The sequence below is a fragment of the Diadema setosum genome, chromosome 20 (assembly GCF_964275005.1).
Source record: "Diadema setosum chromosome 20, eeDiaSeto1, whole genome shotgun sequence".
In the NCBI taxonomy this organism is placed as follows: Eukaryota; Metazoa; Echinodermata; class Echinoidea; order Diadematoida; family Diadematidae; genus Diadema; species Diadema setosum.
Genome location: NC_092704.1, coordinates 4,575,265 through 4,647,353, shown reverse-complemented (window position 1 = coordinate 4,647,353; position 72,089 = coordinate 4,575,265). Strand labels below are relative to the sequence as shown.

The following is a 72,089-nucleotide window of genomic DNA, read 5'->3' as shown; positions in this document are numbered from 1 at the left end:
GAAGCCGCCGTGAGCGCTTTTTTGAGGCTATAGATTGTCAAAAGGTAAAGGATGGATTTGACCTGACGTTGATCCCACTGAAGGGAATTCCCTGTGGTACGAACAGAAAAGTGCTTACAAACTCACGTATATGTGAATCCTGTTGTGTAATACAGGCGTGTGTGTGTGTGTGTGTGTGTGTGTGTGTGCTCGCTCGCATAGGTATGGGTCTGTTCTTACCTTTCGCAAGAGTAATGCAGTTCAGGGTAAATGCCGAGACCCGAGTACGAGCCTTTGGCGAAGTGAACGATGGCTACATCCAATGGCAATGCAGCTGGTACATTGTACTTCGCTCTCGCAATAAATCAGGCCTTTAGCGCTTGAACCAAGACTACCAAGTCAAGAACATCCGTAAAAGTTTATTTGGCTCTCAGATGATTCTTACAAAGGGTTTGGATGGAGATGGGCGAGGGAAATTTGTCGGCTTGTGCTCCAGCCTTGCATTTTATTGTCTACGTATTTATGATTTATTGCCATTATGTTTAGATATACTGGATGAATGTAAATGCGTCATGGAACAGCAACTGGCGCGCATTTTCTTTAATCCGTTACGATCCTCAACATGGGAGTAGGTCATTAGGTAATGAGTGATAAGTCCTGGAAGCCCTACTCAGAAAAATAAGAAAAAAGGGGGTGGGTCGGAGAAGTAGTTGTGATGAAATTCAGAAGCCTCTTTCCCTTCACCTTCGTGAGAGATAACAATCGGAGAATTGATGTGGAGCTGTGGTGGGCTTGGCATATGAGCCTCAAGGAATGAAATATTCTTCATCATCTGCGGTGTAACACCGTTTTCCTGTCGACAGTCTCCCACTAACTCCCTCTCTCTCCCTCCCTCCCTCCCTCCCTCCTTCATCCTTATCTCCCCCCCCCCCCCCTCTTGCCCCCTCTGTATCATATCGTAACGCCTAGAGCGTCTTTTCGCAATTGGTGACCACTACCATGGACCATGCCACTACGAAGATCTAGCGGTCACGTGGTCATGAACTTTCGGCTTCTTTGACACGCCCCCTTCATGCGAGTAGAGCATTTCCTTTTCAACTCGTTCGTTATCACCGCTTGAAATGTATTTTTTTTTTCGCAATCTGTCATTATTCTGATTATTACCTCCACAATGTTACTAATAATATATAATGGCGATGTAATAACAATAATGATAATGATGATATTGCCTCTTAGGACATGAAGACCATTACGAAGATTTGTGGCTTATTGAGTCACGTGACAAGTAACACCTTATTCTTAAGGCATTTTGATAGCAAGATACGTTCCGCAGTCCTCTCTCGCGTTTTCCCTCGTGAAATCATCAGTTCTCCTACACAGATGGTGTAAGAATGAGATGTAGTGAGACGTAAGATGAAGTAAGAGTTGATTGGATTACACCTTATTTGTAATACAAAACTCAAACACCTTCATGCATCGATTTCAGTGTTATATTCTTTATTAATTCCGAGACAAAGGGAAATACTATAATGTAAAATTCGCAAAAAGTACATCAAAATCCAAGTAACGCTGGAATGCTTGGGTCACAGAAACTAATATCGTAGAATCAGTTCTTACGACTTGCCGAACACTATAAAAGTCAAGAACTCTGAAAATGAGTATGGCGATATGAGACGAGACACGATGACTGAGCTCTTTTTTTCTTTTTTCTTTTTGTCAGTTTAAGCAAAAATCATGACAAAATTTTCGTGATTTCCAAACTTCAGGCTGGGCATTTTATCACCCAGATTTCTTTTTCTTTGTTGGTCATTCCTATCCTACTCTCTGCGGTGTGTAGTTTATAGTGAATATAAGGAATGTCAATGAAAAAAAAAAAGTCGTGGTGCAAGATACAATTTGTAGAGTACAACTAATCACTAAACGAGAAAAGGCAATTGTCGTGGTGACTTTACAGTGGCGTCAGGTAGGCTCTACATCAGAGAAGCATTGAGGTAATATGGAGTAGATTGTGTAATAAATAGATAATTTTTCGCGCTCTAAGGCTTAACGTAATTTGACAGAACTCAGCAGATGTTCAGTGCAGGGATTCAATAAGTGCATCGGTGCAATTGTTAGCAATCCTGTTGAATTACCGGAGCTATCCCCATTTCCGACACCAATCAACAATCACGTTTCTCTTAACCCCTGTCTCTCTTCCCTCTCTTTCTCCCCCTCCGCCCCCTCCCCCTTCCCCAAGAGGGTTGAGGAGTTGTAGCAGTAAGTGCTTGCACCACACGAGTGTGTCAATCAAGAAACATTTTGTTTATAACCAGAAATGTAAAATTAAGCCGGAATTCGGAAGAATGGTAGTCGGGAATCGGGGTAAGTGAATTCGTTGTAATCATTTAATAATCTCAATAAATCAGTTTCAAAGAAAGAGAAAAGGGTACTGAAAATGCAATACGAGTCAGTATGGCGTCGTTGGGTTACAAGCCTTTGAAAGATGGTCAGAGCGTGAATCGCATCCCTTAAATCCGATCCCGATGTCATGACGAGTGGTACGGGTTTCACTTAATGATCTTACTATCTCTCCCCTTTGTCTTTTCACACTCGGCACAGTCATTCCACCAGCATTCCCAATGCAGCGGACCAAGGTGGTGTCAATTTGGGCGTACATGTTGCAGTGATCAATTAATAGGCTAATGGCCAACTTTGCCGAAGGAGGTATGGGCTGCGTCACTCTAGCAAACAGCCTCCGACTTGTTCGCACTGGCGTCACGGGTAACAGCCGATGACACCTCGATATACCCAACAAAGTCCTCCTTTTTCTTCTTATAAACGCTGACTTAACTGATACACACTACCATATTTGATTTTAGTTTTGAACTCCCAAGAGCCTACTCTTCCCAATATCATTATAATTTGTTCCAATTCACATCCAGAAACGGACGTACAGAACAGCAGAATGGCTGACCACCAGATTTAAAAAGAAAAGAAAAGAAAAGAAAAAGGTTTTGACAAAATCGATGTTGAAGAGTGAATGCGCTCAAAAGTGTGCTGGAGATTAGAGATTTTGATGCAAGTAACCGGAACACATTAGGTAACATTACAAACAACACCCTTACAGTGTTTAAGAAAACCAGCAAAGTTTTCCATTTTAGATCAACACGAGACTTTTACATTACTAAAAGTCCCCCATAACACTGCACAACCTCTTGAGGTCGTGTCGTGTTTACCTCAGATGATTGGGACTTTGAACTGGAGGTACAGCTGAGGAATGAAACTTTCGATTCTTTAAAAAAAAAAAATCAAACCCCAAATTATGTTCCATTTGTTTTGCCAAAATCAGCAAATACTGCACTTTGACTGAGTGTTAGTGTGTGCGACTTTAACGGGATAATATTCATTTTCAACATCAAGACTTAATGAAATCTTTAATTCTCATGAAATATATTAAAGCGTTTAATCGGAACTGCCCGATGAATCCCTCTCGTGATACTCTTCTGGTCTTTTGACGGAACATGAAGTTCAGCATCGTTGACTTTGAATACACGAAAAATTCACTTCACGTGGATCATGAAGAAAGAAAAATAAATACATTGTTTTGCTCCTTAATAACATGGCTTCTCCCAGTTTTTGAAGTGAAATTCCATCCCATGGTCTAGTTGACTTAAGAAAGTAATGCGTTATTACTTTCTTAATGTATGAGTATATCAGACAACAAAAGATAGCATTGACAGACGTAACAAAACAATGGAGATAACAAAGGTACATAAACAGGTACTTTATATACGAAATAGCACTTTAAAACAACAAAATTTATATATCATTTTGATTTTAGCTAAAAAAACCCAAACAAACAAAAGAAGATGAAAGGCAGAATTTTTATGCGTAATATATTTTTTATTACAAAAAAAAAATAAATCAAAATTTATATATCATTTTGATTTTAGCTAAAAAACCCAAACAAACAAAAGAAGATGAAAGGCAGAATTTTTATGCGTAATATATTTTTTATTACAATTCAGTTGTTGAAGCGTTTTGAATATACCAGAAAATTAACCTTAATGTGTTTGAACGGTGTAGACGAATAGTGCATTTAAGAAAACAATGTAGAGAACATTGGAAGTCCTGTTAACATCTTGCTCGAAATAGCAATTGCATAATTTTAAGTGCCATATATTGTTCTTTTATAATACTTACAGTGGTTGCGGTCACGGTTACATAAAATGACGTCTCCCATTTGCTTGAACAAATATGTTTCAGTCAAATTCTTTTTAGAATTAATTCAATATGGACGCATTATATCCTGCACACCAAACTCTATCAAAATTGTAAACATTCAGCAATAGTGACTTTATAAAGGAGTGTGTATATATATAATTGTCAACTCTTTTATTCGATATTTCATGTCTAAACCATTGAATGTGTCTTAGAATTATGATAATTACATCCCTGTTCAATTTACAAACTGTTCAACAGGAAAACTCACCTTATTTATCTATCTAGTTAGTTAGTAATTGTTTGTTTGTGACGAGGCTTTCTTTCGTTCGTTTTCCTGTACTCTTCCTATTAACCTCAACATGTAAAGGATTTTATTTTAGTTCACTTTAGTTCAGTTTATTTTTTCCATCAAGCCCCCCCCCCAAAAAAAAATGAAACAAAGTATGATACGATATGAAGCAAGCTTAAAACAGCCACTTAGTTTGATTAACGTTAATCAAGGAAAAAAAAAAATACAATACGAAAAGTGAATCGCATGGTATAGAATAAGATACGATATATAAGTAGTATATATAACTGAGAACACCTATAGGGCATGGTTTGAAGGACAACAATAAAGTAGGTATGGAAAAAGAGTGGTCCACTAAAATGCTAAGCTTGCAATACATGGATGAGCCGATGAGTTGTGTGTACCAAACAGAAAAAATGGTGAAAAAACAAAACAAAACATAAGAAATCCACAGTAGTGAAAAGGAGAATAAAAGGAGAAAAAAAAAAGGTTTTAGCATGACAGCAAGAAGCAAGTGAAATTACCATTCCTTCGTCGTCTGTACTCCGACCCTTTCAGTAAAAAAGTATAGTAACGAATTATCTGAAGACTATGTACAAGCTGACATGATTTTCATTTTACTCACCACGATCCCATGTGACGTGTTTTAATTCTGAATCTCTTGTTGTGAGCTGACGCCTAATACGCCCACTAAGTATATCGAAAACAGAGGAGAGCTAAGATTTATACAGTGGAAACTTGATATAAAGAGATTTAACAAAAAACATGATACAGTGTACTAGTATTACAAACTAATTTCTCCGGTCCCAATGAATTCATTGATTTTGGTTTGTGTTATTTATTGACTACTGAAAATATCTGATATAGAGAACAAATTGTCTTGGTCCCAAAGATTATACTGAGTTTCCACTGTATATCTACCTAAAACACACCAAAATGTTCCCCCTATGCATGTAAGATGTCATTCAATTGACAAATGTCCACAAGGACCATGCAGGGTTGGGAGCTATTTACAAAGAACAACACAATTCTCAGAGGTTCGCGGGGAACGCTGAGTTAATTGGTCCGAAAACCTTGACTTCTGCGATTGGGAGCTTCAGCAATTATGGTACTCGTCTTTCTTACCCCAATTTCCTACGGAATATTTATAGTGGCTGAAGCCAAACAGACTGGGGGACCTTGGCGCAATTACTGGTGGGGACACTTCCGTTCCGGTCGCCAAGAGGAAGGAAGAAAGAAGAAAACATGACGGAAAACAGAGGTAAAATAGGAGATTTGTCCATCTTAATCATAAATTTAAAATGAGGGAGGTTATAAGAAACACAGAAATTGTATTGACAATGGAAAGAAAACAAAATTATATCGCAAAGTAGACAACTTAGCTTTTGTTTATAATGAAGAATTCATATAGAGTGTCTTGTGTACTCTGCATTTTGAATCACACATCTTTCAATGGATTTTAATGTCGTGCAAAATATCCATAAATTCTGTATTGAATTCAATGTTTTACATTTTCCCATTTATCTCTGTTTTGTAGGTTATTTTTACAATCACTTGCCATGCTTGTGAGAGGCAAACTTGAGCTAAATTCCCCATGAGGCCGTCTCCTGCTTCTTTGTTGAATGAATGTAGGTCTACTGCCTTTCATCATTAAATCATATTTTGATAATCATAAATGTTTTAGAATAATTGTTGTAGTATTAAATTAGATTCTTTTTCTGTTCTGCTCCTTTGTAATTTGATAATGAATTGAATTCTTTACCAACGATGTGATTTTATTTTGTTTTAACTTGAGAAACAGAATAAATGCAAGCAAACAACTTGTCAAAGCTTTTCTTGAAATGTCATTCCATACCATGTTCAAGTTCACTTTTATGACAAGAACAAAGCCTGGGTGAAGGGGATAGTTAAGACTTTATCAAAATCAGATCTGCGTATGTGGTTACTCCTAATGCATATATCACTGTTTTGACAATGTAGGCCTAATAAATATGTGAAACTATAAACTTATTTTTTTTTTCAATGTTAGGTAGAATTATTTTTTTTCTAATCATCATGCTAAGTATTTCGAATACAGTGCGCAACGAATGTTGTAGCTCGTTCGCCATACTTTCAGGCATGGTAACTGAATCTTACTATCCAACAAGACCCCTTGATAATCGGCTCAGTAGTTGACAATAGTTAAGTAACAACCTCTTTTAACAAAGTTGGCAAGATAGACTCCTCGGTGTTGTCAGTGTACTCTTCCGGTATGGTCTGCCATTTGAACTCCTCCACATTATACAGATGTAAGTTCTGGTCAAGATGCAGTGGCATGGGAGATGTGCACAACATAAATTAACCCAGAGCCCGCATCTCCATGGGGTTATAGTTTGAGTTTATCATTGGGATAATTAAAAGTGAAAATTTACACCACGTTTGGATGGAACGGTGGCATTGTATGATAGAGTAAACCCTACCTATAAACGAACCATTTAGCATACAGGGACAAATCTCTCATGTAGTCTAATGGCATTGTGAAATGCCGCTAGAATTTTTTTCTTAAAGCTCCAAACTGTAGATTAAAATGTAGATTAAACTCTTCTCAGCGAAACTGGATTTTAAGTGGTGTCCAAAATTGCCAGGGAAAGAAAGTAGCAATAAATGAAGAAATATGTATCATTAGAAGCATATTTGTCTCGTGAAATGTTTATACCATTCGGTTAGGATAGAAAATTGTATTATTATTTTTTTCAAGAAAAGTACGTGAAATACATATTTTATTTACAATTACCGGCAATATGCATTGATATTGCCAATAGGGCCTACTTACAGAAGAACTTGATTGCGCACACTCTGCGTGTGCTTGGTTCACAATTGTGTGTTTTCAATTGTGGTTTTTATAATATTATGATACATCGAGTGTCAGATTTTGACAATTAAAATCGGGATATCTGTCTGTAGTTTGCGCCGCCATTTTTTATGTTTGCGGACCAATGGTAATGACACTTATCAGTTTTGTCGGTAATCTAAGTGATTTTGCTTTACTGTAAAAAAATGTATGCATGTATTTGCATATACCTGACTAATGAAGAGCGTGCATTTGGGAAAATGGCTGCCATAGCAATCTTGGATTGAATTTTCAAGTTCTCAAAACCCAACTTTACTTCGAATATATAAGTCTACATGTGTGCAAAATTTGGTGCTTCGGATGAAACTAAACAATAAGTCTGGATTTTGACTATTCTGGACTATCAGAACGACCAGCGAACGGAAAGGAGATAGTTACAGAGTTATGTTTCCACGAAAATATTACAGTGACCACCGAAAGAGACACCACTTGAATGAGTTGGTGCTGTCATGGTTTCACATGTGTTCCTTTCGCTGGCACACAATCTTTTATAAAATTTCTCTTTTTCTATCGGCGAATTGCAATAACTTGGGGGTATGATGAAAGGGAAGGGGAGCACAATATCACTTAATTATCGCCCAAAATCGCGACATTTATATCTTACCCGACAGAACTAGATAAGAGTCAACCCATAAACTGCTGAGGGTCATAAAAGTGGTCCAAAAAGAACATTTTGTACCTTTGTGATATTAGCTGGTATCTTCTTGTATAAACTCAAGATATTTCAACCGAGGATATTTATTTTTTTTTTAAATCAAAGTATAACACAGAAGAGAAAATGAGTTCCATCATAAAGATTAAATATTAAAGCTAAAATGATGAAGGACCTAAATGCTTTATCTACAATATTAGAATTAAAACAAGAGACCAACGGGGTCTAGCGCTCACCTGAGTATCGCAAGTTCACCTTTCCCGCAGTCACTAATCTAAATTATTCACAGCTCTACCAAAATTTGACCAGGCATTCTCAAGTAGAAGATGAAAATGTACAAGAAGGGCCCAAATTTTTAAGATTCCTTAATTTGGGGGGATTGGGGCCCCCTGGGGCCCTCTTGGTGGGGCATGGTGCCCATTTTTATAAATTGAGATCCTGACCCCCCTAGGGATGCTACCTGCCAAGTTTGACGAAAATACATCATGAGGTTTTCAGGAAGAAGATGAACATGTACAATTCAGGCCCCTATTTGGACCTTCCCAACCAACTCCCCCCCCCCCCCCCTGCCCCCAAGAGGGGCACCCCTGGATCTCCTATGAACAAACCTGAAACTACAGTCATTAATGTACTCACTCATAGTATTATCTTAGCTCTATAACTTCTGATTCTAGAGAAGATTTTTAAAGATTCCTTCATTTTGGGGGTTTGGGCCCACCTGGGGGCCCCCTGGGTGGGGCATGGTGCCCATTTTAACAAATTGAGATCCTAACCCCCTAGGGATGCTACCTGCCAAGTTTGGTGAAAATGGGTCATGGGGTTTTCAAGTAGAAGATGAAAATGTACAATTTAGGCCCCATTAGAACCCCTCCCCACCCCCCCCTCCCCTGGGTCCCAAGGGGGGTACCCCTGATTCTGCCATGAACAAACTTGAAACTACAGTCATCAATGTACTAACTCATAGTACTAACTTAGCTCTATCACTTCTGGTTCTAGAGAAGAAGATTTTTACAGATACCTTAATTTTGGGGGGTTTGGGCCCCCTGGGGCCCCCTGGGTGGGGCATGGTGCCCATTTTAACAAATTGAGTTCCTAACCCCCTAGGGATGCTACCTGCCAAGTTTGATGAAAATCGGTCTTGGGGTTTTCAAGAAGAAGATGAAAATGTAAAAAGTTTACGCACGACGCACGACGCACGACGGACGACGCACGACGGACAACGCACGACGGACGCCGGACGAAGGGCGATCGCAATAGCTCACTTGAGCCTTTGGCTCAGGTGAGCTAAAAAAAAAAATCGAAAACTGACCTGTGAAATTTGAGAGATATATGTTTTCACTAAAAATTGTAATATTTTTCAATTCTTATTTAGTTTTTAAATTTCACATTAAGCATGAAATATTGGCATGATTTTCATCAAAATAAAGTTATTCTATTAAACGTTTTACATTTATTCTCTTCAGAATGGTACATAACATGTCATAAACACTGAAAATGTGATATTTTTAGAATAGTTTCAAAAATTTGAAAGACCTAAAACCAGAAGTGTCAAAAACACCTTCAGCAGTTCACGGGTTTAGAATTTAGAATGATTTAGAATTTAATAATTTTCTCTGCTGTCTGATTTTGATGAAACTTCTGTCATTCAGTGCGTGTTTCTTTTTGATTTTTTTTTTAATACATAAAGTGAACTTAAACATTGATAGCTTTTGACTAATCATTCCGGTATCCTTATGATGGAGATCTGAATGCATTTTGCCTGAGGCGGTTATTAGCTAATCAAATTCAACTTAGATTCAAATTTTCATACATTGACCACCATGTCATATTATCTTCTGTTTATAATATTTCATTGTGCATCAAGCTGCATATAATATGCATCATTCTATTCAAATATCATATCTGAGTATTTTCATGGTGAAATATGAAATAAATTGATATGCAATGAAGTGAAATGGTTTATGAAGGAGGTAGCCGGAAACGCTAAAATGTCATTTCATTTTCATTTTGTGTAACATGTACAGTACAATGTATCCCGTTGTAATGTTCATTCGGATTTTTATTTCATGTTTGTAATGTTTATGATATGTATCCCATATTCTTTACCTGGTCGAATAAATAATAATGATAAAAATAATAATGTGTAAATGAAAGAGTTATTATATAGCTCCTTATTTGAGTGATAGGGAACATACGCCCTAAATGCCACTATAGCGGTAATACCCCACTGGATGTATATACCAAAGAGATTTTTAGCCTAATATAACTCTTTGATGCAACGAATGTTGCTTTAATAATTATCGCCCCGAAATGAGGGATATCACACACACACACACACACACACACACACACATATATATATATACATAAACACTCTAGAAACAATAACACTCTATATCCTGTGTCATATTTTCCAGTAGTTCATTACTGCTCTGTATGCTAATATCTCATGGACTTCACAACATTTTCCCCTTTCTTTTTAAATCATCGTTTCTCATCAATGTACAATAAATTATGTATCTACATAAAAGTACGATATAATCAAAATCAGTACGTGCGCATTTTATAATCAGAATTATACAATTAATAAATTGTTTTATGGTAATTCACACGCACTATAATTTTTGTATAATTATTGAATACATCATATACCTGTTATGATTTCATTTCATTAATATTTGTATAGTGTAAACTTGAGCTTTTTTTTTCCTTAAAAAGTGTGATAGCTATTATGAACATGCAAACTAATTTGTTGTTTTAATCATATCTTTATTGATAAACAAAGACATGATTACAACAATCAAACAAATTATTTTGCATGTACATAATAACTGTCAAATTACTTAAACAACAAACAAAAGCATTCAGGTGTTAATCGATAAAGCTCAAAATATTATACTACAGAACAAAAAAAAATGTTATATTCATAACCTATTATTAAATCGTTATCGTAATTTTAACTAAACCCAAATAAGAAAATTTCATGTTTTTGAATGTTTTTGAATGTTTTATCGTGAATATTAAAGGGATGGTATAGTATTGGTGGATGTGTGGATTGGTCTTTTAACTTTGTGCGAGATACCAAGAAACTACTTGTGAAATAGTACAGAGCTTACCATTCACAGCGGAATTCAAAGTTTATTTGATGAAAATTGGTTTTAGAATGGCTGATATCCCAAAACAATCGTAGTAGGATAGCTATGTTTTGGGTATCGCAGCCATTTCAAAACCAATATTCATCTCAAACGTTGAATTCCTCTCGGAATTACATGCTCTTTCATATTTCATAGGAGGTTTCTCATTATCTCACCCAAAAATGTTAAAAACCTAAAGTAAGGTCTCAACCAAACTATACGATCCCTTCAATGTGAACTTTAAACTGTTTTGTGGCTATTTGGATGTATTTTGTTTTTATTCATTTGAATAAGACTAAACTTGTCAGCCTTTGGCTGTGGCGATGTTGTTATACCTTTTCAAACAAATCAAACAAAATGTTCCGTACACTCAAGTTTCTACAGTTCATTTTATTTGAAATAATACAAGATGAAAGAACGAACATTTACAATTCCGACAACACTCTAAGGACAACTTAATTTAAGAACACTTCTAATATGATAAGCCCTGTTTTTCGCTTCGTGGCATCTCCGTAATCAATCTCAAGACATTTTGTTTTCACATACGTGATGCACAAATCTATATATATCTCATATTTTCTGTCAATCGCCTTTTCGTCTCACGCAGACAGAGAAGAAAAATGAGAGAAAATACTACATTCTTTGAATCAATAACATAGGACTTTGTGAATGCTCCTGGTGGGAAGACAATGACCAATGAGAAAGCTACTCGTAACAAACCCACAAACACATACACACACACACACACACACACACACATACTCTCTCTCTCTCTCTCTCTCTCTCTATCTCCATATTTTCGTCGAAAGTTGGCGCTATGTGTTGCTTGGAAGCCATATAGGCAAATAAGAAAAAAAATCATATGAATAAATGCACACCCAACTAAGATAAATTCATCCTTAAAATATATAAAAAACAAAAATTACACAAAACGCACAAATAAACACAACAGGTATAAACCAATAAAGTTGAGACTAATGGCTTAAAACAATTAAATTTGTTGACGTGATTAATTTGTACCTGTTTTTCTTTTCTTCTTCCACCCCATCATTGATGACTGATTGACAATTTCGGTCAGACTTTGCCATTGTTTTGAGTACGTTAATCACTGGGTTGAAAGCCATTCATTTATCCACGCTTCAGAAATACCTTGTATAACCAACTGGTAATATCTGGTATTCAAACGTTTCCAGATGAATTCATAATGTTCCTCATAATTTTTTTGTCGTCCTGACAAAATAAGTATAATGAAATGATGAAAACTTAGAGGTGAAACAGACTCTCATATCTATTGCTCTGACTAGGTCAACAATACACTAAGAAAAGTCTGATTTTAAACACTATAATCGACTATAGAAATCATAACAAACTCATTGCAAAAAGGATAGTCATGAATGGAAAAAAAATAGCAGGTTTGGTTTCTCTTGTTTGGCCCATATAGCATCAAACATCCACCTGATTTATAATCAATTTAGCACTGAACAAAATTACAAATAGACAATTGATTGTAACAACCTTTTTTTTTTTCTTCAAGAAACCGATGTTCTTAGCATTCCACCATCCAAAATCACTTGCTGGTCAGACAATGCATACCCTCATGGTTATCAACATGAGCCGAGGATTCATAGTGTATAGAGTCAAATCGTTGATAATACAAATACATACCAGGTAACCGATAATCAAAAATGTTCATTGAAGACACTTTCAACCCTGCTCGACATCACTCTAAATGATGGTATCATTCAAACTCTCTGCACATTGTTTTTAAAGAAAATCACCACAGGAAAATAAGATGTATTCGGAAAAATAGATCTATACAACTACATCTATAGGTGAAAGTTTTGTGTAGTGATAATGCGTTCATCGCAGACAAATAGACCGTTGAATACCTGACTTCAACTTTTGACTAAAAAATACTCTCATATTTCTTTTTTTTTTCTGTCAGAAAAATGTAAAGACAAGGAAAGACTACTGGTGAACTTATCAGTGTAAAGTAATTTCAAATGAATAACACAAGCACAGATTAACCTGTCAATATTGTTACATCTATAGTCTTTTTCTTTAAGCTCAGGAAAAGCAAAGGCATTTTTCAGTCTTTTGTGATAGGCACTTTTGACAAATGACGTCACAGTAAATCGATATGTAATCTAAAGAGCACGAATGCATTTTTTTTAGAGGGCGGTTGTGAGGTGTATCACTTGTCATCAAAAGTAATGTGTCATGAATGTTGTACTTGCACTAGTACGAAGGTAGGGTAAATCAGATCAAATATCATTAAAATGTAAACAGTGATGCCTTCAGGTTTTTGTTGCGACTTTGAATCGAATTGACAAATAGACTCATGAAAATACGGAAGACAAGGAATATTTCATAAAGAAACCTTTTCATTTTTTTTTTCCTGGAAGAGCAAAGCAGAATACAATTCCGCATGACTGGCATGGAAATTCTACAGGACAGCGAATGATGTGAGTCTTTGGAGTTCAAAAAGCGAAAGGCAAGAGTGTGCAGCAAGTAGAACATCTCACAGTTTTCATTTAGCTTTGAATGGCTGGCAAAATAAGGTTGCAGATTCTGACCACTCTCTAATCCTGCGAAATGTCATTGAACTTTGCTCAGATTAATCTCAATGTACACGAGGACAGTGCTTAGATGGATTTGGCACTTTCCTATTGCGCAGGCGCCGATGTTCACTGTGATGAACATGAAAGGTAACTGGCTGCGCGGAAAAAAAAAATAACACATACAGGACCATGGAAGCACGACACACTCATCACTTGGACGAGCTATTGCAGGCATATCGAAGTGTGGACAACATCCAAACAACAGTCAGTGGGAAACTGTCCATAAATAAGATGGCGGGGAGATGGCAACACATCCGTAAGAGCAGTTGGAATAGCGCTGTTACAATTCATCACCACAGTTCGACGCAGTCACAGGAATTCAGCAGATGCAACTCCGATGATTCACGATGCTCTTTGAAGTGAGACACGGTAACCATGGTAACTATTTTTGGCGAAAATGGCATCCAGCCGTGGAAGAGTCCCTGCCTCACGATCATATGTTTAGTCTCATGGTTTGCCATCCTTTCCGTGTTGCACCTCCGCCAACCCTGTAAGTTTGAAGACAAAGAAAAAGTAGTCAATAATAAATGGTGCCCACGTGGATAGCATAATTATTACAGTAAATGGAGATGGATAACAAAGGGTTGAGATGAAGGAACAATAGAATAAAATTTCAGATGACTTTGAGAGTCAAGAAAATATCTGAATAATTTCTGTATGAAACAGCTGGTGCGGCAGAAGAATAATTAGATTTCTTACACATTCATCCCGCACCATATTAATTTTTATGCGACATTTATATCGACAACGGAAGAAGGAAAGCTTCTACACATTAATCTTAGGACCACCTAGTTTTTTATGACTTCCACGTCAAAACAACAGATGAGACGAAAAAGCAAAAAGGCATAAAAAAATACCCGTGGAACGAAAGAAGAATAAAATAACACAATATCCATGTTCAATCGAGTTATGACGGTCATAAATCCTCCTACTCAGGTGAAGAAAGCAAATTGGGGTACAGCCAACGACGCACAATCACCGAACGGTCAACGAACTTGTAGGGGCTGACCCGGGGAAAAAATGAGTGTTTGGTTCTCGAAAGAACTGGAAATACATGTACAGAGCGAGAGTGTGTGGTACACACGCGCATTACTTACACGTCAAATATTAATGTTTGAATCGCTTTCTGTGAAAGTTTCGTTGAGGATACGGTGATTAGAGTAAGAATATTATATATTAGACTTATCTTTCCAGCAGAAATATGACGGAGAAAATGCTGACGATATTTTCAGTGAGTAACGAGTGGGTAATTGTTGTGTTTGGCATGACTGCTAAAATGAATAGAAAAATATTGCACTGTCAAGAAAGAAAGACATATCGAGATATTTGAGAGGAGCGAGTTAGTCTAAAGCTAACATACACCTCCCCGGAATGACTGGCAGCCGAAAAAAAAAAAGAACAAGACCAAAATAACGATCGGTTTAATAGTCAATAGACAATGCAGACAAAAGTAGATTGTTAGACCGTACAAAGCAACTGGAATGTTAAAAATGGAAAGATGATAAAACTTGATGCATCTGACCATTGGCAATAAACACGCTCAGCTACTAAATCATGTAAATGCTGCAAGGTAAAAAAAAAAAGTGACAGGGAACTGCACGATAGCTGAGCTGCGATGCGGTCCGTCCCCCGTAGCTTCGGCATGCATTATGTGGGATCAGCGTTGTATCTCGCTCCGCATTCTGCAGCCCTGGCCTCTGCAGTGATCCAAGACGCTCATTTTTCTCCTGGCACGTATTCCTCCTCATCTCTTCTCTCTTTCTTCTCTTTTTGTCCTCTTCCCCTCCCTCCCTCTCCCTTCCCTCCCTCTTCCCCCGCTTTCCATCTCTCTTTCACTTTCTCTTCCTCCTTACCCCAAGATCGCATCCCACTGTATGGCCTGCGCATCCCCCGAGCTTGTCTCGCTGTTCAAAAACTCAAACCCTACCATTCCACAGGCAACTACTATTATGCCTGAGACGTCAAAGGTATTTTTGAAATAGCGGTTGTGACGGGGTTAATGGGGGACGAATGTCATTTGGAATCATTATTCCGAACCATGAATTGGATGGATAGGAGCGAAGTACGGTGGAGCTTGGGGTGGGGAGGGGAGGAGGATAGGTGAGCTGAAGAGGGTGACCTCACACCCGTCCTATTTTGTGATAGTCTCCCGAAAGCGCCGAAGTTATCATCTGAAATCGTTTTGCTCAAAAGGATCTTGCCTCCCATTTTAAATATGCATATCTAATTATTTCTTGAGTTAGGGTAAGTTATTCCTGGAGATGTAGTAACAGCATGAAACACATCAGCAGGCCTGTAACAATTGTAGACATAAAGAAGTTATGGTTACTGAAATTTCTGGTCAATTCTTTTGGACGCTTGACGCTTCTCCCAATTCCCATGTGATGAAATAGTCTGTTTCAATTCACTGGAACTGAACGGCTCGATATACGTCTACCACAGGCAGTTCTAGTATTAAAGTCAACTGACAGGGAATCTCGACAAGCTGTTATATATAAGATCAGACTACCCAGGGTAGCCTCTTCAGTGTTGCCACTGCTCTACCAGAGGGCCCTGCTATTATTATTACCCTAGCGTTGCCAGGTACCCATTTATACACCTGGGTCGAGAGGGACATAGTGGGTAAAAACATCTTGTCCAAGGACGTAAGCACTGGGCGGGATTCGAACTCGGGTCCTCCGATCGGGAGTCGGGAGTCTTATCCACTATGCCACAGCATCCCCATACTGTTCTTTTCCTTTCTCAACAACACTGGCTTCTTTTATAGCTAGCTGCTCTCTCGTGAGACATATTGAAATATTTGCATACTAGTACTATATTTACTTAAAAATAGTACTTGTGAGCTGCAACAAGGTACTGACATTAATGAAAACCTGATATTAATAATACTCATTTCAACGTGCTTATTCACTCAGGGTAGCATTTGCAAAGGTTATTAATCAATCAAAAACCCCAGCATTTCGAGATACACTTGCAATACACCTCATAGTCAGTGTAGGGAGAAAGAGGGTCGAGCATCTTGTGCAAGGATGTATGCTGCTGGCAGGATTAATCTTTAAAACGCTCCATGTAATCAGGGAGGTGCCTCCCTGATGCAATGGTACTTCCAGAATAAATTACACATCGGCAGCCAGAAGAATGTAACTTCATTAAATGACATGTGACAAATGACAAGTCAACAGAAGCTGTTCAGAACGCTTCACGTTGCCCAAAATATGAATTTGTCAGACAAACTGTGGGTGTTTCCAATTATCAATTTGTCATTGCAATCTATTTCCATTCACGGGTCGGAAGCCGTTTTGTCAACAAAAGCAAACGAAAGTACAAAAGCTATCAAAGCGAGTGTGGGTTTCAACGACAAGTGCATCTAATAAAAGATTAGTAACACTTCAATGCTTTTTGACTGTTGTATTTTGGTACTTTCATCTTGTTTAGCTAGTTAAAATCCCCCCGTCTACAGCATGAGTAACATTATGAGAAAAAAAACCCCGAAAACTTTACAAGACATGTTTTTTCTGACCGCGTGTTTCCCATCCGTAAATTATTGAGGTTCCTTCCAGTTGATTATGCGACGGAATCCTCGACGAAACACACCCAAGTCAACTCCAGTCACACTCATGCTGTGGAGTATAGTGATTGTAACAATACTTTGGCTCCGTAACCATGGTAATTACCCACATCTCTTTGCCACTGGCGGTTCCTCACTTTGATGTTCGGATCCCTGCAATCATCGCGAGTGGGTCTATCGAAAAGTGCTTGGAATATTTCCTCGTATCGGTTTTCGAATCCATCTTCTGCAAATTTCGGCCCTGGTTCAAGCATTGGGCCTTGCCTATCCAGTCATATCGCAATATGATTGTCTGCGAAAGTCAAGACGACAAGATATATACGCTCAATCTGCAGTCATTACGATCTTATTAGGCCGAGCGGCCATAATTCACTCGCCCCGATCTCACGACGAACATAAATCTCGTCCGTCGCGAGACCCTACCGTCAAGCGGCGTGACCTCGATCAAGAGCCCGCGGTAACTGCCCCATCAATCTCATAGGAGATTTCTACGGAGAGCACATGCGATCCGCCATAAAAACCTGGCACTTGGGGGACGCAGAAAGCCACGTAGAGTTTTCTTCTTCTTTTCGCTTTTATTTGCCTGCGAATTCACCCCAACACCTCATCACGTGTTCCCATGATATGGAATTCTTGCGGGGTGACTGTTCAATCAACGAACAAGGTATTGCAAAGACAACTCATCGAACGTGTATTCCTTTGGAAAGCAATGTACACATATTCTTCCTTTGACATGCATCCACGTATCTACACATTTTATCTCTCTGTCGATGCATGCATATCATTTTGTCTGTCTGTCTGCCTGTCTTGTCATCTCTATCTCTCTATTACGTACTGTGTACGTATGAAACTCCATTTGAAATGGATAATCACCAGACAACATCAACACCACAAAAGATCAAGAAAAAGGAAACCTACAACTGAACAAAGGTCAACCATGGACCTACAACAACTGTAGGTCCATGGGTCAACTAACGTACACTGCTCTTTAGTGGGTCTTTCAAAGGCAACATTGATCACGTGACTCTCAGCTTTGTGACATTCCCCTTACGTAGCTGTAATGAATAATAAACGAACATTTGTATTGGTACGTGACAACCAGGACTTCATTACATTCTTCTTAATTCTCCTATTCATCTCCCTTCTCTTCTTTTCGTTCTTCAATTGTGAACGTCCCCACAGGACTAACTCAATATTTTTTTTAACTTTGTCAAAATTTCATGGAGATGAGGCATTTGTTTTCATGCTTTTATTTCAAATGATCCCCTCCTATTTACTATAGGAAACATTCTCTGTTAACTTTAGTGTAGAACTTTTTTCATATGCACGGAGATGAGTAATGGGCAAGGCACACATTATTTTCACCAAGAAAAACTATGAATGAAAATAAAGAGAAGATAATGTTGTCAAATAAAATGTCAAAACTCAACACACATTTTTGATGCTCTGAGGATTAACGGTCATGTTTGGATAATTGCTACAGCAATAAAAACAAAGTGAATGCAAGGTCTCTCTAGTAATGAGTGTTAGTTTCAGTATTAACTGAACACGATAAAGTTAAGCTAGTTAGGTCCTCTACAACGTAATAGATTGCAAATGAGTTGTGCAAACAATTAGACACAGCCCAAAACAGGATGTCACGTTCCACTTAAGAATACTCATCAATATAGATGCAACTGAACGTACCATTTCATCTCCCAAATGCGGGCTGTTACAGAATCGAAACTGCCAATTAATGACGAATCCAAACAGAGGCAGGATGAAGCGAAGAAAAACGAATGCATGCAATGTGGCAAGAGTCGGTCTCAATGTCCGTCAAGGGTGCTGATGTTCGTCAAATTGGGAGAAGGTTGGTAGAGAAAGATTGAAAAGGGAAGGGAGGAGGCAGCGGGATGTCATCATCCTCACCCATCTTCAAAATTCGACGTTTTTCTCGCTGGAAAATACACGTATCTCGGAAATTCAATGTGCTTTTACTCACGCAGGCCGATTCTCACCACGAGTCGTTTTAAGGCTGCAGCCTGACCCGTAATTTACAATTGTTATCACTATGATTTTTTTTAATGATTTTTTATAACACCACGGCTCCGGAAAATCACGTGAGTGACAATGGTTGAAAGCAGACAGCGACATCAACTGCCTCCATCTCAAAGTTTGTCTACGGAGAGCCCAGGCGTATTATCTGACTGATAATGCAGGACAACGCTTAAAATCACGTTAACCTCGAACACACAATAATAATTGTATGAACTACATCTTGTAGTTGCCTTGTAATTTACCAGTTACCAATTAGCCCGTATGGAACGGGCTAATTACAATTGGCCTTTAATTAATGTGTTGTCATCTATACGACGCTACGACTGATCACATCCTACCATGTTCCAAGACTCTGCTACAAGTAACACAGGCGAAGGCTGAAATATCCGCCATGTTTTGGATGAATGTACCCAATCAGATAACCCTCCTTTTTCAATGATGATTTTCCTGATCAATAAAGTTGCTTAGAACACAACCGTATTTGTACAAATGGGAGGCCTGCAGGACAACGTAAATGGAAGTTTCAGACTGACCAGGGTCATTGACTGACACAAAGGCAAAGAAACAAAACAGAACTAAACAAAACAAAACATCACAACATTAGACAATAGTTGACAATGCAAGGTAAACAAAGTAGATTTCGTTTTCCTGGAAACATCGCCAACGAGCGATTCGCTACCCAACACGTACGTCGGTTGAAGCAGAGCGAGCTTCAGAAGAGCAGGGAGGTGGGAAGAGAAGAGTGCTAGTGCCTTTCAGAGAACAATCACGCGATCACCTCTGTTATTTCGGAGGATATCTACAGAGATTTCCGTCAGAAGCTCTGATAATCTTGAATGTTTCCTGATCCCTCCCTTCTTCGGATTCCCTATTCCCTTATTCCCGCGGACGGATCAACCTGCTCAAACAAGAAACGCTCGTGAATCATTGTGAGAAATTTTCGTCTACGTTGAGAGTCCCAAGTCTCCTCCCATTGACGTGCCACCCGAAGCCGGAGGAGTGACAGAGCCATTAGTGCCGCTGTTCTGGGGAAACGGCTCTTCCGGTTCCTGAACCGGTCGTTCCCAGATGAACTTCGACAACGTTACCGAGGATCATCGTAAATCATCCCCTTTCTACTGCAGCAATGATGTGGAATTGTTCACCTGTTGTTTTCATCATCTACGTGCATTATATGAATTCCTACCTGAGATATTACTATCGTAAACACTCAAAACAAAAGAACACCGGTCTTTTCCAACATGATACACCGATTTTTCAAAAAGCCAGACTATGGGTTGCTCATTTCATTTTTGATATATCTGTCTGTTACAAAATGTTTTGCAGCGTCAAGTTTGAAACAGTTGTCCGTATAAAGGACATCTATGAGATATCCAAGTGTGATATCGCGAGGATATGAAAATCTATGATGAAAGGTGAATACATTCAACCAGGGACTCATCTTTTTCGCGTTTGCCACACCATCATAACAAGAAGCAAAAGGGGATGAGCAATGGCTTTGCCACACACTTATCACTCGGCAGCCATTGGTCTGACGCCTCTATGATACTCAGAAAGAGGGGCCGAGGAAAATGTCTGCCGCCCGCGTAGTCCTTGTCACGAATACCTTGCGCCTCGACCTCCAAGCAGCTCTTCTCATCATCACCTGTGCTCGCTTCTTACGATGCAGCTAGTGCGACAGACGCGCTCTTGTTTGGACTGAAAACCCGCCCGGTTCTCGCCCAACGGTAGAGAAAATAAACACGAGGGGGCTCGCAAACATCGCGCTCACAACCAAGACATAACTACGCACTCTCGCCCGCTATTGATATACATCTTCATAACACTGTTTAAAGGTGGGCATTCACATCGTCTGTCACAAGTAATATCGACCCATGGCATCCAAGTACCAGTGTGCCACATTCTGTACGTCCATGGGATGGGAAACTGGTGTGATGCAAATACGAAATTCCTTTTCGTCTGTTTGCTGTTATAAAGTTATCATCTCTATAGCAACGATTTTGCAGATACCGTTTTACATGGTAAATCACTGGTAATGTGTTGGCTTATGATCGTGTATGCTCTTCAGAGCATCCTTCTTGATGTTAACACTCAATCACCGGAATAACTGCGTGCAAAAAAACGTTGCATTGTGCACCATCTCCCGATCCCTATGGAGTATTCCCGTCTCGCTCTCCGCTCATGGCCCCGCAAAATCACTCGGCGTACGGTTATCACACAGAGCAAAATCAATATGACAAAGTAATGTATATAGGGGCAATTCCATATATCATTTTCATACATAGAAGGGACTAATATTGCCCTTTACACAGGTCTACACAAGGAATAAGTAACACGTCGAGTAAATGCGTTCTTTTCATAAAAAATAATTTTCGTGGAATACAGTTTGTAGTTCCTTTAAATTGTTACACTGCTGTGACTTCACGAATTGTTGTAGTCTTTGCAACCAGCTATACGGTGATGGCACATGGATTTGACCAAATCTTAAAGCAGGGCTCGACACTAACTTTTTTGTTTGGTAGCCCGATGGGGCCACCAAAATCCTCAATTTCAAATTTTTGGTGGCCCGAGAGAAAAATTTGGTGGCCCCGAAAAAAAATAAAAAGACATTAAAAGTCCTGTTTTTTTAATGAGTCAAATATCTAAGTTTTATCCAGTCATAGTAAGAATTGGAAGTTGGACATACATCTACTCATAAATAAACCTCAACAAACTCGCAACACTCACTTTCAGGCACTCATTCAGTCCTTTTCATCCATCCTTTAAACAAATATAACTGCTAATTTCCGGCGCAAGAAGTTACGAATTAATTGACGTACTTTTCAAAAAATTTTGGTGGCCCGAGGCGGGCCACCAAATTTGCCATTTTTGGAAATTTGGTGGCCCGACTTTCAATTTTGGTGGCCCCGGGCCACCGGGCCACCGTTAGTGTCGAGCCCTGCTTAAAGGTACAGTCCGCTTTCCCTCAGATCTCACTGACCTGTTATAATTATTGCATTCACCGAATCTACAATAGTGTGTTTGGAGTGAATTCCCCTTTAAAAACAAAACACAAGCATGCAAGACTAGTGCTGCTCCGTGATCGGAAACAGCTAAAGCCTGGGGAAACAAAGCAAGAGGGTACTAGTGAGGAAACACGAGTACCATGACGTGAATACAGGGCCCTGATCATACAAGCACTTTGATGAAACTGACGGGGGTGGTGCAATAGACACAAACAGATTTATAGGTCTACAGGCATCTAAACGTCCCAAATCAGACAGGTCTTTGTGTTTCTACAGCTCAGATTAAGAGGGAATTTTCATCTGACGAATCCACGTCGGCAAATCTAGCACTTGACGGGACCCTACACCGCCTCTCCCACGAGAATTTTCTCCCTGTAGTCGCCCACGACCTCTTGGCGGAAAACCGCTTTGATCACCAGAGAGTCCTGCTCGAAGAGAGCCCTCAGCGAGAAATAATCGCTGCCAGAATGAATAGGAAAATGGATTCCATTCAAATATGACCGCTCAAAATCGTCAAGACGTTCAGATTTCCGAGCGCGGTGTATCACACGCGCGCGCGTTGGTTTGTTTTTGACGTGTGATGTTCTTTCTCGTAGTCGGGACATTGTACGAGGCGTTCAGAAGTGATTAATCAATCGTCTATTCTGACATCTGAGGACTCGCAAGGGACACAAAAGGAAGAGGAGGCTTGGAAAAAGTCGACTTATTTACTTGTTGATGACACCGGAATCTTCTTCCTTTGCGGACATTTACCAAGGATCACTTGTGATTACCATCACGTCAAGATAGGTAATTACGATGCTTTGTGTGTGGGTCCTGAAGTTTATGCGAGGGAGAATACATCAGGATCATAAACTGATCATTATACTCTCTGACTTAAAGAGCCGTCGTGATTGCGACGTCCTGTTATCATAGTTTCTATAGCAACAGTCGAGTGTCACATGTAGCTAATTCTTTGTTCTCCTGACCATCTGCCGAAGATACAGTCATTCACGTTCATTGACGGTCCGGGATGTCGTTGGAGAGTAAATCTCTCCGCTTCTACAACGTCAGAATATCTGATTATATTCCAGTCGTCTCCACACACAGCAACAAAGATTTAACTATAACTTAAAGATAATAGTTTGTGCTTTCTGCTTTCGTTCGTCTAGGAGAATTTTTGTTATCTGGCCTCAGTAGCATGTCACAGTATAGGAGGATTCCTTCATTCAAACACGATGGTGAGAGGGGTGGTCCCCTAACCATGGATCTACAATATGCAGCTCCATGCTCACACCATGGAGCTTTGTATAATCAATGAGCTATATAGCTCCTTGGTATAATCTCCAACGCCATTAGGAGAGGTGGATGTGGGTGAGACGCATTTGTCACAAACTCGGTGGCAATACACAGTCCGCCAATGAGCTCTCAATTAAAAGTCTGGGTGAGGAAGTCAATTTCGATTCGCGGCAAGTTCATTCTCTCGTTTTTCCTAGCCTCTCTCCTTCTCTCCCCCTTTCGTTCAAACTCTCCCTAGAGACGAGATTTCGATGCGTGCAGACTGACGAGTGTCTGTGCCAATTTACCCGGGATATAGGCGGAGGATTCGAGTGCTGAAGAACTGGAAACCACGGGTGCCGGTTACGAGAAAATTATAATCCGTCTTACTTGTTGAAAACTGTATACTCTTAGATGCAGTCCTTTCTTCCATAATTGAACACTTTAAGTTCAAGACTGACGGTTCAGATGAATATTATCAACAGTCTAGCTTGTGTCATCCTGCCTACACATTTAGGAATAAGATTCCCTGCGTGAACTTTTAACAGCCAATAAAATTCTGATCAGCCACCGACAACTTATCAGCAAAGAAATCGCCACAGATTTGTTCTGAATGGGTGACTAAACGAATATCAAAATGCAATATGAACACCAAGAATGTGTTCACATCAGCTGTGTCTTAAGGCTACATATGTTTACGCTTTTACTAGAATGTTTGAGTTTGAGTTTGAGTTTGAGTTTGAGTTGAGTTTATTTTATTTCACCACGGGTCACTCACTTCAGCCAATGGCTGTTCTTCTGTAAGTCCGTGAAGTAAAAATCATACAATTACAAAATACAACATTTTATACATAGTATAGGAAACGTTAAAAAGAACAACAAAAAACAACAAGAAACAAAAACAAACAAACACACAAAAAACAAATCATACAGAATCATGCATATTACATGAAGAAAATGGGAATTAAGATACTGAAAAAAAAATGATTGATGCACAATGTTACAGTTCAATGCAAACAATTACTACGTATATAATCTATCCACCTTATTTTTAAATATAGAAAAAGATACACTTTGCTTTACATCATCTGATAAATTATTCCACAGTTTAGATATGTTACCCTACGTTTCTTATGATTCTATGCATGTGTTCGAGTGTTTACACTCGATATCAGCAGGGACGTGAGTTAACCTTCCTGTTATCAGCAAGTTATGGTAATCATAGTATGCTTCATTCAGAAAGTATAAACGGTTCCTGTAAATAATGGTTTGATACACGGTTTTCCCTGTGTTTCTTTTTTCTAAAAGGAGACAATATCATAATAAGTGTAGGGCCCACTAGTGTGCAAGTCCGTTGATGTATCGGGTCAAACGCCCAGTAGTGACGGGACCTGTATTTCACATCCTTTCTAAAATGTGATTTTTCTTTTCGTCATTTTATAGTAGTGTATGGCTTTTGGATCGCAATGGATAACGGGTTTGTGGAGAACACGCATAGAATCAAATCGGTCATTTCGATAGCAACCTCCGGTGCGTTGAACTTTTCCACGCAGCTTCTGAAACACCTGTGTCTACGCCAGTGGTAATTGAGCCCTCTCCTTATACCAGTCCACCAATTCCTATCGCCTCTCTCCCCATCAAATTCATCTCATTATACAACGCCATATTACAGGCACGGCCGGAGTGCGAGGCCGCCGGAAAACCCCCGCTCCGTAAATGATTTGTTTTGGTCACCTCCTCTTTGAATACTGTCTCCGTCTAGAATGACGAAGGAAAACATCGACCGCTGAGGGGATCCTCGGGTGTGCAGAACCTCGACTGGATGCCAATTTATCGTCAGGAGAACACTTACCAACCTCTTCGATTTTGACGTCACGAATATGTATACACGAATACACGAATATGTATACAGGAGCTACTTGTACCTTGATTGGTGACTTTCTCAGCAATAAATTCATGAAAGGAACGCGGTGAAATGATGAAAAGTTTGTTGAATGTAATGGCAAAAAAAAGACACATAGTATGTTGATGCATGTTTGTCACCACTTATCTACATGTCATATAAACTGTATCTCAATACTCCTGTTTATTAGAACATGTCTCCCATAAGTCTTGTGCATAAATGTCTCTTGATTTAAACTGTTGCTCCTTGCGAGAATGAGAGAGAAAATGCATGATTTTTTTCAAGTTTTTCCTTAAAGGGGATGGCTAGTAACTGATCAGTGGGGATCAGTGGGAATGCTGGGGGATGATTGTTCCAATTCTTGTGGGATTCATTTAAGAGTACATTATATATCTATTGTTGTGTGAAAATTATTTGCTTCAGAATGGTAACCTGGAAACATTAACATGACTATCCATTGCCAAACGGTTGAGAGACAAAAGTTTGTTTTTGCTTCAAAGTTTATATCCCAGTATGACCCTCCACATGTCTTCGATGCATTTCTTACACACTTCATCGTGTCATGAGCTTTCCATTTTGACCTTTAGGTGACCTTAGCCTTAGATTGACCATTCAGAGATCAAACAAATCCACTGAGCGTTGTTTTCAATACTTGGAACATTGTCCAACAGAGTTGAGACAAGACGACGAGTGAATTTAAAGGGACTGTACAGCACTGGTTGAGGTGGGGATTCATGTTTTGAGCATTCCTATGTGAGATAATGAGAAACCTCTTATGAAATATGAAGGAACATGTAATCTCAAGAAGGATTCAACGTTTATTTGATGAAAATTGGTTTTCAAATGGCTGAGATATCCAAAAGAGTGATGATAATAATAAAAGGCGACAGACCACGCCTTTTATTAGGATCTCTTTGTTTCACCTTGTTTTTAGATATCTCAGCCATTTCAAAACCGATTTTTATCAAATAAACTTTTGATACCCCTTAGAATTACATGCTCTTTGACATCTCACAGAGTGGTTTCTGAATATCTCGCAAAACGTTGAAAGCGAAATCCTCACCTCGACCAGAACTGTGCACGCCATCAAAGAATGCACCTGAAAACATTGTACTGTTCAGTGTTAGACATCAACAATAAGGAATTGGATACTATGGTGAGGAATGCGGACACTTCGTGAATACACGAAGTCGTCTTCAAAGATGGCGCTGGTGGCCGCGGAGAAGGCAATGTTATGATTGCGTGCAAAGCGTCACGGATCGCGTGTTGATTTTACCTTGGAGACGAACTCAAAACGACCAGCTTCCAGGAAATGCTTGGTATCACGTGACCGAATGTTCCATCGAGGGAAACCATTCTTGCAAACAACTTGTTGATGTACAGGATATAGTACAGAGACTGACAAGGTGCTTCTTCGGTGTCTTTATAGTGGTGTCGTGTAATGAACCACACCAGAACTAATCTTTCGTGAACAGACTGTTTGTCGGATCCTGCAACACTCTGGCACGAATGTGACTCAACAGGACAATGTTCTCGGACTTTCCCCAGATTGCGCTGTGCTCATCAGTCCTAAAAGGCCGTATCAAGAATTCCGAAAAAAAAAAAAAAAACCCGATTCCAAATGACAATCAAAAAACAGTAACTATACCTGGTATGCGTTTGGTTAATTCTAGCGTTTGAACTTACTGTTCATAGAGCTCAAATCTTTGACTCATTGACTTGTTTATCGACGTTACTACATACTATGGGTCTCCTTTGTGTCACAATAGACGATAGACTCTGTTCCTCATTAGCAATGCTTGAGAACAAATGTTACAGATTGTTCTTCCATGCAGCGAAAACTCATTCCACGCACAGTATCTACAGAGCGTATCAATAAACGGTAATTCAACTTTGGAGGGCTACCGTTTCATAATTGCGAGCTCTGGAGAGTGCCCTGTTGGTTATGAGGAAAGAGGAACTCTTCCTCTTTCCGTTGGTACCTAATTATGTTGACAAATGTCATGCATGACTGAGCAAATGAACTTTAAAGACAACAATGTCAAATTACACTTTTTCCAAGTTTTAGTGTTATCCTGAAGGAACAATACATGTCTCATTGAATGGATGGGATCTCTCAAAGAAAGTGGTAACATTAACAGGCCAGGCTGCATCACTGCAGGTATGTGTTAAGGTTTATTGTTTAGGGTTTCTTCTAACATTTTATGGTTCATATAACCATTAACATGGCCACCTGTCCGATAACGTGTTCACTCCTACTAAGGCAAATCCAGACAGTCCATTTTTCCCTGTCCATATTCACCACATATGTAGCTCGCAGCGCCAAACCAAGTCTTGAATATGAAGAGAGAAAATGGTTAATGGTCCAGCCTTTGTGGGAGTGACAAAGTTATCAACAACGGTGGCCATATTGAAGATTACAGACCATAAAAGGTTAGAAAAAGCCCTAAACACAAACCTGTAGTCATGCGGGCTGTCTTGTTTATAGTGTTACCGCTTTCATTGAGAGATCCAATCCATTCAGTGAGACATACATTGTTTCTTCATGATAACACTCAACTTGGAAAAAAGTGTAATTTGTCATTGTTGTCTTAAAGTTCATGTGCTCAGTCATGCATGGTATCTGTCAACATAATTAGGTACCAATGGAAAGGGAAGAATTCCTCTTTCCTCACAACCACCATTGCACTCTCCAGAGTGGACAATTATGAAATGGTAGCCCTCCAAAGTTGGATTACCTTTTTTTCGATACGCACTGTATATGCAAATGAATTCGCGACCAATGGCAATTAATTTCAATTCAATGATACATTTGGCTTAATCTGATATCAGCAGTTTGATCTGTATTGTAAGTTTAAATGCTACGTATGTTAATGACGTCATGTTTCGTTCATTCAAAGATGGCTGTCTCTTGGTGCATAGTAAGTAACCCGCCACCATGCTTACCTGATAAGTAATGATAAATAGTCTGAGAAAAAAAAAACAAACACCCAAAGTTCTATAGAGCTTGTATCATACCATGTGCCACAAACAATGGAGAAATACATACAGGATACATGTCCTTCATGATAAGTGCCTTCAATACACAAAAAATCCGGTTTTAAAAAAAAAACACCAAAAATGTTGCTTCTGATATGCAGCACAAAATAAAATGGTGTCATTGTGTAGGCCGGTTTCCGCGAGTTTTCGAACTCCACCTAAACTTGAAGGTTAATTGCCGCCAGACGATGAAAACTGTCCGTGGTTGTAAGAAGCGCTTCCAGATGAGTAAACTTCAGTCTCACCGTTTGTCGAAATACATCACAGTGATTGTTGTGACTAATAGTCGAAGAGGTATTTGAGTGGAAATGACTTTATGTTCACCGACCTTCACCACTTATGGAGACTAACCTTTAGCGAGTTTGCTTGCAGGCCAGGCAGTCTTTATACCCGTCGTTAGAACTGCGTCTCTCATCGATGCACAAGTTCGCGATAAACATTGACAATTTACGATCTCAAGACCTAGGGGTAACAACAGATGAATAAGCTCTTCGGAAACACCAACTATGCCCAACAACGATGTTCGAAATGCAACATAATGGTTACAGTGCAAGAACTAATTCCATGACACAACATGATCACAGGCAGTATACTCAATAACCTTATAATATTTAATTCAAACAGATCACGTCTTGCCAAGTTGTAATAAGAATAAAGATAAGCATAAAAACAATCGGGCAGACCTTTAAATAAAGGCATAATTTACCATTTGCAGATAAAACAAAAACCCAGCATTAGTGCTTTAAAATAGTTCTAAAATCTGAGTGAGGGAAAGAAACAATCACTATAAAAATTTTAATCCGAATAATCGATGTTAGGTATTTTAGTTACACAAAATGCGAACAACATAATATAATAAAAATGTCTCCAGATTAAACCGTATACAGTTATGGCTTATTGAGAAAAATATTAATATTTCCTTATGTTTTAGGCTTTATTGCGAAATTTTGTATGGTAGGATGTTTTTGATACAGCAGACCTACACGTATGAATCAAAAGTGATACCTTGAACATTTCCTAAATCACTGCTCCCAATGGTAAACAGGACCTTTAAGCTTAACTGCTAATTTAAAAGTAAATGTTGTGTGCCAACACAGAACTGGTCCGTCACACGGTAAACGGAAACCATATTTATCGTAAATTGATGAAACAAGTATGACGCCACAAGATCATTCACATCGAATTTCTGTTCAAATTTCAGGGTGTCTTGTTTGTGTTTAATTCACCAATTGGCTCAACAAGCATCTCCCGTTCCACTGGGGGTGTGGCTGATGAGCGCATAGTGCAAACACGATAAAACATTGTTAAACATGTGATACAATAATTAGGCATGACTACAAGGCAATGTGGCCAACGGGTCAGACGGCTTCGGAATCTTCATAACTCAAAGCGAAAAAAAGTCTGGCTATTCTTGAATTTGAAATTTGAAAATGGTTTAGATTTACCAGACATCCTCCCACATCAATTCAAACCAACATTTGATCGGGAGATCACATGATCGGGAGATCACACCGTTTACATTAATTTTAGTCAATGGATTTTAATCAAATGTTGCACTATATATTAGCATGCATTTACTATCTGATTGCCCGATCAATACTTCAGGAATGCTGTTGTTGCCGATTTGCTGACTGACTGAGGTTCAGGTTTGCCTTTTGCGAGCGACATGTGACAGACAGCGATATATGCAAGCGCCCTCAGCCGTTCAAGTTTAAAACATACAAAACCCTTTTACATGTTTTACTACGCAGAAAAGCCATGCACACCAACTATTCTTTCATTCTTTTTGTGTACCTATATGTCTGTAATGAGAAAAATAGTGATATCTCCTTTTAAGGCAAAAAATGTATGTGGTAGGATGTTTTGTGATACAACTGACCCACACATATGCATCAAAAGTGATATCTTGAATAATTTTTTAATCACTGCTCCCAAAGATAAACAGGACCTTTAATACTTCATAGTGTTGGTATGAAGGATATTATAAGCATTCCTACATGCATATTATTATACAATATGCATACATGCATACATATTAGTATTAACGTATCAAAAACAAAGCAACGCAGCAAATTAGTAAATACGAGATAACACCATCACTTTCCCAAAATCCATGTATAGGCTCCTATAAGGCTCCAAAGGTAAACGTTACTATATGGGTGCAAATGGCTGGTTGGGAGGATGTGTCATACTTTCCTGGACATCGCTGCCTCATTGACCCAACTCGTAAAGAAGTGGACAATGCAAAAGAAACAAAAGGACCACAAGAAGGAATGGTATTCATATCAGCATTTCATTCAAGTGTAAATAGGTCATACAGGCTATTAAAAGAAAGCGCGAAAGATTCTGCGTTCAATGAGCGGAATATGACCAATTGCAAAGACAGATGGATCGTACATCCGGGAAAGGGTTGTACGGGCAGAAAAAAAAAAAAACAACAACAACACGACAAACACTACAGGAAGTACTAGCATCTCTCTTCTTACGCCAGCTACTGTCCACTTCAAGATCATTGTTAGGGATTCTCTGTAAATGACAGGAAGCGAAAACGTGTTTCTTTGTGGACTAAATTCAGGGCAATATTTTACTGCCCTCAAGTTGACTCCCATTTCTAGAGAATCGCTATAGCATTATAGAGGTGTATATTATGCACTATAATGTGCTGACCACTCGTATTCCTATTTGAGGGACAAAGTTAAAACGAATAAACATATGAAACAGCACTCGGACCACTTTTGAACGCAGACGAATAACATCACTTAAATGTTAAGATCAAACGAGAAAATCCTTCACTTGAAAGCTGTATAGAACTTTGATGAAAAGAGTACTTGGAATACTAATCTGTCTATCCTTGATTTAACTTACAGAAGAGAATAAAGGAGGAGGAAGAGGAGGAGAAGATAGGAAAGAAATAGAAGAGGAAGGGAAGGAAAGGAGCAGAAAGATCAGAAATCATCATTTGGAATGATACAATTGTTTCCAAACGAATCTTGTGTTGGACCGTCGTCGATTAAGATTAACCATAGAACTCTACAGCCTGTTCTTTGATTCCTTGAACGGTAGGTGGAACGGTCTTGGGGAGTGAACGAACCTCCTCGAGAGTTCAGCCGTACTTCTCGCGCGGAAGCACACGAATGAGCGCGTGCAGGATACACGGTCCCTTGCCTCGCTTCTTCCCCACCGACATGGCAGCCAACCGCGAACCGAGCCGCAAAGGAAGTGAGCTGAGCTGTTTGACTTAACGAAGAAGACAAAGTGACAATGCAGGGCGGTTTTGAAGGACTACCGTCATGACCAAATTGGTCAGAACAGAACTCCCCTTTTGTGACCTTGTTCCAAAACCAACGGATCAAACCACCACCGGTCAATTTGACACTGCCATTCGCCAACTCACTTCATTAAGATCTGAGGAAGTACAGAATTGTGCGTCAAGCATCAAGGAATCGTAGGATGACTTGTGCGATTGAGGGAGAGAGAGAAAAAAAAAGTAAAGTGAAGGGGAGGGAGAGGGGGAGATGGAGAGGGAGCGAGGAGACGCCAGACATAACAAGACAGACAGAAATGCGTAGTAAGAGAGTGGCAGACACTGGGCTGAACATGATGGAGAGAAACAGGAGGAAATGAAATATAAAGACTGAGAAAGATTACAGAAACCGAGAGAGACGGGAGAGCAGATAAAGTGGAATCCCAAGATACTTGCGTCATCCAAAGATGTGGAGGAGACAGGAGATGAGGAGGGAAGCTGAGGGAGAGGGGGGGGGGTAAAGGAGGGGGATGCCTTGTGCTCCTTTGTTTATCCTGTGAGGTATACATACATGGTGGGGATTGATGGGACACACAGGCGTGAATTCTTGGTTGGGTTTCCCCCTGCATGCATACCAGAGGTCGAAGCTGAGAAGGGGAACGAGGTCTTTGGTGGTATTCTCCACACCTCCTCTTTCCGGAACCCTTCTCCATCTCTTCATGATTATTAGGGTTAACCAACATTCACAAAGACAAATGAGGGAGGTTTCAAAGAGCAATGGAGATATCTGGTTGGGTACAAGTTTGTTATTCTGGAGGTCCGTAATGCCGAAAAAAAAAAGTTCGTTATTCCGAAGATTCGTTAATCCGAATCAAAATAAGTTTGGTAATTCCAAAAGTTCGTTAGTACGCACCTTCCTACCATTTTCCCTTCTGTGAACCCTCGTAATAACGCCACAAATGTTCGGTTTAGCGAATCCTTCTCCATTTTAGAATCAACAAACGTCTGGGTATACGAGATTAGTGTGCTTCGGGATAACGAACCTTCGTAATAACGAGCATCTCCCATCTGGTCGTTATTGCACAAACTCCCTAATCGGGGAGGCTTGACGTGTTATACTCTCTTAACTGGGCATGAAGTGACGTTTGCATCCTGCAGAAACACAGTGACTCGGCATAACTGTTGAATATCACCAAGACGGTCATCACATTTTACATTTACTTTGTTTGATACCAATGTGTACAAAAACCTCTAGAGTGTAAGGTCTTCCATAATCAGTGTTGGTGACTAATAGAGAAATGTGAACGTTGCAGTTGAGAGTTAGTTTAATTTACAAACGTCCGAGATATTAAAACGGTTTCTGAATTTGAACTTGATTAAGATAGGCATTACGTCCTTAGTTTGAGTATCGTAACATCCGATCGTTTCTATGTTTAAGATTGTGCAATCAAGCATCTGTTCATTTCCATCTTAATTGCCGTGAGTGTATTTGACATGGTCATGGCTCAATTGTGACATATGATATTTTAGTTTCTATCACTAAACATGTTTGTTATTGGTTTGAATTCGCGTCTTCCGCTCAGATCATCTTGAGAAAACTAAACCTAAGAGATGACAAAGCTATAATATAAATCAAGCAGAATGCCACCTTTACTTTGCGAGTTTGGGTTTTTGAGACAAAAACAAAACAAAACGAATCAATTGTCACCTCTATGGGAAGTTTGATAAACTTGCTGGTTGATATTTGTGGACAGGGGGAATTAAGGCTGCAAATGCATAATCATTTTTTTTTTCTCTTCGCACCAGTAAACCAGGCGTGAAAATCTAGGCAATTGAAATGACAACCCTAAACTGTGGATTCCTGGCTAACCTGACTTGGACCATGCATGGAGCTACAAGCAATCTTGGACAGAGCACACGGTAAAGACACCCGCGCATCAAGTTCTCCATTGACAATCTGTCTCCCATGGCGCCAAACTGTAATCCCTCATTTTCCAATCGGGGTGTAGGCCTAAACTGGCATGACTGGGGTGGGTGTTTATTCCTGACGAAAGCTCGCGCGGCGTATGATTAATGTTTTCTGAAAAACTAGTCACAAAAAGCACCTCGTAAATTTCAGTCCCACGGAAGCAATTGTTTAACGGCGGGCTTCATCTCGAACACATCGAAGACCAGTTTACCTCTTTCTCTCTCTTTCCCTCTGGTCAGCCTTGACCGTGATGCCCATTCACTATGCGCAGTTGAACAGATATGGCACATCCTTAAAGGCTGTGCACCCAACAATGTCCAATGGTTTTCCTAGCAGGAACTCGAAATGTTTGTTTTTTCTTATGTTTTTGTTTGATTGTGTGTGTTTTTTCAGAAAATCTCCAGTAATCATTAGAAATTATCATGGAAAGTGCTATGAAACTAATTCAAACAATCATAATGGCAATGACATAGTGCATTATTCCCTATCAGGCACTGCCGCATTAAAATGTCCTATACACCTTGCTATTCTAGCATACCAGAGGTGCTTGCCAGTAGCCCTGCTATAGTAACAACGCCTGTAACAACATACCAACAAACGAACAAACCCTGAACAAACCAAACACGCTGCAATATTCGAAGACTTGTGTTTCAATGCTGTGAACACGGACAGTTAACAGTGCAACTATTTACTGATATCAATGTCGAGAAATGAAGATCGTTCGCTGCAATATTTAGACTTTACCGTGATACTCAAGGGTTAACCCACGAAGTACACTTGACTGCTCCTACTACAGAGATACCATAGGCCATTGTTAAAACAAAATTACACAGCTTGATCTCATCACATGAACACATCTGACATTGGAATATGAGTTGTCAAATATTGACGATAATGTCACGGTCTACTTGGGGAGAAGCCCAAAGAGTAGTTTAGTGATACAATGTACTACTGTCGACCCTTGGGAAAGGAGAGGGCAAGATACCATTCACCCTTGGTAAGTAGGATAGACTTATGAGAGCCTTGGTTTTTATGCACTTTGAGGCAGCCTCGAGCCTGTTCCAATGACTATCACTTGACCCCAGTCATCTCTGGATATATCCAATATCAGTTTGTGAAACAGTGATGGTAGAGAAAGGAGAAAAAAGGGGGAATCACACCTTTAAAAAACAAAACAAAACAAAACAAACAAACAAACAAACTACTCCTGCAATTCCTTGTTTCGCTGGATATCATGCATCACATTTTATTTGCGCGCACAATAGTTGTCGAATATAATCATGATCATTTGTCTAGTGGTCAGTCTTTCTTTGAGAAATTCGCTTTCACAACCAACTTTACCACCACGATCGTCACCAGCCCTAATAACCAAACAACAATGATGATGAAATGCCTTCATGATTTTCGCGATTTCCACAAGGGTGACACCTGCACCGGCTGCCTACTAGTAAGTCGGGCATACGCCTTGACAGACACCTTTCACAGGAAAGTGATAACCAACACTGTAGTTAAATGACAGACCATGGGGTTAGTGTTTCAGCTCCATGAATAGGTACGCCTCATACTGTCCTGGCAAGGAGATGTCCACCTCCCTGTTCTCGGGGATCACTAGTAGCTGATGGTACACACTACACGGATGGTGAGACCAGGAGAGGTGCCCCTGGACTATGGAGCCAGAATGAGATGAGCTGTGGCTCCATTGTCAGACCACCGAAGGTACTCTACAAGAGGGTAAGCTAGTAAACCAAAGGCAGGACCTGAGGTAAATTACATTGACTCTGATCATGGAGCTAACAGCTACAGGGTTTGACTAACTAAAAATTACATGTAGGTCCTACAATCCAAGAGAGTCAGACTACGACAGGTAGGCACACATTGGTCAGACTGGCTGAGTTGTGCGCACCACTTGGAAGTCAGGCTACAAACTGAAGGTTTATCAAGCGAGGTTTCAAGTGAGGTTCAAAAAGGGAGATGGGATAGAGATTCACCTCCCTGGTTCAGACTCACAAGAGGTGTGCCCCTCAAGAAGTGGAAACGAAGTGGAAAGGAGGATGCGGAGGAGAAGAAATCGGGAACGACAGTCATGCAATGAATACATAGGGTCGGGAACGACAGTCATGCAATGAATACATAGGGTCCTACACCGCATATCGGAAGTGTGTGCTTCATAGGACTACAGGGCAAAGAATGAATCCACACCAACAGGGATTCCATTTGGTAATGCTTTTTGTTGATGGTAACCATTCTAGCCGACTTCTGATGCCACAAATAAAGACTTTAGGTTAAGAGATGAATGTTTACTACATACTGAAGGGAATATTCCTCTATTTCTTTTAATTCGTCGAGAATGATACCCAAACTTGCAAGTTCTTCCAACAGTTTCTCAGAGGAATACACGTCTGACCGACTTAGCACCAAATAATTCTCTTAAATCCTCACACATGACTATTCGATATAGGAGGAAAATGTGAAATATGGTATTCAAAATGACATATCAAACTCTCACTAAATCTATTTTTGTAAATTCCCATCCATAATATTCCGTACAATCATGAGAACAATAAAATGCACATGTTCAAGAATTCCATGTGAATTTCAGCAAGAGAAGCAGCAACAAGAGCATCAACCGAATTATCAACAACGACAACTACCACTACTACAGCGACTACTACTTCTACTACTACCACTACTACTACACAAGTTAGACATGCCTTGCTTAAGATGTAGTTTTCCCCCTTTAAACCCCGCGGGTAAGCCGTGCAATTAATCACCACCTCGCTCACACATACTCGTAACCTGGTTAGCATGGCGGCTAAATTGGGTCTCCGCTCTAATGGGTCCCGTGGGATTATGGGATACCTTTAATTATGACATTACCGCCTCCAGAAATCACGACAGGTCAACGCGCCGTTTATCACTCCAGTCACTTCAACATTCCAGGTTCAAAGGTCATGAGATTGTCAAAAAGCACGGCGGTATCGCTATTCTCGTGCGTTTCAAGTACTACAAAGAGTGTTCTTGGCCAATTTTGAAAGTGTAATTTTACAGACTTTTCAGCTGAAGTCTTGAATAATATTGTTTCATACAACCATGGTACAACTCAGTTTTGCAAAGCTATTTTGCTCATCTATGCTCCCGCACACCTAAAATGTCTCGCAACGATGACTCATAAATAAGTTATGTCAAGTTGTAGCGGTATATTATATGAAATAATAGAAGTAGAAATGCTGACTTTGCCTCGATCAGCCAAAAATCCAGCTTGCTCTTTGTTCGATCTTGTGTCAGTGCGAACCACAATACCAAATCAATTTTTTTTTTTTTTTTTTTTTTGGGGGGGGGGGTCGATCACGACAGAAATCCCTTTTTGCCAGTTTAGAGGGAGTCAAAACGACCAAATTTCTTTTCTGTTTCAAGGTTTCCAGTGACATATACACAGACCAATGGGGGAATTCTTTGTCTATTATAGTTTTGGACATCAATTTTTAAAAGTTGCAGTGACACGTCCTAATTTTGAGGTATTATACATGATATACCATTACTCCAAAGCTGCATTACAAGTATTATCGCAGTAAAGATACAGTATTAAAACAGGTGAACATTTTCGATAGACATCGTTGATTATTATCGCCGACGCAGTATTGAAAGGAATGCCAGGGAGGGTAATTGTATAACTACTTAAGCTTACACTGGACGCGCATCAATCAAGCGAGAAGCCCGTGAAAATAATTTCTGTCGGAGAGGTAGCAGGTGTAGTGAAATCAAAGCTTGAGAAATATTTGGCCTCTAAAAAACTCCGGCTCGAAAATTAATGCTTTCCCCGGTCTTGTCCCCGATGATAAATCTTGAGCAAACATTACGCGATATATCGGGATGCCCCGGGCACGAATGCGTTGAAACAATAACTGCATCCAAGCTAAAGGATCCGAGACCGAAGCAAATTTGACAGTCGGAGAGGAGGAACTGTAACACGACAAGCGAAGCTCTCGGATAACACGTCCAGCTTTGTAGGGACTATTCCCGCGGTAATCCTGCCGTCTTTGATGTCAGATTTACGATTTTAGTCGAGATTTCACGAAAATTACCCCTTGGATCATAGCGCCAGGGAATACAGGGTTTGAGGAAAAAAATAAGAAAGAAAAAATGGGCCAACGACCATGCCGTCAATGCCGGCCTACCCAGCTCTAAGAATTGATAGCTATCAATTTTGTCACAAATTGTTATGGGAAACTGGGACAACTTCCTATTTTTACGACCCCCGATCGCTGTGGGTAATTCCCAGGACCCAGCTCCAGGGTAGAGCATTTCGCCAAACACAAGCTCCACCACCAAGACCAGGGATCTCTCCTCATCTTCTCCCTCAATCAATGCAGCTCCCTCCTCCATCTATGCTCCCCAATCCGCCGTCCTCCCCGCATTAGAGAGAACGGGAGAATTCGAGCCGAGATTATGTCTAGCGATGACGGCCCGCCTTCCGCCACTCACTCCTGACCCCGCCGCGCCCCATGGCCCGACTCGCGGGGGCATGACAAACGAAGAAGGTTTGACGTGATAAAACCTAACCAAAACTCTATTCAGAGGATGTTTTCTGCCAGTTCAGTTCGTCTATTTACTCCGCTGTAAATCCAGCTCATGGTGGAACAAATCACAATGCCATAATTTGTGACATCGAACCCAAAGAACGAGATAAGTTGGTATCATCTCTAATTGTGACGTCATTGACTGGAGTCACAAGTTTATTCAAAACTCTCACCCTGATTAGACTCGTGCTCCAGGATTTAAAAACAGAGGGTGGACGTGGTACCTCATACTCTCGAGTAAAGCTTGTAAGGGACTGAAAAACAGACTCGCATACCAGTCCGAAACAACTTCCAGCGAGGCATCACAGTGTCAGCTGTTGGTAGTTATTTCGCTGACCTTCTTCGTCTACTAACGCTCCTCATACCTTCGTGGCCAGCAAAAATTGGCTTGTTTCCGTCCCGGTATCGCCATTTATTGACAAATATGTTTGACACAAGGGTTTCTGTCGATGATGAATTGTTTTTACTCGCTCTTCGTGGGGAAATTAAAGCAGCAGCAATAACGACAACAGCAATGATCTTGCAATTACCCATACGCATTTGCTATATAGTTCCATCTTTAAAGTATTCATGGAGAAGAGAATGATAAGTAAACCCACACACACACACACACACACACACACTCACACACACTCACACACACACACAAGCTTGTAAATGCGTCTTTGCAATCTTATACGTTATCATAAACCGGCCATAAATCTTACTTGACAAACAACCAGAACATGATAAATAATTTGACGCAAAAATGCAGTGAATGACCTTCAGTATTTCTTAACGGAGTTGCTTCCTCCAGGAGGGGCCTCATCCTCATTTTTGAAAAAGAAAATGAGAATATCGTGTGTTACTATCTTCATCATTATTATTTCTCACAACTCGATGTTTTCGGTTTGAACTAAACACTCCAATATCAAAGCGACTGTCAAAAAGCCTAGAACGAAGAAAGAGATGTCAAGATTATATCAGTGGGTGGATTCTCGTCAGCGTCCGTACTGAAGAAGTCATCCTAAAGATGGATAGATAAGATATATTATCATCAATATTTTTATTATCATTGTCATTATCATTATTATCGTCATCATCACCATTTTATTATCGTTATCATTATTATTATCATCATCATCATCATCACCAATGAACGAGCACATACACAGGTCTAAACACGCATGCGGGCTTTAGTTATTAGTTTACCTTCAATATCAATGTAATTTTTCTTAAAGATGACCTTAGTCTTCATTTTAGGCTGCAACGTTGTTACATAGTAAATACAATAGTTCGCGAATTGCATGGCAACTGTAAAAATGTCATACTTTTCACCAACATTTTTTCAACTTCTTTTTAAAAAAGTGAATTGCCCTTTTCCACATAAGGAAGCAGTCCTTACAAATTAAACGCTATAATGATAGATCCTCGTTTAATAATGCAATATGACATTTAGGTCACTTAAATCCGTTAAATGTAACAATTAAAAGAAGGTTTCAAACTTCACAGTTGAGATGATATTATTACTGAGGCAATGTCATGTAAGATAATTTGTATTCCTACAAATCAATTCAATAACAGCTAAATTGAGAGGATATATAAAATCCACAATGAGAGAACTATGATATCATTTACAGTCCACATTTTGATGAGGATAACGTGGATAAGCAGCCATGACGTCTCCTGACGGCAAACATCACTTTGGAGGCCTGGGACTAAGCACGGTTGGTGGAGTATGTGTTGAAGCATGTAACTTTCAAAGAAAAGGTATGAAATTTTCGACCTTTTTATACATATATTGTTATAAGTTTCACCCTCTCTCCTTCTCCCCCTCCCCCTCCCCCTCCCCCTAGGCATTGTTTCTCCCTTCTTCGCGTAACAGTGAAAGTAATTTTCGGGGCTATCCTGCAGATATGTGTTGTCCTTATGTGTCTGTCTCCCGTTTTTCTTTCTCTCGCGACTTCTCTGCGCTGTGAGCTCGGAGAACAGATGGCGGAATGGGCAGACTAGATTGAGGAGGGATCCCCACGAGAAGGGAGCGGACTCAGACGTTATGATGGCACCAAACACAGTCGCATCGACTCAACATCAAGTCCAATGCCACGCTCCATTTTAAAGGGACGATTGTCAGATCAGCACTGGGTAATTAGGATGCCCGGGAGTTTCTTTGGTGATGACAAACATAAAACAAGTTTTAGTCAATGCAAGACAAGAAAAACATGTGGACGGGACATTCCCTGCAGGACCGGTAGAGTGTGACAGTTTTACACTCTGATAATGCAGGAAATCCTTGTATATACATGAACTGATATGACAAGAATAAAAAAGTACAATACATCACAGGCCTGTGTAAGGCATGACACTCGTTTTAACCTTCGTGGACATTCATTTCAATTTTCGGAAAGGGAATGCGCAATGACCGAGAAACAGAGAGAGAGAGAGAGGGAATAGCACAATATTCAACTAATCGACAATAAACCACGTGAAAACAGCGAACGTATTTCACTTTTTTGTATTGTTTTGTTTATTTCACGAGGTACAGCGAGAAAGAAGCTTAGAACAGCATTTGCATGCGTGGCTCGCAAAAATGGTGCCTGGCTTGAAGGCTTACTCTTTACATTTAGAGCAAATAACGAACGTATTCACTATTCTTACATCCAGCTTGTTCGTCAGTTCAACACAGATTAAGAAAATTATAATCATATAGATCTCTCAATCACCTACACTACAGGTCTCAACAAAGATTTCTGCTATTGAGCACTTCGACATTTTTACTTCAGAGAGGAAAGCCTAACAATACAGGATTTCAATGGCTTTCCAACTGTGTTTCTCCCTCGATATATCCGCTGCGTGAAAACTCAATTGAAATAAAGCATTTCACGAAAATTTAACGTACTGTAATCGACACCTATTGTACATTGATATTATACATGTACACTCGTGAATATTCACCTGTAAAGATCAGTCAGAGCTTTTGACCAACAAATATTCAACAGGAAAAAAGGTACAACATTCTATGCCATTACGTTCGTCAAAACTAATGTATCTAGAAATAGCATGATCATATAAAATATGAAAATGAGGCAATTTTGCATTGTGTCATTTCCAGCTCTGTGGGTTTTTCTGAACAGATTTCCGTACCTCAGATGTGAAAGGCAATAAGGTTTTCGACAGTAAAAGTCGCTGACGTCATGCAGAGTAGGGGTGATCCACATCTACCCACACACTTTTCATATGTAAACACGTGATAAATTACCGAGTATCAGCTCAGATGTACACCTCGATACCAGGACACCTCGACAAATCTTGTCTGCCAAATTCAATTCGGTGTAATTGGTTGTCGATACCGGGGAACTTCAGCGGGCTGCCCATTTGCGTATGGCAATATGGCGGCAGCAGACAGAGCCCCATCGACACTTGTCAAGCCCTGTGCTGTCAACACTGCGGCCAAGATTGAGCGATGGAACACGTAATTCGACAACATGTTGCTTTTTCTGCCAGTGCTGCCTGCGAATGTACTTCACGCCCTCCTCGCTCGTTCTCTCTTGTTCACATTTATTTGGGCTACAAATGAGCGCTGATTGGATTTGGCGGGGTCTTTATCGAATCGCTTAACCACCTGAAAGTTTGGATTGTGAATGAGTTTAGGGGGCCAAGGGATGCGAATATACGGGGGGGGGGGGAGGGAAGGGGGTAGTCGAGCCTAGAAAAGAGAAGAGGACTTTTACGCTACGAACCGTAATGACTCGTTTCGTTTTCAAGAGGATGAGTGCTTGGGTTTGTGACAGGAGGCCGGTGTGATTATCACTCAGCTAGGATTGTTTCAATCGAATTTGCACTTAAAGGCAACGAGTCTGCTCTCTTGGCCCAGATTTTCTCCAAGCATGCTGATATGCTGATATTACACATGGGCACTAAATGCACGTCACTTTCGCACCGACATGCTGGATCGTGATTTGAAGAGATCATCGTGATCTCGCCGTTAAACTGTGACGCCATGATGGATTATGGCAAGATCCAAATTCATTATCATCACTGAGAAGTAGACATGGGTTACAGAAGAAAAAAAAAAAACAAACAAGGAAATACGAATTATTTGTGAAGTAGTCATGCTGATATCGATGGCAATGATGGTTGGGGTGCTGTGGCTTCGTGGATAAGACTCTCGACTCCCAATCGGAGGACCCCGAGTTCAATTCCCGCCTAGTGCTTACGTCCTTGGACGAGATGTTTTACCCACCACGTCCCTCTCGACCTAGGTGTCCTAAATGAGTACCTGGCAACTCTGGGGGTAATAATAAAGACAGGACCCTCTCGTAGAGCACTGGCCACACTGAAGAGGCTACCCTGGATAAAGAAGACCTGATGATGATGATGATGATGATGATGACGATGATTGTGGTTTTCACTGTCATTTGACATCTAACATCAAAAAGTGTCATTGCTTTATCATTACGATGAACACATGAACACAAATGAAAATTTGATCAAAATCGGATGAGATTTAAGAAAGTCATAACATTTTGATTTCGCTAAATTTTCACGTAAACAATTCTTGAACAGTCAGTATGAATAATACTTTGCTAATAGTGAAGTGATGATGTCATCCCCTCACAACTTGTCATAAAGTTTGTACACAAAATATTGAAATTTACACTTTTTCATCCAAATGCAGTTACACCCCAGTAGCAAATTCTGATATGTCTAACCACGATCTAACTGGCCGTTATTCTGAACAGGAAGGTCAAAAGGTGAGATGTCTCAACTTCCGGTTCTGAAGTTATTAAATATCATTGATAACATTATGCTTTACAGTTCAATAACTAAAACAATGAATTTCCGTCACTTTTTTTAAACATGATCAATGGATAATTGTGAGACGATGCATCATTAGCTGATTAATTTGCATATGTTCATATCAACTCTACGAGAACAGTTCTGCAGAAACTAACGAAATTTCACAATGTCATAACTTTTTTATCAGATTTTGATCAGGGAGTCACCTCCCTGTTTTGATCAAGTTTTCACTGTTGTACTCGTAAGATTTCACTCGTTCTTATCAGACTAACTGGACTGGAATTCACATAAGTGGCCTTTCTCTACATGAATAACATAGTGTTTGCCATGTTTTGTCTTGTTATCAAATTGTTAGTAACGTGTTTCTCTGTTTTGTTCTGATTATATGTTTGATACTACTATACTATGTTCCCTTTTTGATCACTGTAGTCTTTTATAATTCTTCATGATTTCAAAAGAATTGCGTGACAATAACTTTATTCTTCAGACGTTCTTTTGAGATTCCATTTACGGCATGATACTGAGGTGATAAAATAATAACGACAGTTTGCTTGTATCATGCAGGGATTGATAACGATGGAGAAAATTGTTCGTCCTTTTAATTTTGCTTTATTTCACACTGTGTGTGAATTTTAAAGTGGTTGACCAATGACTGACGAAATGACAGAAATGAAACGTATTACGCACAAGTAACGTTGAGAGACGTTAATTTCTAATTCAGTCGTCTTCCAGTACAGCGGTTCTACGAAGATATCTGCTGATTAATCAAATTTGGAAAGAGTAGGTTAACAAAAACCGATGTTGGTATTTGACGTTACAGAAAGGCACAATGATTGAACTTTTCGCAATGTAATTACAACGAAAACACATCGCAATGCTTGGGTAAACGATCATGTGAAACTATGCAGTGAAACAGACATTGTGCTATGTGGAGCAGACGTGGACCAAGGGATGCACTCACTGATTCTCGCATACTCGTACCAGGGAGGTGAGACATCTCCCTGCTCTTACCAATCCGCTATATGCCATCACAGGGAGGACTGTACGGTGATGAAACTTCTAGTTTGGGAGGAGCTGACTTTTTACCAACAACAAGCGCAACCACGAGAATACGTAAACTTACCAGGGAGGTGAGACTTTATGTCTCACCTCCCTGAACTTACACATCACTGCTGTACAATACCGTAACCAGCTAGTCACGTGATCAACTATGGATCAACTATGATCACATGATTTTTTTTTTCTACTATTTGCTAAACAGGAGTAACGATGTGTCATTTTGCTCCACGGTGAAAACGTTTGTTTGTTTGTTTGTTTATTTCCATCTGAGAAGATGGCTGGATAGCCCATATTCAGCTACGTCAAGCTGGTCTCCCGTTGACAGGGCGGACATGCAAGAAACAAGCAAAAATCTATCGAGCCTGCTCTAACTTTACCAGACATTGCCAATCGTAATGAAGAGGGTGGACAACACTAAAACAAGACCCCCATTGCTTGTGCACATTGTCCGAAGGCACAGAGACAATAAGGCAATAACTACATAGCTTGAGATTTGTTTAAACAACTAGGTTTAATTGGATGGATGGCTATAATTGTTTAAGAGAGCAGGCATTTGGGGGCTCAAAGACATTATTTACCATTTGCAGATAAAACAAAAACCCAGCTTTAATGCTTCATTTATAGTTCTAAAATGTGAGCAAGGGATAGAAACAACCAATCCAAAAAAAAAAAAAATAATAATAATCAGTATGATCAGTGTTAAGTATTGTTGAATATACAAAATGTGAACAATAGTTATGATAAAATTGTTTCTAGAATAAACCGTCTACAGTTATCATGGTTATGGTTTATTGAGAAAGATAGTGATGTATTTTAGGCTTTATGTTGAGTTTTCTTAAAATGGTAGGATGTTTTGTGATACAACTGACCTACACATGCAACAAATGTGATAACTCGGACATTTCTAAATCACTGCTCTTATTGTAAGGTTTATGAAGAGGGAAAATTTGCACTGTAATCAAGACAGCAACATCAAGAAGAGATAACATCGCTTAAGTCAATTGGAAGTTCGATGAGATTAAAATGACACCTTAAAGGACAAGTTCACCTTCATTAACATAAGGACTGAGAGAATGTAGCAATATTAGTAGAACACATCATTGAAAGTTTGAGGAAAATCGGACAATCCGTTCAAAAGTTATGAATTTTTGAAGTTTTTGTGCAGTCACCGCTGGATGAGAAGACTACTGCAGTGTATGATGTCATATGCGTACAACAATATAAGGAAAATATAAAGGGAATTTCACAAAATTTCATCTTTTGAAAAAAGTACACATTCCCTTGACTTGTTACTGACATAATATGTTATGGGTAATATATTCCCATTGCCTTTAGAAAGAGGCAAGTCAAGTGCTCTTATATTATGCGAAAAAAGTGAAAATATGTTGAATTTTCTTTACATTTTCTTTATACTGTTGTACTCATATGACATCACGAGCCTTAGTAGTCTCCTCATCCAGCGGTTCCAACACAAAAATTTAAAAAATTCATAACTTTTGCATCGATTATCCAATTTTCCTCAAACTTTCACTGATGTGTTCTACTAATATTGCTGCATTCTCTCAATCCTTATGTTAATGAAGATGAACTTGTCCTTTAACGTCTCCAACCATCACACCGGAATTCACCATCGTCATACTGGAAAGAAAGACTGGCGATGTTTTGCATCATAACACTGATACGTATAAATTGACTGAATGATCATCACAATCTGGCAAGATTCGAGCAGTATCCATTTTCGTTAATATCTTTCTTTATTCTTTCTTTCTTTCTTTTCAGCAGAATCAACTGATTTTATCATTACTCTTTATCTATTTTTTCCGAGCAGAAAAGACTGAGAAATGCCTACCAAATGCTACACCTTATACAAGAGACAGGTGAAACAAATGGCTTTACTTGTCCACGCTTTTGTGTTGGAACTGAACGTGTATATGCCTGAGAGTTAAATCATTATGTTAATCTTCGATTTTTTTTTTGTTGCTCCGCTAAAGACCGATGAGGGGGCGTTTTGACTGGCAAGGTCAGTATATGGAGTCACTCACTCATAATACTTTATTTGGTGTGATGCCCTGCGCCCCTGGCTGGTTAGATCTAAATTCAGATTCAAAGTTTTGTTAACTCAAAGCCTCTTCGACAAAAATAATGAAAACAAACCACCATAATAATAATAAAAGCGCAAATTTCATTCATAACCACTTAGGACCTTGTTCCTTGAAAAGGAAAAAAATCTTTGGACTATTCCAGCCATATGATAATTCATTCAATATCATAACAAAGTTGAATAGTAAATTTATGTTTAGTCATGTTATCAAAGGAAAAGCAAAATGGCGGTTATAGTTTTTGCCCACTGAAGCGAAAATGTCTACATAAAATTTGGGAAATGTGTGACTATAGTTCACTATGAAATCGAGACTTTTTCCTTCAACGTCTCCTGAGGCGAGTGTTTGGAATACATGGTGTGCACGATCATCTAAAAACCAATGCATAAAAAACAAATAGGGGAAGAAGATCGATGATGAAAATATTCATAACGCCAGAATGTATCAGATGTGCACGCTTTAACGCCATTTGGTGATTAATGTAATATGAGGGAAAGACTGTTTGCACAACGGCTCAAACAAACGCTGCTGTATGGCACAAGTACCTCCCCATCAATCGCTATAGATGTTTTCTTTTATTTTGTAGTTATTTCGCGCCATAAACAGCATTAAACTCCGGGGGGGGGGGGGGTGTCATTTTCGTCAAGTCTTCATAGGGAACTTTGTATTTAGAGCGTGATAACATTGTTGGCACATAACTATATTTGACGCGAAATACATAAGCTATGGTTCAAATCTCCGAACGATATATCTATCTATTTCTGTTCGTTTCTGTACTTTGGTATGATCGCTAAAGTGATCTTTCGATACTGTGTCAGCGCGTATAGAGCATTTTCCTTTCCCTAACGTAGTATTATGATCTTGCTGTTCCTGTTCATTTTCAAACCATAAACAAACGCAGAATTGGGTACAGATGCCTGAAAGTTGAAGCTCCGATGATATTTACAGCACTTCGAAATACAAATGCATATGTATGAAGAGAAAAACAAAAATGATTTCACGAATCAGTGAAGAAAAGTGGTCAGCCAGTAAAAGTTTCATCACACAAACGCGATACAATACATGAATCAAAATATCCCAAACCACATCCTCAGAAGTCGGTCATGTTCTACAGAAGAAGCCAAGTGTCCAGAGTGGACATGTCGCTAATTTCCTCGAAGGAAAACCAGCAAGAAATGGGCAACAGAAAAAGCGTCTGTACTTATGACAAAAATAGGAAGGAAACTGTGTCAGAGCCCAGAATGGGGAACATGTGGAGAAAAATTGGGCGCGCAGACAAAAGAGGACGGTTGCTAAGCAGAATCACATGTGAACGACCAAAAAATACTGGATAAAATCAAGGTTTCGGCAACATGAGTTTTTCATTGTTTAATTGCCTGTGCGATACTAGGAAAAAAATGAAAGAAAAACAACAACAGAACCACATGAAGTATGTAGAGCGCCAAAACAAACAACTGACGATATCCCGATGGTGATTACTGAATGAACTTGTCATACAACGTGTCATACTGGCCTAGCAAAACAATCTGTCTGTTTACCCGTGCAATCCCACCCCCCCCCCCCAAAAAAAATAACAACAAACAAACAAACAAACAAACAAATCTCCATGGACATTATCATTAATGACATGTTAAATTTGGGCATCGTATACGTACTTCTGTCATGAAGCTTTGCTACTGAACTCCATTTAAATGTGGACACAAAGATTAAAATATCATGCAGTTTCGAAGGAAAATTCAGGAGTTCTGTTCTTTGGATGTCCAATTATCAAAGGCTGGTTGGGTTACTGATGTTATCAATAACTGAATCACTTCCGTTTATTATGACCCATCAGGTTTAGGATAAGGTAACAACAACAAAAAAAAAAACAACGAAAAATTAAGAGCAAACATAATTTTGAATCAGTTAATTATTACACAACAGCAAATTCTACCGCACAAAAGGGTTTAAAATCCTTATGATGCGTCTCTCTTATATAATATTATGACCAACATTACGGGTGAAAAAACAAATAAACAAACAAACATGTAGTTTACTTGTCTGCGCGTTCGTTTGTTCTGAATTTCGGTTGGATTGTTGGTTGTTTGTTTCATTAACGCATCGAAGGATTAAAAAAAAAATTATTATAGCTCGGACAAAAACTATAAGGCAGCAGCTTGGCAGTTTGGGGTTGAAGAAGAATACCAAGATTTGCAAATTCTCAGTTGATAAGTCACAACAACTTACGACTGTATGGTAACATTATTGCGGAGGTCCATGTAGAAGGGGATTACGTTGGATATTTCACGACAATCAATTCTCGGTATGTTTTTGTGAAAAAGCGCTGGAAACGAATGGCGGCAGCTGCGCTGTATTACGCATCCCATGTGGCTTGCGAGTTGATTTATCGCCCTCCAAATTTGCCGAAGCTGTAATTGTTGATTTGGATGGGTGTCCGTACTCGGTCCTATGCGACCGGGATTATAATAGTGACGTCACAAAGCATTTATGCTCAACACAACATCCGAAATTGGCCCCTTGTTGACGATTATGTGGGACTATGCATGACACGGGCCCAGCGGTCCGAACACAAAATTAGGATTGTTTGTCACTAGGAATGTCTGTACAACTGTGCTGAAGCAGGATACTAAATACAAGTCCTGCTATTTTGAGTGTTACACTAGAAAAAATAACGTTTATACTTATTCTTTTTTTATATTTCCCCATACTAAAGAGAAGAGTGCTAACGTAACAGGAATCATAAGTAATAATGATCACTTGGTAAACTATAAGCACGAGAGGAATGATGATTATCCAATAACGGACAAACTTTCATCATCACTGTCATTTAGTCGTAACTGATATTAGTTATTACATTGACACTGTCACTCCCAAGCCCTAAAACCAACATAATAACCATTAGTATCAGTGGATTACCATTATCACCGTTATCTTCATCATCACTATTATTTGTAGCAGTAGATGTAGTAGACATATAGTAGTCATGGTAGTAGTAGTAGTAGTAGTAGTAGTAGTAGTAGTAGTAGTATGTGGTAGTAGTAAATAGTAAGTAGGCTACTGTCATTCTGCAGTGTATTCGTGTTCTTGTAGCAGAAGCAAATGTACATTAGTCATTAGTATAAATATTATGGAGTAAGAGAAAAGTATACCCTGTAAACTGCACTCCCTATTGGCACCGTCTATAAAATAATTACAGTGTTAAGCATACTTACAAAAAAAAAATACGTATAATATGGGAAAAATGGAATTGCCTTCCATAAAAGAATACTTTCTTAACAACCGAAATTTCGTCAATTCGCTGAATTCATTTTCCAACAGCCACACGGAATAATACAATAAACTTCGATCATCATCAGTATCTACGTCTCAATTTGGTATCGTAAATATTAATATAATAGGAGAGTAACTGAAAATTTCTCAGTATAATATAGAGCCGATATTCATGCAAGACAATGATGAGAAATTATGTGGATAATCGCTTAGCTTTGGAAAGTCCATATCACAGAACTGTGGTGAACGAATTAAAGCTTGCCTACGGTTGGTAGAAAGTTAAGTACATAATTAGAGCTTTCAACCAAAAGGCGCTAAATCCATTTAAAATGATGGATTTAGCGCCTTTTGGAAGCAAGCTCTTCAATTATGCTTACCTCAACCAATGATTCTTTTTTCTCTTTATTTTTAAATCATGTGTTAATGGCGGTTTTCAGAACTTCTTAATCATACTTTTAGAAAACCCGTACTCAGTGCATCAACGTCATCATTCCACGTGTAGTAAGATGTTTCCTTTGCATACAGCAAGTGAGAGAAATGGAATATTATGAATATGCCTTCTCATTTATTATCATTATACTTTCTCTCCGAGAAAGGTCAAGGGCATAAGGTGAGCTCGAAGTCTTACCTGTAGAAGCCGTGTTTTATCGGTGGGCCGCCATGCTATTCCACGCGCCTTCCATTCGCCAGACAGAGAATGCATAACTGAGTCTTTCATGTGCCATGTACGTGCAACTTCCGACCATTTTCTGGTCCTCCTCGTCGCTCTTGAGCACTTGGAAAAGGAAATCAATGTAGCGCGACGCCAGTTTCAGCGTCTGAATCTTGCTGAGTTTGTCTGATGGTAAGGTAGGGATTATCTTTCTCAGGTTGGCGAAGGCCTCGTTCAGGGATTGGGTGCGTTGTCGCTCTCGCACGTTTGCGAGAACGCGCTGGTTTTGGAGTTCTTCGTAAGACTGAGGTCCCTTCCGCCTGATCTTGTGGTGTGACATGCTCCCGCTGCCCGTTGACGAACCATCGTCGCTACTGTCCCCGAGTTGGGACTCGTCCTCGCCTTCCGAGCGGCGGTACCGTCGTTTCCGGCCGTATCGATGCTGCTTCATCGTCTCGTCGTCGAGTTCAAAGTGGTCTCTCATTGTCATGTCCATTTCTGGCTCCCGTTTCACGCCTACATCGTCACAGCGTCCGTTCATGTACTTCATGCCGCCTCCACCATTTAGCGCTAAGTTTTCGGGGTTCATTTTCTGAGCGTGTACCATGTCCCCACCGATGTACTCGCGTGGGTCGTACTCAAAGCTGCAGTAAACCCCGCCGAAATTTGTCGCGGTTCCGTAGCTGGTCTTCCAGCGGCTATCGTCGTAGGCATAGACGCCGTTGCCAACCGTAACTCCCCCACCTCCACTTCCGTAGCGCACGATCTGATCCGTCGTTGCGAGTCCCGTAGAGGTCTGGTGTCGACTTGTATAAGGGTGCACTGTCGTAGTCCCAGTCAATGGATTCACTGTAAGTAATAAATAGAGTAACGAAAATCAGCAGGTTGCCTGTTAGATGGCTGATGTGTCGCGCGCATGCAGTTACAAACTCGGCGTGATGCTTATGAGCGATGTGTGTCATGGGGAAAAGTCGGGCGTGCTGTATGGCAAGGTGATGCTGTCACCACGCTGCGTGCTAGCTAGCGGGACTTGGGGGCGGGGCCTGTACGCCACACTGAACCGGAATGCCAGTCTTGTTTCTACCAATCCCAGCGGATTCGCTCTTCTTCTGCCCGCTGTCCCTCCCTCTTATTGCTAACCATTGTTTTTGAAAACAACGCCACAACATTTTTGGTTTTGCTCTATACTTTATCATTTTGGCAATGCTTCGTAGCTATTCACGCGCTAGATAAAAAGGTACAAAACAGACGCTCGAAAAGACACAAAAATGTTCGTTCGAATTCTTGACGTTAAAACTGCGGCAAAGTGGATAAATGAGAACGTTTGTTCTTCATATACGTTTCACTATTACTTTATATTCTGATATTGTAATCACATCGATTTTGACTCACAAGAATCATCATTAATCGCAAATGCTAGAGCGTGAATCAAAACAACATTTCCAATGCGCAGAAACACTCATCTACCGAGTTGTTGCGAATATTTCAAGAGTGTTGGTCTAGAAGTACCCCGAATATTCGTAATTCACGCTACCTCGAGGACAAGTTCTCGGTGAACTTGGGGCCCAGGCCAAGTAAAGAAACGATACAAGACGGTCCCCGAGGGTGATATTTTCCGCTATCATTATTGGTGACTCATCTCGGGCTATCATAGCCCTCTGAACAAAGCGGCTGACAGCATAGATTTATTGCGATACGTGTATTCTATTTATTTCCCCTTCTTGGTTGGTACTCACTCCCATTTCACGTTAGTCACAGGATTAAACAGTCACGATTTACTGCACAAACGTTAAAGGGAACGCTCTGACTTGATGATGACCATCGCTTATCATTTCTAAGGGGATTTTCATCTATCTCAAGATCAAAGGAGTTCATTCGTCAATGAACTTGGACCGAACTTATATATCAGACCGTAATAAGCCCCCCCCCCCACAATACTCTTCACAACTTTTTGTTTGTTTGTTAAGCTTGTATGTGATTTTACTACAGGTTCACAAGTTATTAAAATGTTATTTACCAGATGCAAGTAATTTCTTTTCTCTTTCAAGATATGATAATGCAGTAGAATGAAACTCTGCTTGTTATTCGCTGAACAAATCAATTTCGTAATCTTTTTTAATAGTCTTTACTTTGTATAATTTTGTTTTTGTTTCACTTGTGTGTCAAAGAATATCCAACGCATATAAATATGCGATTTTCTAACTTGCCTTAGACCTAAATGGTTTCCTTGGTAACCGTCTACCGGGTGTAGTGAAAATAGACAAATGGATCAGTATCAAAAGTACACCTTAATACCTTTCAGCTGCACAATCAATCATAAAAAGCAAGCTCTCGGGAGCTGGGGTTATGATTGTATCAATATCGAAAAGTCTCTATTTCAGGATCGTTTGCCTTTATAAATATTATGATGATTATTATCAAGGATAGCAGATTGTCTAGGTCGATTAACATCCTAAGAGACATAATGATTGTAAAAGAAAAGTAAGTAAGTAAGTTTGTTTGTTTGTTTGTTTGTTTGTTTGTTTTTGTCTTCTTCACGCAATGTATTTAGGAACTAAATACACACCCGACTTAGTCTATAATGCTCTCTCCTGAATCCTTAAAGGGATCGTATAGTTTTGGTTGAGACTTAACTTCAGGTTTTTATCATTTTCTTCTTCTTCTTTTTTTCTTTTTTTCTTTTTTTTTTTGGTGAGATAGTGAGAAACCTCTTATGAAATATGAAAGAGCATGTAATTCCATGAGGATTTCAACATTTATTTGATGAAAATTGATTCTGAAATGGCTGAGATATCCAAAACAGAGTGATTCTAATAAAGTGTTACTTTGTTTTTGGATGTTTCAGCTATTCCAAATAAACTTTGAATTCCTCTTAAAATTGTATGCTCTGTACTATTTCATAAGTGTTTTCTTGGTATCTCGCAAAAAAGGTAAAGCCCAATTTTCATCTCAACCAATACTGTAGCATCCCTTTAAACTTACCACGATGCGCGACATCCGCCTTAAAGGGATTGTATAGTTTTGGTTGAGACCTAATTTCAGGTTTCTAACATTTTTTGGTGAGATAATGAGAAACCTCATATAAAATATGAAAGAGCATGTATGTTCTCCATGAGGAATTCAAAGTTTATTTGATGAAAATTGGTTTTGAAATGGCTGAGATATCCAAAACAGAGCGATTCTAATAAAGTGTGGGACCCACACTTTATTACGATCACTTTGTTTTACTTTGTTTTTGGATGTTTCAGTTATTCCAAACCTGATTTCCACAGAATAAACTTTGATTTCCTCTTAAAATGGTATGCTCTGTACTATTTTATAAGTGCTTTCTTGGTATCTCGCAAAAAGTTAAAACCCAATTCTCATCTCCACCAATACTGTACCATCCCTTTAAGAATAATAGCAAGAATAACGTTGTTCAAAAGCTGTTTTTTTCTGTTATTCATTGTATTAAAAAAAAGATGAGCATTCTTTATACACACATTCCTTCTCTAAATTTGTTTAAATCAGTGACGAAATTTCATATTGACCGGAAAATATTATTGCAAGCCTGATGTTTTGTGAATGTTAGTATTTAGGTCAAACTTAAAGACGTGAGAAGCCAATACGTTTGAATGGGATATCGTGGTTTGTTTATGATTTCACGTGGGAGCTGGCCTTTAATGGGTAAATGTATCATCTGTCTCGTAAAATAAATATGAGTTCATCTTTCCCCTAGCACCCGCTATTGTGAAAAAGAAAATCAAATTATTTCGACTGTTTTTGTGGTGAAGGAGTTTCCCTAATCCCCAATGGCAGTAGCTAGAGTTGGGCAGGAAGGGCATATAAGGGCAAAGCTTTCTTGCACAACCTCCAGCTTAAAGTCACCTCTTCACGTGACTCTAGGCGAGCCCAAAGACACATCGAAAGTTAAACTCTTGTTCAGAAAAAGAAAGACTGGGGAAAAATGGGCACTTTCCGTTCGGCATGTCAGTCCTGATAGATTGACTTTTTGCCAAATTGTATTAAACTTTTTACTAGAATGGACAAATTCATGAGGACAAGTTCGGAACTTCTTTGAGGCTCAAAATTCAAGGAAGAATAGGAACTGATGCGGGAAAGGCCTGTCTACACTCGTAAGGTCCTGCCTCCCGCCCATACACCAACAATTAAAGGTAAAATATTAGCAAGGTTGTGGAGCGGTGTCCAAGTTCGTTTGCATGAATAGTTCGAATAGCATCAAATGGTATATAGCTCAAATCTCTCCCCTCCCACCCCCCCAAAAAAAAAGTAAGAGAGAGAGAGAGAAAAAAACAACAACTAAAAATCATCCCAGGAGTCTCACACAGAAAAAAGCAATGGAGTAAAAGTAGCTTGAATAATTACTTGTCAAGCAAATGTTTTACAGAAAATTGAAATCACCGTCTGAAAGATTAACAATAACCTCAACGCATCGATGTTCCTTTTTTTTTTCTTTTTTTCTTTTGGAATTTGCTGCAACCATAAAAACGCCACAGACGGACAACGTTGAAACAGAGCAAAGGGTGATATGTCTCTGGTGGGTCCGGTCCAATCTTCATTAACACAAATGCAAAGATTTCCTTACACCGAATGTCAGTTTAGGAGAAATCTTTTGGAGAAATTATGATTGGAAGGAATTCAATGAGAGATGTTTACCACCTTTAATCTTGTCTGTATCACGCGAGCCATGCGTGGGTCTTGCTGTCAGAACTAGCCAAAAAATTCTCACTCCGTCATTTCCAGCGTCACGCATTTTTTCTTCTTTCAATAAGTGTTTGTAAGTTTGCATAACTTGAGGAATAAGGATTTGGATAGAGAGTGTTTGCAGGTAACTACCTTGAATTATCTGGGTATTCTTTATCGCACAACTATTCCGTGTTTCAGTCCATTCAGGAAGAGAAAAAACGCTAGAGTAACGAAAGCCATCCCGGATGTCATATTGTGAATAAAGCAATGACAAGACTGCACCGTCGTGGCTCAAGACCAGTGTGTATGTATTCCTAAAAACACGCGTTTTAGTGTGTTGCTTTTATTGTACATGTTGCTGCCTCGTTGCTTTTTCCTAAAGATGCAGTAAAACTTAATGCAAAGTTTGTAGCTGTTTTGTTTTGATAGTTTGACTGCAATCTCGAAGATTTTTCGCTTCCACAAAAGATGTTTGAATTCACGTGTGTGATTTCAGAACAATACACATAATATGAAAAGGTAACATATATTCTCTTGAAGTATTCCCAGAATTGAGATCCGAGGCATTGTTATCGTAGCTGTGGGACTCATTGCCATGCCGTGTGTTGTTCTCTGTGTTTGCACAGATTATAGGTGATAGATTTTACTTGCGTCGCGTGGACAAACCAGTGGAGCGGGCTATCACGTTTCCCGCCTTTGTCATATCACAAATGGCGGGCTATTAGTATTGTGATGGTATATGTTTATAATAGTCTGCTATGCGACTCATATCGAATGATAAAGACGTAATCGCGCGGTGAGAGATGGCCATGAAATACCATATACCGGGCAGTCGACAACTTAATAACGTTATCAGATGTGATCTATATACATTAGAAAGTGCTCCTCTTCAAAGTCTGGTAAAATGGGGTATGAAGTCAAAAATAGGAAATGGTACTGAAGAAAAAAAACCCAACAATAACAGTGATATCAAAAAGACGAACTGGGGAGCACCTTGGGCGAAATCAGACGAGATGGTGAGAAAAAAAAAAAACCAAACAAACAAACGTAGGCCTACAGCGTGAATACATGTATATCCTGGTTGGTGTCTCAGTCATTACGTGGCTGACAGGCATTCCATTGAGTTTTCCCCATATGTTCTGCAAAACATATCTAGACCGAATCCATTCACTTTCAGGTTTATGTACATACACACATAGGCCTACATACCGAGGTCTATATTTCAGTGTATAAATTATGTTGGACCGTAAGTACCTGTAAGGCCTATGTATTATGAATGACTTGTATGACCCAACATTCGAAGGGATCACAGACAAGAATCAAGGCCCACAAATCCGTGTTGGTAATGGCATTTCTCTTGGAAAATTAACAAGTTCATGAAATTTTGTTGGTAACACTAATAGCTTCTTTTTTTTTCCAACTTTCTCACGGATGTTAGAAAAAACAACAACTCAACTTTACTTGCGAGTTTATCGGTCGCCTTTACCCTCAGTCGCGACATTCGGAAAACTTGTTCTTTGTTCAAATACGTTTGTTTTTGCTTGTATCGAATATTGTAGTTGGAATTTTTTTTCTGGGGGTGTTTTTCAAACAGATGAAAAAAAATCAAGAACTGATATACGCAGCCATATCAAAATTACCTTGATATATCATTATTGCCCAAGAGAGGAAACATCCATGTTATTGAATGACGCAAAAGATTTGCTTCTAATTTTTCCGTTGTCTCTGGTTTGAAATTAATTCAGTGAACATTCATTGTCTATGAAAGAAGACACTCCGTCGTCATTGGCGTCTCAGCTATACCTTAATTTCTCTCATTTTCAGGAGGAACGTATCGTGTAAGTCAAAAACTAGTCTGCTTTATTTCCGCCTGAGCTACACGCAGTCTCGTCGGAAGGCGTCGGGTGTACGGCACGCAGCTCCCTACCACCATCGCCACCGCTGTATCCCGGCCCTGCTTCGCCGCCAGACCCCTAGCGAGCAACCAATTTAGCTCACTGCTGCGAGTCGGTTATTTTCGGTGTGAGCTCTGATAAAGGCACAAAGACATAGGCCCTCTCTTTCTATGTTCTCTCTCTTCCACCTTCCAAAAAACCTCACCGCACGTCCGACGGGCATCGACGCCAGAGTGCGGGCTTACTAGAGATGTCTCCAGCCCGTGGTCTAAGCCGGCGAGGACGTATACCCTATCATGCAGCTACCATAATTGTCCCAGAAAAAAAAAAAATATCAGACTAAAATAGCGTCTTATATTTTCGTGAGTTCAAGAGGCTGAGATAGTTAGATATACAGAAAGACTGACAGACAGATAGACACAGATAGATGGATCAATAGATAGATGGATGACTAGATGGATGAATAGATATAGATAGAAAGATAGAGAGATGGGGGGGGGGGTAAGACAGTATTCAAAAGAGGGAGAAAAGGAGATATCTGGTAGCTAATCTGGGAGGTTTACGGCGAGGTCTTTCCAACGGCCCAACCTCGGGCGCCTACCCCGCAGGGCACTCGCAGCAAGAAAGGTCGGAGTGGCTAGTAATTGGTCAGAGAATTTTATTTTTTTTTCCCCTCGCGAGAATTTCTTTCTGCATGAGACTTCTTGGAAATATTCCGGCATAATTATCATATCACGATGGAACGGGTCAGGCAGATGAAACCCTCACAAAAGAAGGACTATCTTTTCTTCCATCACCATTGTAGAGAAACGTCTTCATGAATTACGATAAATACATTCCTCCCTATCCTCTCGCTTTTTGCACACATGCAGCTCTAGTCTGTGTTACGCCGTCCCGATCTATGTACTTCACTTTGTCAGTGTATCACTTATGATATGTGGTTTACTTGTTAAGTGCTATGTATCTGGGAATGTTCTTAGAAGGATCTATAATGAATACGTCGTCCAATAGCAAAAACACACGACCCAAACATCGAGAATCCACGGTCGTCTCTTTTTGAAAACGAATGTGTATATTCGACAGCCTACTTTCAAGAAAACTTGCTATTTATATGCGTATAATGTACAAACTGATTATAGGACAGTTTTTGTATCAACGATTTGCACTTTTTTAATTGGTTTATCACCAGTTGGGTCTAATGAGGGATGACTGACATGAGAAAAGCATTAAAAACATTAGAAACACCAGCATTAGATCAATCCATCCTTTATAGAAATGGAATGGAAAGTGAGAAATCAACTCTTACATTTCAACGTATGAGTCGGATTCTCAGAAGTTCGGAAATTAGAGCTAAGTCATGTAAGTCGACACAGCGTAATATTTCGTGATTCACTCACACATGGCGAAAATTCAATCACCGGAGCTCAACTATCTTGTGCCAACGTAGCTGCAGCAACTCAAAGCAAATACAATTCAAATGGCTGTTAAAGACGGTAGCTTTGAATCACAAATCATAGTTCGAACTGGCAGTTAGCGTTACTTTTCATAGCTTCATATAGCTGGCCATGACAGCCCGAAATGATTGACGATAAAGTGTTCAAGGTAGGAGATTATGGGGAAAAGTTTGCACAAAGCAGTATGAATCTAAGTCTGTAAAAGCAAAAAACAAAAACAAAAACAAAAACAAAAACAAAATTGTGTTTTTTTCTCCCTAACGTTAATTCATCTTACAGTCGTTACCATTTATTCATTTATCTGTGTTTTATGTATATATTTCATTATTTATTTATGTATTTATTTATCTATTCATTTTTTCAAGGAAATAGCACAAATTATTCAGCTCCAATGATTTGAGTTCAATCCTACCTAGTTTACTTCTTTGTTACCAGAAAACATTTTTTATCTAAGTTTTAAATTACTTCGGTGATATCTATCTACTCTTGCGCTGATGGAGGGCTTTCGATAATAAATCTAAACTTCTTGAAACACATGCAAACTTTAGAACAAAACATTAAACTACATAGGCACATTATACAAATTTTGCTGACAGCAAAGAAATTCAATCTTTCCACACAAAATAGAATAGCCTCAATTTTTTTTATTATCGTTTTTACAGCAATTTATCCAATAGTCATGTCGTAAAGGAATTACTGACGTTGCAAACACCAGCAGCGAGACAGCCCATGCAGTATTGTCTTTCACTGGCACATCAGTCTCGTATTTGAGTACCAAGTGTGTACGAGATTCTGATGCACTTTTGTATAGTCGTTAATCAAAACTGACATTATTCTTTGCTTGTGTTATCTAACCACAATCTGATTTACTTATTGACCAGTCATCTTCCCATCTTAGTCACCCAAAGTTCTCATAAGTTGCTATGATTCCTGCTTTAAAAAGAAACTCCACTCCATTCTAAATTCAAGCTGATATTATGTGTAAGGTTTCACATGTTCTTCAGCGCAGTAATATCGGTCAATGAAAGAAATGTTTCTCTTATTGTATCATCCTTTTCCAATTTGCTTGCACACAATGTGTACGTCATCGCTTTTTATTATTATCATTATCATTTGGACGTTGACTTAACAGTAGACAGTAAAATTCAGCACATTCAATAAGGCTAGGTATTCAAGTCTTTGTAAAGTGGAGGAGGTATTAACTTAAGTGGTAGAAAACATAAAACAAATCTGAAGAAGACAATAATTCTTTACCAATGTATGTACAAACCAATCAGTGCCAGCGGTAGAGCTTTCAGGCGATGACACACTGCAGCTTTGCATTGTGTGATCATGATTTTTATCGCTGCTTCTTCGAAAAAAACAAACAAACATAACTTATATAGGCTTTGAATAATGTAACTTTCTTGTTTTCTTTGTCTCATTTTGATGGAATTGTAGCTTGATTTCACTCTGCAACGAGAACATTGAAAGAGTTGTCATTTCCCGTCGAGGAGATTCTAAGGGGGCAAGAGTTAGTTTGACAGAAAGGGAAAGCAGCCTTTCGTTTATCAAAGGGCTGGCTACTACGTCACAAGACTCGTGTAATGTGATGCTTTAGCTCGTGCAGTCATCATTTTAAGTCAATGTCCTTGTACTTCTCAAGATTTCGTGAAAAAAAAAACACGCAACAAGGGTTAATGCCTTTCAATAAGCAAACCACGTTTTGCTCCGTATTCACGTATTTATCTATCGTAAATATCAAATTGCCCGTGAGTTTGAGGTCTACAATAACTTGCGTACTTTCATCTACTTCCGACTATCTCTAAGTCAGCACAGCGGGTTTCCTTAGAAGATTCCTGTTTATTCAGTACTGATCAAGAAAGTACTTTGTCCTTTATCCACGGCAGTGGTTCTGTCGCGTGAGTAATTAACCAAAATGTACCGGAATTCTACAACCGGAAACCAGCGTGCCTTCTCTTTCAGTTCTTCTCTTGAGCTCTCCTAATCTCTCTCCGTCTCTCTCTTTATATTTCTCATTTTCTCCGTCTCTTAACCCTTCTATATCCCACTTTCGTTCCCGGGTTCCCTGTTCCAACTTGTCACTTCCGAAATTAACTTTTTCTCTCTCTCTTCTTTTTCTTTCTTTCTTTCTTTCCTTTTGTAAGGTCTGTTCTTTCTTACTTCTGTCTACTGCAGGACTTTTGAGTGACGGTTCGGTGAACTCGCGCTGCGAGTCCGCGGCTGGGCATCGAGCCCGTTTGACGAGGCCAGTGACGGAATCCGGCACGTGTTCACGGGACAGGAGATTGGACCAGCCCCGCTCTCCGCTACGCGCGGTAATTGGTTTCCCACGCCTGACGGGACGGCGGGCAGTGGGAATCCGTCTCATTAAAAGCAGGCGGGTTAATTAAGCACTCATTAGGCAAAGATTGGAAAGTGCTCCGTAAGCACCCATCATCGCCGGGAACGGAATCATTTGATTCATTCGAATTCTTACTATTTTTCTTCGGTCGATGGTGGTAAACAGGAAGAATGCTCTTGCGCGACGAAACAAATAATCGCATTCTTTGACCTCGGCTTACAGTCAAAAGATATCTGTCAGATGAGGAACGGTGAAGGGAGATAAATCTGGCGCATGCGTCCTTTATTTCTATCGTCTCACTCATGTACGCATAACATGTGTATAAATAACACAATTTCAGTGGCAAGTGAACACAAATTCATGGGTGTTTTCCTCTACCTGATTTTAGGTGTAATAGGCCTACTTGGTATGGATGTGATTATCTTTAACGTAATACTTTCGTTCAGCATGGAATGTTAAAAGGAGAGGTCTCTATGCGCTTTTAGAGGCAGATATTATAGGAAATGTTACAGTGTGACAAATTAGATAAGGTCGTTGAAAGTGAAGCAGCATTTGGCAATAAGTCTTTTTACTCGACACAAGTCTTGGGAGAGTTCTGAGAGAGCAAACCACCTGCTGATTTACCAACAAAAACACGAGGTATTTTGAAATATCCTCTCATTTTGCTTGATGTGTCTAAAAAAGAGAAAGAATTAAGTTCTGTACCACCTGACGCTATTTCATTTTTTTTTCTGAGCTGCTTATTTTTGGTGTCAGCGGCAGAATTGCTTAACATTTGGTACTTTGAAGGTTGAGACGAAAGATTTCAATAAGCTTCAAGGAGGAGCAACATTCCATTGTGACCATAATGGCCAGTTGAATGAATTTTGACTTCTTTATTAACAGAGTTATCTTCTTCGCAGCTGATTGACAAATTGCCCTACATCGACGTAAATAAGTACTGAATTGATCAGTGTTTTAGTAGTAGCCATGATAAAAAAAAAAATAAATCATGGGCGTAGGCTACAACTGCAGCAGGACTCGAACCTACGACCTCAATTCAAGTGCTTATTTACGTCGATGTAGGGCAATTTGTCAATCGGTTGCAGTGAAAACATCTCGACGGAAGGATTTCATAAGTTATCTTCTGTTTGAAATTTGTGATGTGAATTCATGTAGTTGTGTTCATGTATACGTCCTATTTTATTTTTTTACTCGGGCAGATTAGAGACGATTCAATCTATATGGACTGACAAACTATGACATATTCTTCATAAGAGAAATAAATCACGTGACTGATTAAAGTTTTGCGGCAGCCACAAATTTAAAGGCATAATTTACCATTTGCAGATGAAACAAAAACCTAGCAGTAGTGTTTTAAAATAGTTCTAAAATATGAGTTAGGGATAGAAACAACCACTGTAAAAATTTGAATCCGTATAATCGATGTTAAGTATTGTTAAATACATAAAATGTGAACAATAGATATAATAAATATGTTTCCCAGACTAAACCGTTTACAGTTATGATTTATTGAGAAAAATACTGATATCTCCTTATATTTTAGGTTTTATTGCAAAAATTTTATATGGTAGGATGTTTTGTAATACAACAGACCTACACATATGCATCAAATGTGATATCTTGAAAATTTTTTAGATCACTGCTCCCAAAGGTAAACAGGACCTTTAAGCTATATTATGCGATCTGCGAAGTGTCAAGCATACATTAATCGTGTTTAACTTTTTCACTTCTGTTTTCAAACCCTTCTTCTTTATGAGGTTTTTTTTTCTCACTGCTTTCCTTCAAACTTAACAGTATCATGTGTATGTTTCATGTTTGTTTTGCACACGAGGTCACAGTATTGTCTGCATGACGCGTATCATGGATTGAGGTAGAAATTTTTTCAATTTTCTCTCTTCACAGCACACGTAAATTCTTACCATGATATACTCCGTTCATTCGCACATCTGGTACTAATAGTAAGTACTTCAACGAGGACAAACATCGCAAACTTTACAGTCTAACGTTCTTTTCATAAACACAGAAAGATAATGCTAACACAATTCTCTAATTCCGCGTGCCTCCCCTATGAAATGAAATTCTACCCATTAAAGTAGGTCTACAATGCCTGGTCACTTTCAGTTTTACTACGTCACCTTCTGTTCAGGGATGTCCAAGGCTTATCGCTGTTGAAGATAAAATCTGTCATATCATACAGCATAAGGTACACATATATCGTCGGAAACAGAGCGTCGTGTAAAGTATATTAGGGAAACAATGTTCGTGAGGATTTTGCACGAGATTGGCTTTTTTTTTTCTTTTTTTTTTATAGATATCTGGAGGTTGTCCTTCATATGCCTACTTGTTCTCATTACGTTATTGCAATTTTGCGCATGCGTGACTTATGAATATGGTTTCTACAGAGCTAGGGCATATATTTCTTATACTTTTTTCGGTTACCTAAGCGTCATTTTCAATTCAGTTTTATCTATGCATCTTCACCCTTGAGCTAACTATTTGGAAAATAGAGAAGTTTACTTCGCTTGATTTGCTTTCTGTCAATTGGAATCCGAGCTATAGGAAGCGCGAATCAATACAACAAGGGGTGGGTCCAGATCCGTGAGAAAGCCCGTCCAGCGGGAGTTGGTTGTCTGCTCACGCTGAGCCACCGGCTAGTCGGGCCGGCAGGGACGCGAGGATTCCCGCTGGCTGCATTGGCTGTCAAATTCGTACAAATGAAATGTTTCCGAAATAAAACACTGCCACGCAATCCTTATTCTTCCATTGTTAATCATCGAAACATCGTCTCGGCACTCCTTGCTCGAGTCTGAATGGATTATTGCGCCAGTAAAAATCAAAACAAAAAACAAAAATTAGTGATGTTGCGTATGAGCAAATAAGGCCGTCAATGTCAAAAGTACTACTACTTCTACTACTGCTTTTACTGCCACTTTTATCACTTACTACCACTACTACTATACTACTACTACTACCACCACCACCACCTATAGTCTGCACGTACTACTACTTCTATGGTCATTGATGTAATCCCCTTTTTTTTCAAATGCTACTGCTTCTATGTGCATTTAAACAAAATCGCAACTTTTTCATCGAATGTATATAGTCTTTCCCAACTTCGAATGTCACGGACAACTGCATCACTTGACTATTAACGAAGTTTGGTTGAAGAGCTTTCCTACTATCACTTGACTATTGTTAGGGTATAAACACTTTTTAATCATCGCCAAAATTTTTCTCATCGTTTCATCTTTGTCCTCCCGATTTCCTCTCCTCTGTGTATTATTTGGATTAATTTCTGCCATAAGATTATCACACTGCCATCATATTGCTATGCTTGTCATTCGTTGACTTTTAAAATCTTCCTAGTGTGTATATTTCGGAAGAGAGAGTGCATTTTGCACTTGATATTCATGATTGTTGATAATGACAATCTAATAATGATGATGATGTTGATATAACCATAACTATAATCATAACGATTGAGTAAACCATGAATTGATTGTCTATTTATTCATTGATGTATCTGTTACTGTAGGTAAAGCGGGAAATGTATGGGGAATGTCCAAAACGATGAATGCAGTTTGGAGGAATGTGTCCTCTTTCCGCCTATCAACAACTGTTATTGTTTTCTATTATGACGTGATGCTATAAGAACCTAACTCTGAATCTATAAAGTGAAATAATGTTATATGTTGTGGGCCTGTCCAAAATACGACATCAGAAACTTAAAATTAGCGAAAGCGTTTGAATAATGAAGGAATTCATCAGAAAAGAAAATTCAACATCATTGTTGGAGTTATCATGGACCACCATATAAACAAAGTGTGTTATATTTTTTGTAAGTATGTCGGGTTATTGTTGGACAGAGTTGGACAATATGTGGACAGAATAACCATAGTTATTTAACCATACTCTTTTATGTTTTATCAAAAGAATCATAAAGAATCATGTAATTCACACTGTTTACAAATGATTTGCATGATTGAAGTAACAAAATTCCAGAACGTAAAAAAGGAAAGTTAGCGGAGGGAAAAAAATAAAAGAAACTTAAAGTGAGAAAAAAGCAGAACATTCCAAATCAGATATTGTTCAAGAGCGAAGTTCCGAGATTAGAACCGTGAGCCCATTATAAGGCTCGCTATTGACTGACCTCAACCCACAAAACAAGCGACCAATTAACAGCCTCAAACTAACCGTCAACCTGACGAAAACAAGAGCAGATTCAACCACATTAATTCTTATTGGTCGGAGGTATGGGGAGCTAGATTTATCTCAATCGTCTCTATTCACAGCAAAAGACGGCTGTTTGAGCAATATCATTCTAGGACCCAACTTTTCGTTCTGCTCAATCGTTCAGTGATTTTAAAATTGTTTATATCTGAGTAATAAAAAAAATAATAGTAGTTTTAGCTCCTGATTTCATATTAAACTGATCTCATACCAGTGAGAATTACTTATCATTCTTAAAAGGAAATTCAGGACCAGAAAATGTTAGTCTAATGGGGAAAAGTAAATTTTAAAGGCACAGCAGTGAAAATCGAACAAAAATCTTAAAAAAAAACCATCATTATTATACTCAGTATACTCAGTGTTTTCGCTAATTTTCACATAACATTTCTTGAACTGAGATTAAAGCTCATCGCGACGTACCTTTCCAATAGAATTAAACATTCACTTGATTTCTGAATAATAAACAGTAGATATTTAATGGATACATATAAAATCTATATATAAGAGCGTCTTGTATATGAATTAAGGCTCATATATTTTGCAAAGGATGTCTAATTAGCATTAATTTTCTAAGTTAAGCAGTTCAACGATTTATATGTTTGATTTTGAAATCTCTTTGTTTATGACGTAAATATTTGACAAGTAAACAAGATGTTTTCTACTTTTGTGCTTTTGATCGCAGATAGTTTCTCGGGGTATAATAATTAATAGTTTGAGCCATTGTCTATGCCTACATGTTTTTATTATTTCATTAAGTTAACTTTTAATGTTTGAGACATTGTTGATTTTCCTTTAAATGCAGGAGCCTACTAAATTCGTGTTTTTGAATCATTCATTTGTATTGATGAATTAATTTATTCTTTCTTTCGTCATTTCGTTCATTTATTTTAATTGCCAAACACACGGTAACTGAACTGACAGTGTCGATCTCTATAACATAAATTTCGGTCAGCATATACTTTTTACAGCGACATTTCCAAACCACGTGTTTTCTTGTCAAATTATAGTAAAGTTAAGATACCTTGAGGAGCGTTGAACTACCAAGTTTTATGAAACCAAGTTCTCATGGTTGATATAGGTTACCGGTCATTCGCCCTTAAAACTTCCGTTCTTTCTTTAACACGTTACTCTAGAAAATGGACTATTGGCTCAAGTGTACTTTGCAACCTCTTAGATGTGCTTCCGCAAGTAGAAGAAATTGTTAAGGAAGGGATTTTCCATCAAGATTTGACCTATTTCCTCTCTTTTTTCCCCTCAAGATGAACCACTTCGAAGAATAAAAACAAAATAAATTCTTTTTCTAAGAGTGAATCGAGGTCACTGAGTTCTTTCTGTGAATGATTTGTTTAGATTATATTGATTATTTAGGACAAAGTGCTTCTTCTTTTTTTTCTCCAGAACCGAGAAATTGGGCTAATTTTGAAGCTAGATCCAAACAGCATTGCACGCGAAAGTTTGCATAACTTACACACAAAGAATGACCACACAGTCGTCAAATGAAGCAGTTGCAAAGGATAAAACCTATCTCACGTTATTGACAGCTACGAAAAATTAAGCATTGTGACTGAAAAAATTGTGGTATGTCTCAGATCATCAGCTGGTCAGCATGCTATAATGTTTTTGTTGTTGTTTTCTTGTTGCTATTCTGCTGGCGGGCTTTGGTAACGAGAAAGTTGAAGGGACAATGCACGCCATAACTGAAGACTTGAAAGGTCGTTGTCAGGAATCACAAAGGATATCATAAAATTGCATAACTCTAAGTAGCGTACCTTATCGGACGTCGAAGACTGGAATTCACTGCATGGTTTTGTTTTTTCTATCAATGATTTTTTTTTATGGTAATTTCCTTACTTTAATTAAAATCATCCAATCTACTGACTTAACTGTTCGTATTTAATTCTTTATGTTGTATGCATTGGATGAAAAATATTTTAGCAGACCCAGAGGGAAACTAGAAAGACCTTCTTGCTTTTGACAACCATGAAATTGATTTTATACACTTCAAGACACACATAATATTGTACACAACGCACCGGATTTCAACTTTGAGTTCCAATTATATCTCGCTTCACGTTTGAACTCAGTATGTGAGCAGAATTCGTACCCCATGAGTATCTTATCTTAATAGTTCATCAGTCGCTCAATCTATAAAATGCCAAGTTCTTCGGCGTTTATTTTACCATGAGTCACTGAAAAAACAACACCTCCCTCACCATCCCCCTCCTCTCTTTAACACAGATCTGTTTTTGATGATAGCATCGTCCCGTGACTTCATCTCAAAATTAAAGAGCTAAACAATTGCAATCTCATCCATGTCATCGGAAACTCGTGGCAAGAACAGTGAAACAATGGTGTTCTGACAACCCACTACTGACCCAAAACTTTACAATGTTTGATTTTAATGTGTTTATACCTATTGCACTAGAACTGGGACCTACTTCCTTTTCATGTATCCAATTGAGTATGGCGTGGTTCTTTTCTTAGAATAATGTGACATCGAACAATATTTATAATATTATCAGTAGGTCTATACGTTTAGATAAAGTAGGACAATTGTGTTAGAAAACCTAATCCGAAAATGAAAAAAAAAAAGGTTCGTTGGTCCGAAGTTTTGTTCATCCGAAAACGAACTAAGGCTCGTAATTTCGAAGGTCCTTAATACGCACCTTCGGAATAGCGAACCTTATTTCATTTTCGAAATTTTGAACTTTCGGAAAACGTCACAAATGATCTGCTTAACGAACATTTTTTCCATTGTCGGATAAACGAACATAATTTTATAGTGTACGGAATTTGTTAGATTCGGAATTACAAACCTTCGTAATAACGAACATTATTTCATGTCTAGATTGACGAACCTTTAGAATATCGAACCTCACCTAACGCTACACACACCCTTGTGAAAAGACGCAATTCCAGATCTCTCTTTACTTAAGGTTTTTTTCACTCTCCCTCATACTTTTCTCTCTTTTATTTAGATTTTAGGGGCTGGTTTGTTAACTTTTTTACCATCTCGCCCGGACCTGGGTATCAAGCCATACCTCAGCACCTGTAATTATCAGATTGCAAACCGCCACACATCCGACAGTCCTAGCGACAGATGACCGTCAGCGCCCGTAGAGGAAGCACACACCGGCAAAAAACCACTGTCACCAACCGATACGCACCGCTTGACGCACTCCGATATCGTGTGATCGATACCTTGAGTCGCTGACTGATTCGAGAGTTTTTACCTATCTTCTTTTCACAAAGCTGTCCCATTTTTAGCCGCCGTCGTTGTTCGTAAATAAGTAAACGTTTGAAAAGGCAACAGCAGATAAGAACCGCGCAAATAAAATGCAGCTATTGCAGTGCCAAAGAAAGGTCCATTTGATTTTGCTCGACTCGGTTATCACGAATTATATTTATTACCACAATGATACGAGAAATTTGTTTCACGTTTGTTGAGTGAGGGCTCTGTGGCAAAGTGTAGGCTATTAATAGGGATCTGGAATCACAAGCAGGAGTCCCGCCCAGTGCGTGTATTACCTTGGTGTATCATTGGACCAGACTTTTTTTATGCTAAATCACCCGCTTGACGCAGATGTATATTAATAAATATCTAACACGGAAGAGGCTACCCTAAATAAGGCAGTGTTACTATTATCGTTGCTATCATTCTGATTATTATTCCGTTGATGATGATTATTACTATTATCATCATTATTATCATTACTATTTTTCTTCTTATTATCATCATAATTATTATTATTATTATTATTATTATTATTATTATTATTATTATTATTATTATTATTATTATTATTATTATTATTATTATTATCATCATTTTCATCATCATCATCATCATTATGAGTTTACATTGACATTTTTACTAACATCGTCATTATCACAAGCACGTAACGACTTCTCAGTTTGTTGTACGCTGGGGAGTAAAGAATACAAATACATGTACTAAAAATAAAGTACGAAGAAGGAACCCTCAGACTACAATCTCAGTTGTACAGGGAAGAGTAGCACATAATGCAGAGTCCAATTCAGTATTTTTTTACGAATCAGAGCACTCCTGAATTTTGCATCGAATTGTATCTTTTCTTCCAAAATTTTGAAGTCAATTTGTTAACCAGACAGTGTAATTCGACATTCCAAGTGTAAATCAGTGGCCAAGTATTAAAATCGTTATCTGTTTTGTTATACGTCCACCCAGACAGGGTTCAATGTATGAGAGCATGAAACATAGTAAAGGCAATAAATGAGCTTACCTCTTTTTCCATTGTTGTTGGCCGAAAATACGCCGTTGTGAATCGCATTGTCCCACAGTCTGCAATGGGCGTAGGCCGCCGTATCCATGGTAACCGCAGTATGACTCTAAAGCTGGCGGGAAATATGTGCGGAGACAGCTGCCTGCTCGCATAGGCACCACACATACGTAACTCGGTGATCAGTCAGATTAAACCGTTTCCTGTCGAAGTAAAAACCCATAAATATTGCCCTTTATCTCATGTAAACTTCGATTAAGCGATTTGACAAATTCCTCTGTACATGATGTGTCCTAGCATTCCACACTAAATATGGAGAGAGAGGGGCATCGCTTCAAAATAGCGCCAGGGGAATAAAACCCTTGGGTAATGTAACCGCGCGAGAGAGAAGAGAGTATTTTTTATTCATGTTTGAGGCATGATTAAAATTGATCGGAACGATAGAAAATGGTGTGAAGATATTGTCTGACACATTAAACCCCAGCGTGTACAAAGCATACACTGAGATGATCTCATTAAACTGCTGTTAAAGAGACTCTTACTATTCGAAGAAGAAAAAAAAAATCTGTCCAAAAAGAGACTTATGATAGGAGAAAACAATGTTGCCTATGATGATGTGGTCGATGAAAGTGTCAGGAATGATACGTCTATTGTAGTAAACGACAATACCCACTCCAGCCGGATGTAATCGCGGGAAATGTATCGAGGCGTGAGATCCAGGTTGAAATCTAATCCACCAGCGTGGCGCACTCGAATTCACGAAGCAAAGACTGATGGGTGTTCTTCTCTGCAGGCTGGGAGATTGTACGGCGAACATACACAAACGCCCGGAGCGACAACTCATGTTCGACTGGTTGCTTAGAGAACCAGCACCTCCCCCTATAGCGATTTCAACATTTATTTAATTTTTTCCTCCTTCTCCTTTAGATCGACGAAGGAAAAAAAAAAACTCTCGGGTATCGCAAATCATATCTAAAAAGAGAGCAGCGCATCAGGCAGATCGGGGTTAAATTTGAAGCGTAAACGGCGGCGCGTTAAACTGTCGAATATGATTCCATTTATGCCTTTCACCGCGCGGTTCGGAACGGCCCCCGTGCGGACGCGCCAAAAGAGAGAAGGAGATAGAGAGAAAGAGAGGGAGAGAGAGAAAAGAAAAACATGATTGGCGAAGACGCGGCATATAGGGAGCAGGAAATAGAATAATTTGGCTATCTTAAACATCGTCAGCTGAACTAAATGAGAGGTTGGTCCGCGGATGAAGAAGGGTTTCCGATTTGGTCGACCTTCACGAGAAGTGCGATCGGACGACCTGGAAAAAATATATAATATATATCGGAAGATGACACATTTGCAGAAAAGAGCATCAACCTCTCCATGAGAATGATTAAGATTGTTTTTCGCATCCTTGTTATCACCTGAGGGGTAGTTACGAACAGACTGATCACACAGAAGTCACTTTTTTTTTTGAATCGTCAGGCAAGCTAATGACATTTATTTCCTTTTTGTCAACACGCCATCAAAAGATCGTCTGTGCCTTTCTTAAATTAAGAGGCATTATTTTCCGTTGGTTCTAACTTTCTGTGATTATCATTCGAGTTATGCCACGCTTGTTTTCCTAAATGGAAACAGCACGTCACGGAGTTAGCTTCTACATCTGCAAATTGGCAACATGTCAACTCGCTTCCATTAAATGCACCACGTTGAACGCTGAGGTATGCCTATAAACCATCCCTCGATTAATCATTATCTACGTGACTGTCATCACTATTGTTTAAACTTTCCATGAGCGATATATCGACTACTCTCTCGTCATTTTCGCACAGTGAGATAGCAAATAACGGTCAAGTTGTAATAAGTAATCATGACAAAAATCGCCATGGCAATTATGGCGGAAATGCTCAAACCGTGATATTGCTCATCCTCCCTCGTCTTTATCATTATCCTCACTGAAATGTCATCTTCCACCATTCAGTCTATGCATGAAAACCCTTGATCAATCCGTTTCGTCCCATCATCAGATGCTGCTCACTCGTTTTCCTTTCTTTTTGCTTTTCCCACGGTTACAACAACGTTTTAGCCTCTTGACGGGGTAGGCGTGGTCCCGTCAACTCAAATTGACATCTGAAATGTTCATGCATAGGAGTGTAGGGTGGCAGGGCGGGCTGAGAGAGATGCAACGCTCTTCTGGTAATTGAAGGCATCAGAGGGATAAGGATGAGACATCTCCACCCCCCCCCCCTCCCATTCCTGATTGTGTTGTGATGGATAGATGTCACTATGACAACTTTTTCAGCATCTCGATGTAGACTTCAAAATGTTTAGTTTTCCCATGGAAGTTCTCTTTTCCACCTCCCTGGTTTCCTTGATAAGTTGTGTGTGATAATAATAAAATTGATAAAGTAAATGTGTGTGTGAGTGCGTTTTTTCTGTTGTTTGTTTGTTTGTTTGTTTTTGCCATTATCAGCATTTCCTCTTCGTCATCGTCAAAAGAGAAAAACCCAACAGTAAGAGGTGCCTACCAGGTAAATCAATCAACTCGTTTCAAACCTCCTTGCGTTTTGTTCCCATTATTCTTGTTTTGATGGATATCTTGTTTAATTCGACTTCATCAGACTCGTTTCCAACCCATTCCTCATCTCTCGCAATCCTTTGATATTTCTTTGTTTTCCTCTTAAACGTTGAAGGTAGCCCAAGCAATCTAACTCAATTCAAAATATCGGTTTTCCATCATATGGAAACGCTCAGAGCTAGCCGATCTCCCTGGAAAAGCGGCAAACCAGTTTAACATTGGATGGCATATACGACGTGAATCACGAGCTATGATATTTGAGTTTTTCTCATGCCGTGAGTGTGAAATGTGGAAGTCTCTATTAGACTGAAGGAAAATATCTCAATAAGAAACGTATGGAATATAAAAAAGCAAAAAAAAAAAAAAAAAGAGCGAAAGAGATGTTGGGAGAAACACAGGGAGAGAGATGGGGGGGGGGGGGGT

The 72,089-nt window shown here is 39.2% G+C and overlaps 1 protein-coding gene across 1 annotated transcript; it reads right to left on the bottom strand.

The window, feature by feature from the left end:
• Positions 1-14,056: 14,056 nt before the first annotated feature.
• LOC140243678 (uncharacterized) lies at positions 14,057-69,188 on the bottom strand. The gene is made up of 3 exons (XM_072323342.1): positions 69,101-69,188; positions 50,203-51,075; positions 14,057-14,256 (listed from the first exon to the last, which is right to left on the bottom strand). The coding sequence occupies exons 1-2, from the start codon at positions 69,186-69,188 to the stop codon at positions 50,219-50,221; spliced, it is 945 nt and encodes a 314-aa protein (XP_072179443.1). The 3' UTR covers positions 14,057-14,256; positions 50,203-50,218.
• Between the last annotated feature and the right edge of the window lie 2,901 nt (positions 69,189-72,089).

Coding starts and splice junctions, on each gene's coding strand:
- LOC140243678 (XM_072323342.1), bottom strand. CDS start 69,188: ATGGATACGGCGGCCTACGCCCATTGCAGACTGTGGGACAATGCGATT. Junction 51,076..69,100: donor CAACAACAATGGAAAAAGAG/GTAAGCTCATTT, acceptor TATTACTTACAG/TGAATCCATTGACTGGGACT.